Source organism: Erigeron canadensis, chromosome 5 (genome assembly GCF_010389155.1).
Source record: "Erigeron canadensis isolate Cc75 chromosome 5, C_canadensis_v1, whole genome shotgun sequence".
In the NCBI taxonomy this organism is placed as follows: domain Eukaryota; kingdom Viridiplantae; phylum Streptophyta; class Magnoliopsida; order Asterales; family Asteraceae; genus Erigeron; species Erigeron canadensis.
The window spans coordinates 17210305-17282393 of NC_057765.1; the positions used below are offsets into that span (position 1 = coordinate 17210305).

General features: G+C 34.1%; 4 protein-coding genes and 2 long non-coding RNA genes across 8 annotated transcripts in view; 2 read left to right on the top strand and 4 right to left on the bottom strand.

The window, feature by feature from the left end:
* Positions 1 to 8437: 8437 nt before the first annotated feature.
* LOC122599724 (squamous cell carcinoma antigen recognized by T-cells 3) lies at positions 8438 to 22414 on the bottom strand. Of its 2 annotated transcripts, none has more exons than XM_043772280.1 (16): positions 22012 to 22414; positions 21779 to 21921; positions 20490 to 20550; positions 16786 to 17001; positions 15470 to 15745; positions 14863 to 14997; positions 14662 to 14787; positions 13982 to 14026; positions 13774 to 13881; positions 12907 to 13049; positions 12699 to 12822; positions 11224 to 11298; positions 10230 to 10589; positions 10043 to 10135; positions 9725 to 9881; positions 8438 to 8946 (listed from the first exon to the last, which is right to left on the bottom strand). In XM_043772280.1, the coding sequence occupies exons 1-16, from the start codon at positions 22273 to 22275 to the stop codon at positions 8759 to 8761; spliced, it is 2514 nt and encodes an 837-aa protein (XP_043628215.1). In that variant the 5' UTR covers positions 22276 to 22414; the 3' UTR covers positions 8438 to 8758. The 2 variants fall into 2 exon arrangements, with proteins under 2 accessions (XP_043628215.1, XP_043628214.1); XM_043772279.1 differs by having other exon boundaries at positions 9719 to 9881.
* Positions 22415 to 31881: 9467 nt separating this feature from the next.
* Positions 31882 to 33709, top strand: LOC122601255 (probable microtubule-binding protein TANGLED). Its single transcript, XM_043774017.1, has 4 exons — positions 31882 to 32095; positions 32328 to 32473; positions 32586 to 32641; positions 32747 to 33709. Exons 1-4 carry the CDS (start codon positions 32006 to 32008, stop codon positions 33583 to 33585), a joined length of 1131 nt encoding a protein of 376 aa, XP_043629952.1. The 5' UTR covers positions 31882 to 32005; the 3' UTR covers positions 33586 to 33709.
* A 1172-nt stretch (positions 33710 to 34881) lies between these two features.
* Positions 34882 to 38366, bottom strand: LOC122600537. The gene is made up of 7 exons (XM_043773267.1): positions 37931 to 38366; positions 37706 to 37789; positions 36695 to 36732; positions 36488 to 36567; positions 35967 to 36050; positions 35420 to 35528; positions 34882 to 35214 (listed from the first exon to the last, which is right to left on the bottom strand). The coding sequence occupies exons 1-7, from the start codon at positions 38204 to 38206 to the stop codon at positions 35070 to 35072; spliced, it is 816 nt and encodes a 271-aa protein (XP_043629202.1). The 5' UTR covers positions 38207 to 38366; the 3' UTR covers positions 34882 to 35069.
* Positions 38367 to 50605: 12239 nt separating this feature from the next.
* LOC122600873 lies at positions 50606 to 56173 on the top strand. Its single transcript, XM_043773652.1, has 2 exons — positions 50606 to 54269; positions 54411 to 56173. Exon 1 carries the CDS (start codon positions 50956 to 50958, stop codon positions 52423 to 52425), a length of 1470 nt encoding a protein of 489 aa, XP_043629587.1. The 5' UTR covers positions 50606 to 50955; the 3' UTR covers positions 52426 to 54269; positions 54411 to 56173.
* A 2695-nt stretch (positions 56174 to 58868) lies between these two features.
* LOC122600243 lies at positions 58869 to 60876 on the bottom strand. Its single transcript, XR_006324028.1, has 3 exons — positions 60663 to 60876; positions 59771 to 59844; positions 58869 to 59144 (listed from the first exon to the last, which is right to left on the bottom strand). It is a non-coding gene; the product is annotated as an uncharacterized LOC122600243 (long non-coding RNA).
* Positions 60877 to 69928: 9052 nt separating this feature from the next.
* The window catches only part of LOC122600435, a 3602-nt gene continuing 1441 nt past the window's right edge, over positions 69929 to 72089 (bottom strand). For both annotated transcript variants that reach the window (XR_006324050.1, XR_006324051.1), the window contains 2 exons: positions 72018 to 72089; positions 69929 to 71932 (listed from right to left, as the gene is read on the bottom strand). The exon at positions 72018 to 72089 is cut by the window's right edge. This is a non-coding gene — a long non-coding RNA (uncharacterized LOC122600435). The remainder of the gene's footprint in view (positions 71933 to 72017) is intronic.

The following is a 72089-nucleotide window of genomic DNA, read 5'->3' on the forward strand; positions in this document are numbered from 1 at the left end:
ATATAACTTATTAAAATTTTATATTAAATATTACACACGGTTTTAAGAAAACCTACAATGATATTTAATGGGAAAAATATTCGGATCATCGATTCCTCATTCTTAAGATCTTCATTGAAGTTTAAAAAGTAAGCCCAACTAGTAATAAGTTCTTCATGTACGGGTAAACCAGGCACTAAGCTCTCGAAGATGTAACGAGGACACTTTACATGATTCGTGAAAAACAAGTAATCACTTAAAAAAAAAGGTGTTATTTCTCTGATAAGATACTAAAAAATAAGAGATAATTATTAAAAAACACTTACTAAAGATAAGATACTCCTGAAAAGATTGCGTTAGCGAGATGAAACTCAAACTATGATAGTTTGGTTTTGATTTCAACTATTTCATGAATAGGCATTCTGGTATCAACCGAAATCTTGTTTTTTGAACTTCGTAAACTCATTTTTCTCTTGAGTAACATATCTTCTTTGTTAACAGACTTGAGACTTGACAAATCTAATTCAATTCCTTTGTTTGCATCAGCAAGAGCTTCACCTAAGAAAAAAGATATATACAAAAAGAGATAGATATATATACTACTTAAAGAGAAATAACAAGTTGTAAACTCTTGCCTGTAATATGTAGAGAATCATCAACTGCAGCAACATTATCATTTCGATAAAAACAAGCATGATCCTTCAACATTTTAACCCTTTCAAGAATTCTTTCTAACGAACCTGCCTTGATTTCTTTCATCTTTTCTTCAGGTAAATTCTCAAAGCACGTCATTTCATTTACCACTTTAAGCTTTATACCATTTAATGGCGAAAGAAGGATTGTTCTCAGGTAAACAAACCTTAAACAATCCAGTTGTTTAAGCTGATAATGACCTTCTGTTTTAAATCCAGCATTGAACCCCAGTAGCCCATTTCCGACAAAGGTCTCCATGTGTCGCATTAAAAAAACACCAGAATCTATGTCAAGATTGGCTCTTGTTTGCCATGGCATCTTCAGTCTTTCAGTGTTCAAAATACTGATTTTGTTTAAATTGGGATAATTCTTAAAAGCTAGGTACTTCTCAATAAATGAATTCTGAAAAAATGAGTACATAAAAAAACATTTGTGCAGTATTCAAAGAACAAGACAGTAAATAAAATTAAATAAATATATCTTACCAAAGCAGAGATATGTGCAGTATATCTCTCCAAAGATTGACCAAATGATGCAATTTTTTCAATAATAAAACATTTGTTTAACTTCATGTTATGGCACATAAGAAAGTACTGGTTGTACTGAAGGATAGGGAAAAACAACTGAAATAAAATACATATACATGAATAAAGTAGGTTATTAGAACATACAAAATATGAAGAAATTGTATATTTAAATGGTATTAAATACAACAATATTAAAAGCAAATAATCAAAACGTACCAGGCAGTCACCAACTATCTTTTGGTTGATAAATAATGTATCAACCTCATAAATGTAATTAACATTTGATATTGTCGTTGATGTGACCTGTACAAATTAGAAAATATATATTTCTTATGATAAAAAACAATTATATATAAAATAACGTTAACTAATAGATGTAAGACCTAGTTATCAAAAGTACCATGATATTTGTTGGAAAAAAAATTCGTGTTATTGATTTTTCAGTTTTCAGTCCTTCAATGAGGTTTAAATACAAACCCCAACTGTCAACAAGTACAAATAGTGGATGTGAACCAGGAACTAAACTCTCAAACACAAAACACGGAACCACAACCAGCGCAGTTGAAAATAAAATGTCACTTCAAAAAAGAACAAAAACAAGATAAACACCATAAAATGAGAAAACCATAAATTTCAAAAACGGTTATTAGGACATAATGAGAAATCTTACATAGGAGATTTATGTGCAGAAAAGATTGTATCAGAAAGTAAAACATCTTTCTTTGCTGGCTTTTTTTTTATATCAACGAATTGTTCATATTCAGATAGCACATCAGAGTACAAACACCTTTTGCTACACCCTTTTAATCCAATTACAGGCATATCAACATCCATTGCAGCGACCCCATCAATATTACGAGTTACTTTTACCTTTCCTTTATCAATCTCAAGCTAACTCATAATCTTGGACATGTCCCCATGATTACCATATAAAACCTAAAAAAGCAAATACACAAATCTGTAAGGAAACTATTAACAAAATTGACAATAAAATATATATAACAAAAGAATATAGCTAATAGAAAACCTTTTCATGCAAAACACCCAAATTACTTGAAGACGGATGACCATCACGTTTATCCTTCTTTAACTTTTCAACAGCCACGACTTCTGCAGCATTTTTCTCATTTAAATCATTTGCAGAAGAAGGTGAAGCATCAACATCATTTCTGGGGATATAAACATCAGCTTCACCTCTATCATATTTCCCACAATCTTCTTCTAAAGTTTGTTTAAGAATGTTTACATCTTGAAGCCATCTCTTTTTTATCGAATAAACTTCTTTCACGATATCTTGATCACAAGGATATTGAGCTAAACCCCAACTTAAACGACCATAAAATTGTTCATGCAGACCACGTATTTTAGCATCATAATAATCACTCGCCCCTTCAAGAAAAATCTATATCGTAAAAACGTGACAAGGCAGAGTATAAAAAATTTGTGACACATGTGTACTCAAAGGAACGATATTCATGTTTATAACTCAGTTTGAATTATAATATTACCTTTCTACTTTCTTCATTGTAAGCAGGATCATCTGACTCATAGTTGTGTTGATCAGCATGATCAGACTCTTTTTTAGAAGTATAACTATCAACACTGGCATCATCAACTTCTTTGATCGACTCTAAAGAAAAGACATAACAAATTACTAACAAGTTGTGAAAAGGTTCATACTGTAAAAGTCGTATACTTGACGCTGTGGTTATACTATTTTACGTAATTTCAAAATACTTCCACTTTCAGGATAACGAATCTTGGGAATGTAATTTAATTAAGTGGTTAAAATGGTATTCATCATTATTCAATCTGTATATGTCTCCAACATCAATTCTAAGTTTTCTGAACCTTTCAGCTACAAATTTATTATAGTAGAAATGAAGGCAGATCACCACAAATTTATTATGATACTTTTAAAACAAAAATAGAGAAAATTTGTGAGAAAAAATCACAATTCTGAGATAAAAACCTATATGCACAAAACAATGTATTAATTAAAAGTTGATACATTTTATTTAAAAATTGTTTAATATTAACAACTTACAATCAACATTGCAAGTAAAATGTAAAAAACAGAAATATGGCAAAAAACTCAAGGAAAAACAGAGATTAATACATACTTTTCGATGAAGAAACAGAGATTGCTTCTTCTAATGGAACATCTCGCCCAGGCCTTTTACGATACATTAATCTCTCACTTCGACCTAAAATAAATAAAAATTAATTAAATAATTAATAAAATGAAAAAATAGGGTTTGATAAAATTCAAAAAATGTAAACTTACGAATAGGTATGGCTTTCTTTTTCCATTTCGAAATCGTATTCTTTTTACCCATCATTCAATCCTTCAATCGGAATAACAGTTAGGGTTTACAAAAATGTAGGATTCAGACTGCGATTGGGAAATCAAGACGGTGATCGGAATAACAGTTAGGGTTTACAAAACGGAAAATGAAGACAGTGATCGGAAAAGAAGACGGTGATTGGGAAAATATGAGAGAGGAGAACGAAGAAGGTAGTTGGGAAAATAGAAATCTGTGATAGAAATGAGAGAGGAGAACGAAGAACGAACCAATAAATATTTGACAGAAATACCCTTAAAAGGTATCGCGCCTCATCAATCTGAGCCGCTAAAAATATTTGATCGGACGGATGAAAATTAGTCCCCTGGACTTTTTTTAAATGTTGGTCTGTAATTATCTTTTGCCTATATATATATATATATATAGTCTACTTATTTTGAATAAAGAAAAACTCAATTCCAATTCTTACTTTCTCTGTGTCAACGTATGGAACAACAAATCTCGCAATGCGAAAAAGTAATCCCACTTTTTTTATTGCGGCTAGGACCAGGACACCAACAACCCCTTTTTTTTTTCTTCCCCGATTCGACGGCTAGAACCAAAAATAACGCCCCCTTTAAATTTCTTTAGCGAATTGCCATTAAGAATCCTAAACGAGACTATATATAGAGTTTTGTTTTTGATAGTTTTGTGATTGCAGATGGCGGCTAACTTATACCCAAAGGAAGAAACAATATGAATTTTCTATTTTCTTATACTTAGCACTCGACGGCAGTTAGTAGGGATTACATGTATAATTTAGATGAGGGTTTATATTATTACTTGGTTAATCCTTAACCACACTTAAATGAGTTTTCACTAAATCAACACTTAACAACCCGTTAACTTTTTTTAACCAAGTAACCTCGCGTAACCTCATGTAACTACATCTAACAAATAATCAACATTAGGGAATACATACCGCTTTAAGCATCATTTATGGTAAACATTTATCAACATAACACGTTACATGGAATACATACACGAATTTATCCACATAATTGACACACATTATTCTACGTAAACAACCACATACTAACTCACATAAAACACCTGGTAATTATCGCGCTAAAATTTACATAATATGACGCCTTTTAAAGAGGTCAACATTGACTAACGGTCAAAGCCAATTGAATAGAATAACAGAGTTTAGGATGTTACATTGAATACTTCTTACTCTTCACCAATGAGTAATTGGTAAAGTGAGACATCTTTCGGGCAGGGGTTGATGAACCATTGACATTGGAGCTCTTTGGGATGCACTCAATGGAAACTTTCTTTGAAACATCAAGTTCAGTTGGAAATATTGGACTTGCATCATGATAAACTGAGCCATCATCACTTTGAGTGTCACCAAATGTTAATTGTGTTTGTAATTCCATCTCAAGTTCAGAGATTCTCTTTTGTAGAGATGTTTCATTTGATTGAAATTGCAAACAATTCTCTTCAAGAGTCTTGATTTTATTGCAAACATCTTGTCTCTCCTTCTCAACTTTGTTCATCTCATCAATGAACTTGCTCTCCATGGTTAAGAATATGGATGTCTCATTTTTCAACTGAGATTGAAAACTTGAAATCTTTTCTTGCAAAATAAGTTCTCTTGATTTGCTTTCCAAGATACTATCATTCAGCTTCTTGTTGGAAGTTTCCAATTCTTGTTGAAGTTCTTTTATCTCAGCTTTCATTTGTGACATCAACTCATCATTCTTCTTCAAAGTTTGTTTGTCAATATCATTCCAAACTGCAAGGTTTCCAAATTCAGCTTGAAATTCTTTCATCTCATTTTTAAGCTTCACATTCCCAGCTCGAAAGTAGATCATTTGTTCTTTCAGTTTGACATTTTCAGCTTGTAACGTCACTACTTCTTCTTGAAACTTTACATTTTCAGTTGCAATCGAATGAATCATTAACTTCATTACTTGACAAGGAGTTATTTCAGATTGCAAATGAGTAGTCGTACAACATGAGCACAGTCCATCTTTATGAAGTTTTACTTCATATGAAGTAGGTATCTTGGGTGAGGAAGTTAACCAAAAATTGAAGACGTAATCATTTTTGACCGAATTTGAGATACTTGGATTTGACATTTTGTTGAGCAAAGGCGGGGAATGAAATGAAATGATATTGTGTTTTAAATTGAAATGAAGAATTAAGAATTGAAAATTTTTGAATTTCAGGTTTCTCTCCAAATTTTCCTGCCGAAATATGTTCTTATGAAACTTTGAATTTCATGTAAATTTTGGATTTCATGATCATAGGAAAATTTTGATAATTTCTAAAAATTTTCGCCAAAACCGCGTCGAAAACGCACAAAAACGGACCGAAAATTTTTCGAACCCAAACAAACTTCAAATCTCCAAGAATCATGCCATTTTAAGATCATGGGAAAAAAAAATTTTTTTTTTTTTTTTGATTTTTGGAATTGGAACTATCTTGTGAAGATCGTCCTCCGAATTTGGTTGAAAATATTTTAAGTATGAAAGAATGAAAGGTAGGACGGTCTTGAAATGAAACTGGGACGGTCTTGAAATGAACTGTGAACTGGGACGATCTTGAAGTGAACTGGGACGATCTTGGCAAGATCGTCCTAGTTTCTGGCTAAAAATCTTCAAGTATCAAACACTTTCCAAGTGTTTGAATTGACCAAACCAATCCAAATGGATTAATTAGCCAGAGTGTATGGTTCCCAACCAAAACACTAAACCACACAGCCACAAACTCGATTACACAGATCCAAATAAGGTAAACAAGATCGTCCTGGGTGGGACGGTCTTGTCAAGATCGTCTTAGGGACAAAAAGTGAAACGATTTTATTAAGATCGTCCTATCAAAATCGTCTTGAGATCATCTTCTTCATCAGCCAAGCAGTTTTATACAAAAACTCCATTAACGACTGCAAAAACTTCGATAACTTTTGAATTACTAGGAGTTAGAACTTGAAATCACTTGCAAACTGCTCGTTTTCACCTTAACTATACATCTATGAACAAAATTCAACACAAAACACAACAGATTCGAATTCCAAATTTTGAGCAAATGTTTTTGAATTTTCGAAAAGTAAATCAATGATATCTCCTGCGTTTCTCAACGGATTTTGACGAATTTTATATCAATGGAATCGTATTGAGAAGACAAATCGACCGGTGTACAAATTTCGTGGTAAAATCAACTGTAGAAAAATCCCACAGTTTGATCAAAAACGGTTTTTGAAATATAAACTCAAAAATTTGATGAGAAATGCACAAAATCGAGCTATGGATCTGCCAACGTATAGTTGTTATGCTCTGATACCAACTGATAACTAGAAATTTGAGCTTGATTTGTGCAAAAATGGTGTTAGTGTGTGAAAAGGTGTTTGTGTGTGTATGGAGGTTGAGGATGAAGATTGAGAGAGAATTGGAGTGGAATGTATATGATTAATTAAGAAAATGGTGAAAGGCTTACAATTAATGTATGGAAGGGGACTATTTATATCATAAATCTAAGTTTCACTAATGCCCCTTCCACCTTTAAAATATTTACATTTTAACACCATTTTTTAGTTCTAACAAAAGTAATGTCTTGAATTACCTTATCAAGCATTTCAAAGGAACTCACTTAGCTTCCTTAAATGTTGTCAACCATATTTATACGACAAAGTTGGATTCCCAATGCCAACTTTGTCTATAAATAAAGGTCTTAGCACAACAAGAATATAACTTTGCATATTCAGACTTTTGCAATATTCTTGGTGTACTTGTGCAATATTCTCTCAATCATAAAAGGGAACACTTCACAACTTTAAGTGTTTCGATTGTTAAAAGAGAATTTCCGAGTATAGATCATTTGTATTTCATAGGTTGTTAGGATATTTACATTTATGTATTATCTTGGTTCCGCAACAACCTTGTATTTTATTTAGTATCAATAAATAAAATACATTTGAAAATTACAACTTGGTCTCACCATTTTACTTTGGTATATTTACTTATTGCATTGTCTTTCTCTTTGTCACCTGCTAAGTAATCTATTCAAGGACTTGGTATACAATCACTGTAACTGGTCGTCTCCAGTTCAGTGATTATATTGCAAAAAACTCTCACCATTGACATAGAGGTGTCTTCAGTTAGTACCATCTCTTGAGTTGGGACTTATATCTTAATGTAGATGAAGATTCAAAAGAAGGTTTAATAAGAATCTTATTAAACTCATCAGATTCAGAAACTGAAAATGAATCTGAAAATATAGATTCAGAAGAAGAAATAAATTGTTTAAAAGAAGATTTTATATCTGAAGGAGAGGAAAATTCTTGCAAAGATAATTGCTACCAAAACAAAGACGAAAAATATGATATTTATGAAATACAGGCTCAATTTGAAGATTTAAAAATTAATATTTTAAATAGTGAAATTTTAGATGTATTAAAAATGGTCCAAGATGAAGAAGTAATATAAAAAATTATTAGCCATTTATCTAAGAATAGGGAAGGATCATTCAGAACCTTATACAATGTCTAACATATATAAATTACTTAGACAAAAACAAAAAGACCATTTGTCTTCTAATGTCTCCATGCAAGACTTGATATATGAGATAAATAATTTAAAAAATGAAATTAATCTCAAAAACAATAATAATAATAAATTAGATGATAGAATTACTATTTTAGAAACAAAAGAAAATGTATTATTATTATTATTCCACTTTACATATTAGAACTTTGAGGTATGTAACTGCCTATCAAAAGGTTTCGGTGTTTGGAATTTTGACTCATGAAATGAGTCCATGGAATGGACCGGCTTAGGTTTTGCAGCAAAATGAGAATGTCCAACCGCTACTCTATGCACTAATAAAGGTTGCTATAAGATTTTTGTGGATGGCTTTTCAGAAGACCCTTAAGAGATTCACAACTCATTTGAAAAATCTAGTCTTGTCACTAACTATTTGTGTGAAATTATGAAAATTTAGGATCCTCAATTAAATCCTTTCCCCTACATTTAAGATCCTCAATTAAATCCTTTCCCCTACAGACCAGTTAGTACACACCAAAGCATAGAATCAGAATTTTCAGCTTGAAAACAAGAATGTACATAATGAACAATGCTTTAGAAAAAGCATTTGTTGCATAGTCGGGGATCTCATATAACTGGTAACATCACGTCTTCTTTAAACAGCTCTTGTCTATTTCCGATTGCTGCTAACCTTCACACGAAAGTTAAATATGGCATAGAAACTTCACGTTGTCTTCAACAAAATGTTTCGCAGCTCCTTGTTCGTTTTGGGCCTCTCTTCTTCACCTTCTGTAGCTGCTGATGATGCTTGAGTGCTAGACCAACCTAGGGCTTTAACTGTTCTTGGAACAGCAAAAGTGTTTCTCCCCTTGAGTTCAACTTTTCCATGTCTATAATCTTCTCCTTTTTTCCCTGCCATTACATTATACAAATACTCATTGTCAGATTACAAACAACTCATATAAAGGAAAATTAAATAGTTAGGATATGATTAAAAATTATATACAAAACATAGATATAATACCCTTGCAAGATAGCAAAAGCACCCATGTAAGCAACGTTCACATAAATAGATAAATAATAAGCTAAACTACACATGCTATCATACTTGGGACAATGCCGATGCATACAAAGCTGTAGAGTGATCTGTGAACTTACATGTAAAAAAGATAAAATAAATTCATCTTAATAGTAATCCAAAATATCATACTAACGAAATCATGCTTTTAGGAAATGAGCTGCTCCAACATAAATAGAAAAAAGCCATCTGAACCACAATTCCCTCCCTAATTAAGCGAACAAAACCAGATCAGCTGTTTGCTATCACCTCATGCAATGCACAACCATAAACTTGAATCACAAAGTGAACGACTAAAAAGAAATTTCAACATTATGAATAGCATAGTTCCTTAAGAGTATGAAAACATGGATTTTACTTTGTCAGTAATGTAACTTTTATAACTTGAACTTTCCTACAGCCTTTATACTTATCAGGCACTGTTCCAGATATGGAAGACTCAAGGTATAAGTTGGACTTTGCTAATAAATTATAATCTAATGTTGAAGCTCACCATATACGGATATTGAACCAAAATCTATAACAAGTAATAGGGGACAAACTCACTTCGCATGAAGAAGAAAGAGCATTGGTCAATTATAAAGTGGGAGAGTAAAGAGCATATACCCTGACCATGTTCTGCTGGACTTTTGTGTCCCACGGATCCTTTTCTTTTGCCTTTAGGATCAGAACGTAAAATGCTCAACTTCTTTCCAAGAAACATTTGCTTATTCTTAGCCACGGCCGCCTCCAGGTGTATATCATCAGAGAAGTCTACATATGCTAATCCCTGTAGCAAGTGAAAGTGATATTAGAGAGAAAAAATCCATTTTATGGAGCATACAAAAAGAAGACTAGAACAAAAAGAACAAAGATTGATGCACAACTTTTTCTTCCAGTTTTAAACATGTTAAGTGAGTACACAATGTGCGGGTTGAGAGAGAGAGATACCCTTGATTTTTTTGTGAACTTGTCTAACAATATTCGGATGGCTACAACACCACCAACATCATTGAAGAAACGTTTCAAGTCCTCATTAGTAGCCTGGAAATGTAACAATAATCTTGTTATGCTCTAATAAAACGAAGGATTATATGCTCTAGAAAGACATAACATACAAGTGCAATAAAAAATTTACCTTTAAATTAAGATTTGATACAAAGGCCGTGCATTGGTCATTGTATTGCTTGGATTTCTCCGTTGTGGGTTCTTTAGGTTTTACGTCATCTTCACCATGAGGCATCTCGTTCGGGGTAACAAGGTTTTCCACTTTATGTGCTTTAGCCGAATTCTTAGAATAAGATTTCTCCTTTTGATTCCTCGAGTCATCTTTTTGCCGCTTTGCTGGTGACTCTTCATTACATACATCTGAAACAGACTTTCTCTTGTCACCTTTATTCTCCTTAGTAGGATCATCCTTGTGATCCGTTGATAAGGCAATAAATTTGTTTTCTTCCTGTAGCCTAAAAAACTGTAGCTCCTGCAGCCGAGGGCTTACCTGCAATAATAAAGTAGTGCATTAGAAACATGCTCAGAACAGAAAATATCATAGAATTGGTCCAATTGGACGCAAAAAAGAAAAGAGATTAGCATTTTTACCAAACATTTGCATGCCACATTTGCATAAATAAATAAGAAATTAGTAATAATAATAATACATAAATAAGACACACCACGAAAGTAGTTACTGACTCAGTTCCTCGATTTATTCATTTGATTCAGATTAACCCAATATAAAAAACTAGTTCCATCAGTGTCAAAAGTAAAATCATGATTGACATTTTAATAAAAGCCTCTATAACCAGGTGAAAGTATATGTTCAAGCTTGTAAGTTTGATTCATATCATATTCTTGTATCAAGGAAATCAATTACTGGGACTGGTTTGGTGTAAGTGGTGATCAACAAGTGGACTTTTTATACAATCAAGTCAAAAAAAATAAGCAGATAACAAAAGCAATTCCAAAAGAAACCTACAGGTCATAAATTACTAGGTCTGCATGAGTATGGGGGAATACATATGTATATCTAATGGTGAGAGAATTAAAGTAAGTCTTCTAAAATTGGATAATTGCCATAAATGAACAAGATTGAAAATGTCATAATATTATAGTTGCCTATAGAGAAAGAGTACCTTCTGTGAAGCATGCTCAAAATCATCTAGCGTACCAAATTCCCTCTCAAACCGTATCCATGAGTTACATACGTCCTGAATAAACTTTTGTTAGAATAAAGAGAGATATTCAAAACTTAATGTATACATACATATACACATATACAACTGAAACTCTCATGTATGGGATATCTACATACAATCAGGTTTGTGCATATGAGCTTTACGTTAGTTGCTCAAGGCACCATTTGATTCACTTAAATCATCTAACTTTTGTTCTTACAAAAAAAGTCCATGTCCCTTGCGTAACTTTTCAACATGATAATAAAATCATCCATGTCAAGAAATGTGATAACCTATGATGCACGGAAACGTCTATCAGGGTGACGTTCCCGTTTCAGGGACAGCATGGGAACGGATACGTGTGCGGAACGGCACCAAAACGTTTCTACCCCGTTTCTATATTTACTGAAATATTTCCAAGAAGTTTACGACACGTTTCCACCGGATATCAGACGACCATCCATAGCCGGAGATGAAGACAGCAGCTGTGAGTTCTTGTGGGTTTTTTTTCCAGGCGAGTGTGTGTTTTTCAGTGTGTGAGTGTTTTGTATGTGTTGTATATATGTGTGTGTGTGTGTGTGTGTGTGTGTGTGGTGGAGGTGGTTGTAGATTAAAAAAAAAATTAACTCCGGCCGGTGAAGGAGAGAAGAAGACAAGACAGTGCGTATGTATCTGTATCTATTATGTGTTGGCTATGTGAAAAAATCATAGGTTTTGTAAGATTTAAAACAAATGGACTAATAACACTGGTATTCTAATAATAGCAATAATATACAAGATATTATTCTTACAAATTAACCAAATGAACCTTTAACTTTCTTTACAAGATATATACGAGTATCTATTTTAAATTTTGTTGATATATTTTTAATTTTTGTTAATTTTTTATTGCCGTATCTTTGCCGTACCCGTATCTTGGATTTTTTAATTTTGCCGTTTCCCATTCCCGTATCATTCTCGTACCCCATTACCGTAGCTGTTTCCGTGCAACATAGGTGATAACTGTGGGTATTTCCTCTGTTTCGCTTCGCCTTTAAAATTTGTCCCAAACTATCATTATGTATGGTCCTTGTAAATTACAGTGACACAACAGTCTTCAGAGGTGCACCAGAGGAGCAAAATGCCAAAAACAAACAAAACTGATTTCATGTGAGCCTCGCAATATTGTTTTCTTCTATGTATGGTTACAAGTTCACAGCTGAACCCTGATTTTGGTTGTAAAATGTTCAAAAACTACCCAAATCTTTTTTTTGTTTCACCCAAATCATTTAACTCAAAGACTTTACTAATAATGTTTTAACAATCATGCACTACTTATTTATAAACAATCACATTCACTGCACATACTTTTGATATAGCCGATTAATAGGTAATACAAAACAGGCATGAGCACTAAATACAGGTAATACTAACTAATATGGCAGAAGATGTACCTCGGAGCCTGTCCCAGAAAATCTTTTGGTATAGCATCTCTTGTATATAGATCTAGCTCCACTTATGTTCCCCATCTGAATTTCCATGGATATATATCCTTTCCAGGCTTCTAACATAGACCCACTATAGAAAAAAAGATTTCAGAACCGTTATGATGAAAAGAAAATAAGGCAACAGTTTGTAAGTGGACAAAGGAAAACTCAGAACCTGTTTTTAAGCAAGCTCTCCCATACTCCACGAGCTGCAGTTGTGTCCTTCCCAATTGTAGACTCCAGACGAGCCCAATAGCTATGTATTTGCAGCAAACTATATGTGTTCTTCAGCTGTGGTGACAAATAATCACATGCCCTCTAGAATAAACCATAAACCATCATAAGTTGGATGCATTTGAAATCAAAATATTTCTAACAAGGCAGGTACAATCAGTAAAATTGAAAAATAGTAAAGAGTTGAAGTTGAAGTTGAATATCTGTATTGTATCTTAAAATCAGATCTAGAGCTTCGAAAGGAATTATGAATTACCAATAACCATTTCAAAATAAAGACATGCAAACGGGCTTCTGCCAGAAAGACAAACAGCATAGATTGCTCACTAAAGAACCTACATGTGATGTCCCTTATCATTTGAGAATAGTTCATATAGCCGTGATACATAATCAAAGGATCACAACCCACAAAAAGTATTCAAGTCCTTACACATACACATAAGGTAAACCAAAAATGTTTAAGACAGACATTAATAACTTTTTGTGGTGATGACACATGGGCCTTAATCCTAGTTGTATATGTGATAACCAATCAACCAATAGGTGTGGTATCTATTTCCATTGTGGACACTTCGTATATGTGTGGATTATGTATTTAGGTCTTTCTTTAAAAAAATAGCTTTATGTAGTGAAAGACAAATATCATAACTCATACAGCTTTTATTACAAGCATATATTTTGAAAAAATGAGTACTGGTATCAAATAGAAAAAAAAAATAAGTTACTACAATATAGAGATTTTTATAAGGATGTGGAATAACATATAGGTTAAGCTAAATTGAACAGTATAAATAGGTACAAAGAAAACCTGAAAAGTATCCCGTATCAAAGATATATTTAAGCCATCATCCGGTTCTTTCGCAGCCAAGATTCTCCTCCTCAGGCCATCCACTCTCGTCATAAATATGTCTGCATACTGTAATTGAAATTCATTGGGGTAACTTTAAGCAGCCATGAAGTGCTTGCCAAATTCAATACCTGGATAGCAAGATTCAATTAGAGAAGAATTTCCGTACCTCATCGATAGTGAAAAACGTGCATTGCAAAGATCTTTCGAACACCTAAAATGGGAGAAAAATGCTGTATCAGTAGTGCAACAATGATGATATCTCATAACATACATATTATATCATTTCAGCCTATATTCCTATAATTGCAGTCCACAAAATATCATATATACAGTGTAGCTACAATTTAATCCATTATAAATTGCTTTGAAGATGGGACAGGTTTACAAGGCTACCTTATCATCTACAGATTTGTTTCGTAAAAAACCTACGATAAAACTTGTTAAGATGCACCCTATTCATTAGGCCACCAAAGACAAGAATAATCGATACAATCATCTCATGTTATGTTTGGGAGCGTATATGCTCAGAATTAATCATAACAGATGTCTATGGATGAGGACAGGATGAAGTAAAACAATATATAATATGTGGATTGAGTTACTTGAAGTGGATGAGAGAAAGAAGAAAACGGAAAGGATACATCAACTAATGTTACATAGGTCAATGCTTATTACCTATAAGGCTATAAGTCAATTGAATAAGTCCTTAGAAGCAAGCATAACCTAACACTTTCTTTTAAACTATTTTTCCTTGGATAAAAACTAAACCTTTTCAGCAGGTGATTAAAAAAAGCACATAAAAAATAATTGGCACTCCATGTAGAAAAACAAATTAACAGAACATACATCAGAAAGTTCTTTCTCAGAACCACGACTGCGTTCAAGATATAGCATGAAACGAACCCATAGTTCTCCAACCCATGGACAGTTCCTGGTGGCCCGGCTAAATATATCTCTCAACGTTTTGTCTGCCTGTTAAGAAGAAGAAACATGATTATCAAAATGTAAGGGGTTACATTAATGTGCTCGAAAAAAGTAAACTACAACCTTTAGTGTTTTGTTGAGGTAGTGGGTGTAATCAATCCATAGATCACCAGATACTGGAAATTCACTTATCGAGCGTTCATACAGGATTTTAACACGAGCAGGATCTCCAGATGACTGTTCAAACTTCAAGTAAGCCTGTAGTAACAAGACGGATTCCATAAATCCTACATTAGTAGTCAAAAGCCTCACTAGACAATTAGAGGTAGAAAAATGGGCCAGTCAGATGGTTAGAGTACAAACTCAAAACAGTTAGGTCAGAACAGGTAACTTTCTTGGGATCGGTTTGGGTTGGAGAATACTTTTTGTTCAAAAATGTAGGGATATAAAAGGAACTAGTTTGTCAACTATGAATAGTATTTCAATTCAATAACATTTGAACTTTTTAATTAAGATTATAGATGATGTTTTATGCCGTTGAAAAACCATAAAACTGTTCGAGCCATTGGGCCAATTTTGTTTTTACCAAGAAAAAACTCGAACATACCTGTTGACCCTTAATGATTAAGAATAGCCGATTTGAACCATTTCATAAGTCCAAAGGCCTAAAACTCAGTATATAATATTTTATGGACAAATGAACCAAGTGTACTAAATCATACTAGCGCACCATAAAACTTTGAAGCCGTTCTGCATCAGGCACATCATTTCTTACTATTTTTTCTTCAAAGTCAGCACGCACACTCAGCATATCTAAAGCCTTCTGATATGTGGAAGCAACACTAGGGGATATTCCGTCTATACTGTTGCTACTGACATCGAGAACATTCCCATGCTCAGATTCCCAAGCCTTGTATGTAAGAAGAGTTGACCTCAAGTCCCGATGAGGAATAGACAAAAGACGATGATATATATTGCGAATTCTTTGGACTTGCTTTTGCCTACCCTATAAACCAACATCAGCAATTGAGTTTCTTTTGAAATCGTCTTTTTAACTAAACCGAGATAACAAAATGGGAAGCTAGACATAGATGATTAGATGTCACGGCAATATTTATTTCCACTCCAATATAAAAATTGTCCAAGGGTTGTTAAACTACTTGAGGGCGCTTGGTTCAAAGTAATTAATGGGAAACGAAATAGTAATCGAAATACTCAAGAGTCGGAAATGCAATGAGCATTCGTTAGTATCCCATTTGCAACTGATATGCTTCATATGTTAGTATTGTAGATATAATAATTAAAATAACTTAAATACAACTTAAGCCCATACATTATATATATCCATATTTAATTTATTTATACAATTATAATAACACATAATGATTATAGTATATAATAGTTAATAATGATACTACTACTAACATAATAAATAATGATATATTATACTATCATATAATATTATTATAGTTATATAAACTTAGATAGTTATGTGAAGTGTAAATATATATAAATATAATTAAAGTAACTACTAACTAAGGTGGAAGAGATAAAAAGTAAGAAAGTAAAATACGGTTGTTTATAAGTATTTTTAAGAAAGTAAGAGCAAATTTAAGAAAAGAAAGAACATGGTTTAATAAATTGATGGGATTTTCTTAGCGCCCCAAGGGCATTAGTTATCCTGCATGCATTGATGAAGTCTTTATCTCCTAAATAATCAAAAATACATTTAATATTCAATTTAATGATGCTGAAAAATAATACACTTCATCTACAGTACTTCTACACTACTATATAAATCATTTGGCATGTGTCTTAATTTGAAAATTTTTAAGAACGCTTAAAAATGGCACACCTAATGAGTGTACCTCTTACAATTTAGGGAATGTGAGTTGTTTCATACCTGATTAATTTGGGAGAATAAAGCCTCTTATATATAATACTCATCCAAGTTTTGCATAAGACATATATACAATAAAAAGGACATATATAAAAGACAAAACACTATAAAACATTAATATTTCTTGCAGAAGCAGAAGTTACTACCTCCAAGTCTCTCTCATCCATGCTTTTAAAAATTGTTTCCTCGAAAGTTATGTATGCTTCCCACAACTTGCTACCTTCAGCAACATGCAAACCGCATGCAATAAGAGCATGCTCAAATAGGTCTCTTGCCTTTAATATTCCAGTGGGTGAGCCTTCACAAACATCAGAATCATATTTTTGAATGAAGTTCAGATAGTCACACCACAGATGAACAGACTGCAGTAAGAATTTAATCATTTTAATCATGATGCCCAAAACTATATATTAAAGGTGTAAATCATTATGGTCCAAAAGAGGAGTTTATAGTCACGAATACAAGTAGATTCTTTCTCGGAACTATAGACCAAATTAAAAAGTATTTAAACACTGATATAACACATAAGCAGTCACAGATAAAGACACTGCATTTACTAGCCTATTAAGTCAATGAATCAACAAGCTCTTTTCTCCCTACCAAGTGACATAGGCTTATAAACTTGATATATAAATTCAATGAGCTTACCATCATGAATATATATATCAGAAGTAGTTTAGGAAGATTAAATCTTAAATCTCCCAATTATGCACAATATATATCTTAACATAATAACATAGAACTATCAAAATAGTCCATTATTTTCATGTTCATGAGAATCCCAAATTTATGTCCCTTCCTTCATCTTCCATTCTAAACAAATGCAACTCCTGACTGAACAAAAACCATGAACATCTTGATAGGAGCTGTTCCTAGATAAATAAGATGATGAGACATGTGTACACAATTTCAGTGGGATTTTGACTTTCCGTCGTCTTCTAGAATTTTGGTCACAGAATAATCAATGATATTTACTGATTGCGGTCCAAATTTCTGTGGAATTTCGGTTTTCCAACTCTTTCTATTATGATTTTTTTTAAGAAATGTTTTGGTCCAAACTTAAACACAAGATAATAAACACTAATTTTGCAAGTATTAACACTAATCTATCAAATACATAAGCTTGACTTTTGTTATTTCTGTTAAGTACTAAGCATTAATTATTATATATATAGATATTGCATCATATTAAAATTACCGATATGACGATATCCCACCAACATCCTACCGAAATAACTGATATGTCAATTATCGGTCTTGATTTTGTACCGGTATAGCTACATAGGATGAAACTGTACCAATACGTTTCAGCCAACATACCAAAATATTATGAGACCAACCAAAGGGTAACATCAGAATTCTCATAAAAAGCCCAATACTTAAACTCCAAATAAATGGTAAAACATGCAGCTGTGCAGTAATACATTCGAGATAAAGATATGTAAAAATGCGAAGTACAACAACAGTTTTCAACAAATTAACATCCTTAAATACAACCACTTGCCACATTAAGTAATTTCACGAAGCAAGCAGACATTTACTATAGATACGAAATTTGTTAAGACATATCTGAGATTATGATATAACCCAAAAAATAGAAGCTTTAATTGCAAAAATTAAAGATACAAGTAGTCAGTTCGAAATGGCAAATATCCAGTTTTAACGTAATATAACACTAACTTAATATATAAAAACAACCACATAATACAAAACACATGACCAGAACTATTTAGAACAAGTCTGCTAAACATGGTTAATTAACTGCTCCTAAAAATTAGCTAAAAACTGCTTGTCAAGACTTATGTTTTCCTGACAGAGAATAGGTCAAATAAATTTTTCACTATTTCAGTAGTAAATTAATTTGGTCCTTTTCTAACCCAGTTCCTAGCCATCAAATCCTATCAGATTATCACAAATTTTTGTTCCTAGTTTTCGGATCTTGGGATTGTGATGCATTGCACCTCTTCCACCCATCATATATTTCAGTTTCTAGTGGATTATATGCCCCAAGTTATTTATTTGAATCCATGTGTTTATCTTGAAAATAAACTAAACTAATTATTTGTTCATTTAGCAATGAATACATCTGTATTATACAAACATCAAGGCTCGTGTTGTTAAAAATAGTCTTATTGGCAAGGTATTGCTGAATAGTCGAGACATTTAAAGTTCCTTTGCATATCTCTTTCAGTTTCGTAATTTCATACACATTTTTTATTTTGTCACTCTATCTCCACATGTGGGCACATTCTTACGCAAAAAGGGTACGTTAAGGTATTGCATGTGAACACTAATACAGCATAGAAAATCAGGATGATTAGCCAAGTGATAAATTCGAATGGGGCTGGATACGAAGAAAAATTCCATTTACCTGTGTCTCGCTCTTCAAGTATCAAAATCGCTTAACATAAGAATACCCAAACTTACTTTACTGAAAAGAATTATTAAACAAAGGTAGAGATGATAGAAATCTGTCAAATAACTTGAATTTTATTGTCGCAATAAACCGATAAAAATGATTTAAAAGCAATTCTGCCTTTCAGACGACCCGAATTTTCATCACACCCTAAATCAAGATAGAGCGTCTAAGTCATCCAGACCTGACCATTCAGCACCTGTTTGTAGCCCTATATTTATACTAGTTGGTGTACAATGTACGCTATTCTGTATCAAAATAAACCTTACTATCAGCTATACTACAAGGGGGTGTTCGATATGACCGAACAGAAAAGAAAGAAGGAGAAAATAAATTACTTCCCGTGTTTGTTTCGTCTAAAGAAAAGAAATATTACTGCACTGTTGCATTCTCTTTCCTTGGTTTTCATCTTCGAAAATAAGTAGAAAAAGACGGTGAATGAAAATTTTCAAAGGAGTGTTTCTCACTTTCCATTAATGTGTAAATGCAAAAAAATAGATGGTATAATAGATGTTAGCACGGGATTTGCACATTTAATCACATCCCCAAGAAAAGTTTTCAAACTTTTCTTTGAGGCAATGACGATTCACTATGTATTAACGCCATATCAATTATCTTTTTAGAATCCCCAACATCATCTTTAATGGTTGATCTTGCAAATCATCAAGTATTTAAGTGAGGTAAGTTTTATCATGTATATCTTCTTCCAATAATTTGTTTTTTTTCTTTTTAATCTCAATTGAGCTGCCATTAATAAATGACAAATGCTATGCTTACAAACTATTTACAAACATAATGTTACAAACTGACATGGCATGTGAATTGGATCAATGATATTTGATTGTGTTTTTTCTCTCCTCTTCCTCTCCTTGATTTTCATTGATGGGTCATGAGTTTGTAAAAGTTTGTTTGTATTTGGTTGTTACTCTAGCAACCCTCTTAATAAATAAAGATGCTACTGTTAAAATAATATAATTGGGCAACTTTGACCTAAAAAAATATGTAGATTTAACCAATCATGATCACGGGTACAAAGATTGTGATTTATTTAACTATTTTTCATCTATTATTGACCAAAGTTATATTTTGATAAATTCGACTAGTTATTTAAATGAATTGACATATATAAAAACGGATAAATAATATATAAAAGAACAAAAGATTGTATGGTCCATTCTCATTCACACCATTTCCATTATTTATTACAATTCCATTCTCTATGATTCACTCATACCAAGCGCCCCCTAAGTGACAGGTTCGACAGGAATCGTTATGTGAATTTCACAAACTTCTATAAACATAAACATCTCCGACAGTAAAACCGAAACTTACAATTAAAAAAAAGATCCTAGACTGCCCTTTTCGTCAATACGGTAAGGATAGAGGGACAAAAAAAACGGTCTACCTTAAAAAAGGGGAAAAAACAGAACTTACCAAGTAATCAGACACTCCACGCTCATAGAGCTTCTCAATCACACGAATTGCACCATCATAACTGCATTATGTAGAACAAATTATCAAGAGTTCCGTCACCCTACTTCAGATATGTTAATACAACCAAAATCATAAAAAACAAAGCTACATTAGAATATAGATAACATGAGAAGGTGAATCCTTTTAAAGTACCAGCGCATATACAGTACAGTGCATTCCATACACACTTGTCTAAACCTCCACTTCTTTCTATATTCATTACGCTCAATATATAATGAGTCTATAACTCCTTATTCTAAACATGCATTCATATAAAGCTATTTCCTTAACTGATTGACAATTGGTTTCGCCACTGATTGTTTTCTGATTCTGTTGCTCATTGTAACTAAGCATTCAAATTTCTTACACAGTTACTTGTGGCAATAGTTTGCCCACTACATATCTTAAGACCAACTTAATCTAAAAGAGAATACAGCCCACTTCTAATGGTTTTCCAACATTGCACCAAGAGGATGATTGGAATTTGCATTATATATAAAGTGCTTATAGCTTATTGCATTTGTAAATAATCAAAAATCCATTTTTTGTGTTTGGAACTTTGGAGATAACTGCATTATTTAGTTTGCATCAAAGAGACATAAACAAACTTTTAAGCACCTATCTTGAATGCACTTTGAAAAGCACTAATAAGAGTTGCAAATATGAAACACCCACAAAGAGACATTTTTTTTGTATCCTAAATCACCAACAAAAACATATATCAGTTTGCAAAATAATAAGTGTTGTCTGTAATTAATCCATAGTTGTAACACACAAATGTATGTAGGTGTACGCCATACATATTCGACTCCTAAAGAATATATTCAAAATAATAAGCAAGTTTACCAGACTTTCAAATCAATCCACATGACATCTATAAGTAGTATACAGTATGTATAATGTTTATATATTTATGGTTGGCTTTCAAATACATCCATTCTTAAAATACAAACAAGGGTATATCGATAAATTTGTTTCGTTTTTTTTCTTTTCAACACTTCTTCACTCTCCTAAAAAGATTGTAGGTCTTTTCATCTATTTCCAAAACTACCCCCTTGTCCCTTTTTACCATTAGAAAATTTCAACATCATTTCAATTTCGAGAATCTGAAGGCTTGTTCTCTCATGTATTTATTATATAAGGGTGTTCGCACTTAATTGTATATATATATATATGTACATATAGATCCCATCTGCATCGACATTGTATCTGTCACCCTCATCAATTAAGTTTAGGGAAAAAGGGTATACCTAGAAGAGGAGGAGATGAGGGAAATTTCATCATTGGCCCATTGTTGCCACATTGCAGGAGTGAGAGGAAAGATTTGAGCCATAGCCTCCCTTGCTAACCGTAGCTTATCAATTTCCCCTTGCTTTCTCAAAACTGATATATACTACACAGTAACAATCGCAAATACATACATATATAATTAGGGTGGAAAATGCAATAAAGTATAACTAGAAGGAACAGTAAAAAAGGTTACTTGAAGATGAGCATCGTAGTCAGATGGGTTAGTAGAAAGCTGAGTTTCTAGGGTTTGTATCTGGAGAGCTTCATCGTCATCGGATTCCGGGTCAGAATCGGAATTAGAACAAGGATTGTTAGGAGGTTCAGTTACAATATCCATCGGATCTTCACTTGTTGTTGGTGTTTCGGATGATGGAATTTCTAGGGTTTGTTCCATATCCGTGAGGGGGATTTTCAAAGGACTCGAGCCCAGAGATAAACGTCTGGCGCCCTGTTCCATTATGGCTAGTCTGCTACCTACTGCTCAACAGCCGACTCGATTGGAAGGAGCCCAACAAGATTTCATAACCGGACTGGACGTCGAATGGAGGAAGAGAGGAAATCAAATTTCAACCAAATCAATTTAAAAGTAACACTGAATTCTTAGAGTTTTTATTAAAAAGAAATGAAAAAGGAAGACTGTATTAAAAAAAAAAAAAAAAGAGAAAATGACATTAATAGTCCCCGTAGTTTGTCATATTCGCATTTTGCCCCTTGTGCTTTTTTTTTCGTTGCAAACGGTCCCTGAATTTTCTATTTTCGTTGCTAGGAGTCCCTGACACTAACTTTTATTAATTTTGACCGTTTAAATCCTTCACATGCGAATCACGTGAGGGTATAATCATCTTTTGGTATCCACAGGGACCATATGTGATAAAAACTTTTTTTAATTATGCATATCTGGACAAAAAAATTTCTAAAAGTAATTATACATACACATTATATGTCATATCTCCCTTTATCCTCACATACATTCTTCATTTATAAACATAGTTTTCCATATCTTATTCAAGAATCCCTTTGGATTTTCACTAAAACATATAACTCTATGTTTACATATGCATACATATTAGTATACATATATCAGTATACATATTATGGAAAAAACAAGATCCATCCATCAATTCCATCAACGAATCTCCGATTTACATATATAAATAATACTCGTAATAATAATAATTCTAAATATTACAATATGTATGTATGTATATGGCACGGGGACGATGGTATGTTTACACAAAGAAAAGAGAACAACTTCATAAACCCATCAACGAATCTCAGATCTACCGCCGTCGGTGCAATGGTGGCCGGAGGTGCCGAGGTGGATGTGATTTACATCCATCGTCACATTTTATTTCCCTCCTAGTCCTGGTCTTCACTTCTCCCGCTATGGTGGTAAAGTTAATGGGTCACAGCCATGGTTATGACGGTGGGTATATGACCGGCGACGGAAGTTAATGGTGTTGGTACAATGGTGGTGGGGCGGTGGAGATGTTGGTGATCGATTGTACAGATCAAAAATAGAATGTGGATGCATTGGTTTTTTTTTTCTTTTTGGAATTCATTCCTGAGCTTGCTAATGCTAAGATTCGTTATGTATGTATCTTTTCTAATTGTATACTTTATATAATTTATACACAGGTATAACTATATAATATGGATTGATAGATTTATCATTTATGTATGTAACGTTACCTGATGATTACATAGTTACACATATGTATGTATATTTTAGAGGTGTGTATCAATTTGTTTTAGTGATTGAATATTGGGAAAGATGTTAGATTTAAACTCATGTAGATCTGAAAATAGATTGGAAAAAAACATATTTGGTCGGATCTTAATGATGATGGTGGCCGGAAAAAAGGAAGAAAAAGAAGGAGGAATAAATGTATACTTATAGTGGTTGTAAAACCGGATTGGACAATTATACCCTCACTAATGGCTCAAAACTAACGGATGTTAGTGCCAGGGACTTTTCGCAATGAAAACGAAAATTCCAGGGACTGTTTGCAACGAAAAAAAACACAAGGGGCAAAATGCGAATATGACAATCTTCTCGTAGTGTAATAACATTCTTATGAATATTACCACATTCCCGCAGAAGTTTGCGAAGAGGCTTCTTTGCTGCTTTAAGTTTCTGTACTAACCAATACATAGCATATCCAGAAATATCCAGATTCCATGCCTCAGAAACAACCTTTTTAAAACCTTTTTATGAATAAGTAAATTAGAAAACTTAAAAGGTTTAGGCTTGAACTTCACCTATGTAAGAATACGCATAACAACAGGTGCATGATCAGAAGTCCTATATGGCAAAAAAAAATTGTTCTTGCCCCAACATATTGATCAAAAAACTCAAGATTAGCAAGCACTCTATCAATCTTCTTCAAAATTCTAGAATCGCCTCGAGGCTTTTGATTCCATGTGTACTGTAGACCGAACATAGTCACAACACCCTTCACTTCTCTATCAACAGCAAGTGGATGAAAATTTGCCGTTTTTTTAAGAGTTTCATATTTCAAAGCATGTGCATACGACACATTTTGTGCCCTCCCATTGTTATTCGATTGACCAGCAACATTAACACCTGATTCAGATGTTGTTTTAGACTTCTCTTCATGCAAAAACTCAGCATCATTAGTATTAGCAGGGCCCGAATTCTTCAAAACATCCCAGGAGCGGAATTAGAAACATCATCGGAACCTGAATTAGGGGCAGGATCAGTCCCAAATAACCCATCAGTAGCAGAATTATGTTTTGGAGAATTAGGGTTTGTGACAAGAACCCTAATCGGTTTATGAGTCCCACTCTAATCCATCTTTCGTAATCGATTAAGACGTTTAGTAAAAGCAGAAAAATCAAACGAACCACTAGACTCGGTTCTCTTCATACATATCTGAAAACCATAAGACCATGCAAGATAGAAAGACCAAGATGATCAGATTACAAGTACAATCATGGGACAACTTTCATTTAGGATCGATTTAGGGCAGGTCGAGAGGAAAGAAATCGCCATTAGGGAGAGAGCATTAGAGTTTTTTTTAATAACAGATAATTGTGGAAAAACAAATAACTTTCATCAGAAAATTAAAATTTTTATTATTGGTAGGAATAACTGTCAGATGAAATGGAAAATCCTTATAACTCAAATTCCTGTTGTGAATTTAATTATGCAATATTCTAAATAAATCTTCAGGGCATGTTTACTCCTTCCATTATGGACGATTGATAGAAAAAAGGGTACCAAGCTTCTATCATTCCAAGAACTATCTTCACGTGATGGAGGCACAAATTCAATATTTGCAGTAGATAACATAAAGGTTTGTGTATACCTCTAAAAGATACGCTTAAGTTTTTATTTTGTGAGCATCATGGTCTTATTTCGATAGACAAGGAAACATTATGGTCTTTATGTTTATAACATAAAGTCTCCAGTAGCTACAAAATGCCTAATATACTTTCTTTGCAGGTTGATACACCGTTCTTTGCATTTGATGTCATATTTGCTAATGTATAACACATTGGCGGAACTACACATATCTAACGGGTAGCCCGGGCTTTAGGTCCGTTAAATTTTTATAGTATAATTTTTTTTTAAAATGATGTATGTTTTATTGGTGCTATAGGTCAAATAAATATGGGATACCGGCCAATAAAACTAATTTAAAGAGTTTCCTATCAATATAACTTATAAAGATGTATTTATGTTAAATAAATATGAAATTATACGATCAAAAGTGTCAAAAAGCTCTTATAACCCACAAAAAATTGACAAAAATCGTTTATACGTAATCGTTACTTTACGGCAATACGAGGCTAATGAAAAAAATATGTGCTACGGGTCACATTCAATCCTGGTTCCGTCACAAAGAACAGTAATAATCTTGATCCTATGATACGAACCCATCCCATAATAGGCTCGCATCATGCCCTTAGCAAGATGTAGAACTTACTCCCAAAAGCTAGCTCAAAGGAGGAGGGGACACCTAGGCTTATAAAACAACAACCAATCCCATACTTGGTTGATGTAGGATCATATCAATACCCCACCCTTTGAAAAGCCAACATACTCGTTGGTCACGGCTATGTTGGTCATGACTGGCACCCTTCTCCTTGGGTCTAGGCCACCGCTCCATAGGCCACCACTCTAAGCGTTAGAACCTAGAAAGGTAGGGGTAGCTCTGATACCAATTGATACAAACCCATCCCATAATAGGCTCGCATCATGCCCTAAGCTAGGTGTAGAACTCACTCCCAAAAGCTAGCTCAAAGGAGAAGGGGACACCTACGCTTATAAACGACCAACCAATCCCATACTTGGCCGATTTGGGATCATATCATCCCACTCTTATGATATTTTTTAATGTTCATGTATTTACTGTTTTTCCCAGGATATAGTAGTAGGTTTTTAACTTAAATTCTTGCAAATAGCTAATGTTTGGAAGTAGCAATAGTAATGGACTTATGGACATGCGTGAAGTTTTATAAATTTTAGCCCTTAAATCTTGTAGTGATTCATCGTAGTGTTCAGTAAATTAAGATTTATTGGTATCTGTTGATTAATAGAGTTGCTTATTCGAGATTCTCCGTGAATTCTGTTTTTTTTTTAAGTGATATGCCCTATCCTGTCCCGAGAATGTTGTTGATTGTTTTAAAAGTTAATGTTGGTCAATAAAAGCCATTCTTGAAGATAAACATAGAGATTTGGTTGTGGGGTTTCATCATGGAGTTTGATATGCCCATGGCACCAAAGTTTAAGTTTTAATAGAGTTGTCTATATGCGTCTTATATCATTGTTGTGCTATGCTGTAAAAACTATGGAATAACTAGGAGGTGACAGATCCCAAGTCAACCATTGTGTTTATCTCTTATAGTTTTGTGATTTTGGTCATCATGGGTTCTGATTGTAGTCATTCTAGCATCAGCTCAAAGCATCTTAGAGAGTCTACAAGAAACACACAAGTTCGTTTTTGAGTGTGTTATTAGTTAGCCATTATGTTTATGTGTTATAGTTTTGTGAGTTAAATTTGTTTTAGCCACATCTATGTGCAGTGGTTATGGCCATATTGGATTGCTACTCGGGCATTAATTGCTCCTCTGACAGCTCGAGTCGTTCAAGGTAATTCCCACCTTTAAAAAAAACTCCTTCAAGTAATAGCAAGCCTCTACTCAAACAATTTCATATGAAGCATTCATACAGCAGTTTGGGTATGGTCGTCTTATAAAAAGGTGGATTTGAGTCATATATTTGTTGGTGTCATCCACTAACCATGGTTGGCAATGGCTATCTTAGCATGGTTTTGCCAAAGAAGTTCACGCAGCAAACAAACTGAGTAGTGCTGATGGTGTCCTCTGGAAAAGAAAGGTTGGTCTATAAATTGGCAGCGGGAAAATAAAGAATGTTGCAGCGAAAAAGCTGGTAGAACTAAACCAGCAAGAAAGTAAGAAGATGGTGGCCCAGAAAGAAAGGAGACATTCATCAAAAAGAAAGAAGAAGAGGCGCCACAAGAAAGAAGAGAGAATAAGGTCGGGATCACTTTAAAGAAAGATGGCCTCACAAGAAAGAAAGAGGTTGGTGGTATTGCAAGAAAGAAAGAAAGTAGCAAGCCACAAGAAAGAAAAAATGGGAGTCGATTCGAAAGAGGAAAGAAGATTCTACAACTGAAAGAAAACAAGTAAGTCGGACCGAATTTGTGAACCAATTGGAGATCAAAATGGTTCACATTAGACTGGGAAAAAAAACAAGATGGAAAGAAGCATTTCTTGAAAGAAAGCTTAAACCCGCAAAAAAACGAAGTGGAGCACAAACGATCGGCTTCAACCTAATGAATAAAATGTATGTAAAATTGACAGTGGTTTATAAATCTGCGGTGGTGGTAACGCCTCCCATATGTGGGCCAAATCGTCCTCTTAACTTTTGTATGTTTCATTGAAGAGGGGCTGCTAACTTTGGGTTACCGTATCGGGGGTTTAGCTGATGACATGGTCTTTAAAAGGAACAGTAGCTTCTAGTGCTTATGGTGTCCTCTTGACTCCAATGAGCGCGAAATTAACCTTTTGGCAACTATTGGAGTGGGGCGTGATAAGAGGTACAACTCGTTGACAATAAAGAAACGCTTAACGTACCGACGAACAAGGTAAGATTTTGGATGAACTGATGTTTTACACAAGATTATAGCCTTAATAATTAACTGTAAAGGTTCTTATATAAAACGGTATAGGTTGCAACTTGACATCACCTATGGGACTATTGACATTGTTGTTGTTCTATTTGATGAGACAGATAGAGATTTGTGCAGGACCAACAGACCATTACTAGCTAAGCACCATGCGGTATATTTATATGTTAATAGGAGTGCTGATGCTCACATCTAATTTGTAAGTTTATGTTTACGGTTTGATTAGTTAGTTGTATATTAGGATGCTTTTACATTTACAAGGGATATTATTCTTCTTGATCAAGATAAAAATATAAAAACTTTATGTTTATGGTTTTATTAGTTGCCCGAGCAATGGAACCACCAACACATCACCTCCGTTTTATTAGATTTATTGGTATCTGTTGATTGATAGAGTTGCTTATTCGAGAATCTCCGTGAATTCTGTTTTTTTTTTAATTGATGTGCCCTATCCTGTCCCGAGAATGTTGCTGATTGTTTTAAAAGTTAATGTTGGTCAATAAAAGCCATTCTTGAAGATAAACATAGAGATTTGGTTGTGGGGTTTCATCATGGAGTTTGATATGCCCATGGCACCAAAGTTTAAGTTTTAATAGAGTTGTCTATATGCGTCTTATATCATTGTTGTGCTATGCTGTAAAAACTACGGAATAACTAGGAGGTGACAGATCCCAAGTCAACCATTGTGTTTATCTCTTATAGTTTTGTGATTTTGGTCATCATGGGTTCTGATTGTAGTCATTCTAGCATCAGCTCAAAGCATCTTAGAGAGTTTACAAGAAACACACAAGTTCGTTTTGAGTGTGTTATTAGTTAGCCATTATGTTTGTGTTATAGTTTTGTGAGTTAAATTTGTTTTAGCCACATCTATATGTAGTGGTTATGGCCATATTGGATTGCTACTCGGGCATTAATTGCTCCTCTGACAGCTCGAGTCGTTCAAGGTAATTCCCACCTTTAAAAAAAACTCCTTCAAGGTAAATTTCATTATGTTCTACATTTCTTTGCTTGGTCACAGTAACTTTATAAGCTCCTAGCTTTCCGCAATAATGGTAACCAATTTTAGGGTTCATGCGGACATTTTTGTTGTTCTATTTGATGTGACAGTTCAGGAATTAGTTAACAGGATAGAAAAGTTGTTGTTGGAACAACAAAACCAGGTAAGTACACAGTTTAAGATGTACATGTTAGCTGCCAGATATTTCTAATTTATTTCTAATTTATATTGTCGCTTTTTCTTTGCTTTCCAGGATGAGCGACCAGACAATGAGTCTGTGCTTCCACCCATCTTAGAAAACCTGTTGGGCAGCATCCTCACATTTGAGATCAGATGCAAACCTAATTTATATTGTGGCTTTTTCTTTACATTGAGTTCTACACATTTGAGATCAGATGCAAACCTACAATAAACATCCTAAAATGTTGTCAGCTTAAATAGAAAAAAACTACAATGTATATATGACACACTGGGTGCATGGATTTGTGACTATGAGAGAATTCCATTGTTGTAGGATTCGTCGGTGGTAAACTGACAAGAGACTACTTTGGTTGATGTATAGGGGTGATCAACACTTGAATCAATTCCCTGTACAGTGACTTAACAACTAGCCCATTGTTGTATTCAAGAAGGGGCTTTCTTTTGCTTATGGGTTACCAAACTATAATTGGTTATAAAGTAAATAATATAGGTGCTATCATTATTGTTATTTAATTTGAGAAGCGAATTGAAGGCATAGATGTTGCAGACCACCTTTGCCTATCGAGTTCATCATCGATATTGGGTATTGATAGCTATTTGGTTCACGTTCCAAGAGTGTGCTCATGTTACAATAGATGACGATTTCAAAACAGATTGATTTTTATATCCGCATTTGCATGTGTTGTTTGTGGCTGTGAATTGCATTAATTAGTAACTTCTTATTACTTAGAACCACCATTCTTACATTTAGAACCCCCAATCTTACAAGCTTACATGGTACACAATTTTTCCAGTACCTTGCTTTTGTGTCAACTGATTTAATGTGTCAGGCAACAAAACAAACGCCCTCATATTCTTACCCTCTAACTTCTCCTACACCAAAGTAACTACAAAAACAAGCAGATTTTCGTAGCCATATATCGCACGGGGTTGCACTCTAGTTATATATAAAGATATTGTAATTTGTATTTATATGTTGGTTCTAGCTCCTTAGTCCTGTTAATAAAATTTCGTTGGTCATTAAAAAATTGAAAATGTTACATAAAGCTCTAATAGTTGTACTTAATGTACATTAAAAAAATTGTGTTTTTCATATTAAAAGGTGAATTTCATATGGTAAAAGATTAACTATATAATCACAATCAAGAACAGACGAGGTAACAAAGTGCTACTTCGACTTTACAAAGGTGCACACATAATGCAAACATCCAAGACCCATTACGACTACTAGCTAGAAAGCTTACAAACAGGATGAACAAACTAAATTACAATACTCAAGCTCTAATCAAAGACAAAGGCAACTTCCAGCTCCTTAATGCGTCTTCCACTCTCGTTGTCCTTTTGAAACGAAAGGTCAACAACTTTAACCGGATTGTCTCCAAGATGAGATCGATCAATTGATCAGCAGGCCTTTTAATCTTCTGGAACAATCTGGCATTCCGCTCTTACCATATAAAATAGGTAGTAGCAGCAAGAGTAAGGCGGGAAACAATACTCGCGAATGACATGATTTTACCACACTTACGGTAAGCTCCCAAAATAGCATTCCAATATGATGAAATATAATGAATTTTCGCCTTTATACACAAGCCCATCCACATCTGCAAACAGAAATGACATTGAAAAAATAGATGTTTGTGTGAGTCCGACTCTGTTTCACAGAATGAACACACTTGACAGACGAAGCATGGACATCCCAGCTTCTTAGACGATCTTGAGTTCTAAGTTTCTGCTTGCAAACCAGCCAAATATGAATTTTATTGTAAGTATGTAATTATTTAATATCAAGACTGCGTTTAGCAAAACCTTTAATATATAATATATAAATATATATATAACACTCCAGTGAGAACAGTCTTAAAATAAGAACGGTGAGAACACTTAAAAAACATCATTTTGATGCATTAAAAGTCCATAAAACTAACATAGTGCTTCACTAATTATCATTATTTAAGTGTATAACAACACATTGGCCTATAAAAATCAAGAAAATCATGTTTTTTGTTTTGTGCATCCATCTTGGATGCATATTCTTAAAAATAATGCATCCACCAAAAAACGTGATTTTTTCGATTTTGACGGATCAATGGGTTGTTAAACACTTAAATAATGATAATTAGTTAAGCACTATGTTAGTTTTATGGACTTTTAATGCATCAAAATGATGTTTTTTAAATATTCTCACCGTTCTTATTTAAAACTGTTATTATTTAATTGTCCCCTTATATATTATATATATATATATAATTAGGTAGAGGGGAATTGTGTATATATATAGACATATATAATAAGAAAGCTGCTTAAGGAGAAATGGTTGATTTATTTTTTTTAGTGAAAACCCTTTTTAGAAAAAAAAAATATATTAAAATTAAATAAATTAAAAAAAATACTTCACATATGTAAGTTATATTTATATTTATTTGAAACGGGTTTGTGTTAAAAAAAAAAGTTAAAAATAAAAATAATAAAAATATTTGATAACCGCCTTATATTATCATTGTATATATAAATGTAAATGTAAATATAAATATAAAAGTCAAATGTTGATTATTAAAATGATAAATTTATCTATTTTTGAGAGAAAAAGAAATAGCCGTTTGTTTTGTATGCCTTCTTTCCACATTTAACGACACAAATCAAATCTGACCGTTACGAACTCACATTTCATTTTATCTCTCTCTATGTGCCTACTTGATTCTTATTGTAAAGTAAACAACACCACTTCTTCTTCTTGTTCTCCCTGCGGGCCTATCTCTCTCTGGATCTATATCTCACCAACACCAACAAACACTCGTATATAATATACAAAAATGGTGGCAAGAACACCCTCACCGAAACTAAAGAAAAAAACAATGGTGGCACCACTTGACCCTAATCAACTTAGACAAACTCTCAACAAGGTATTCATTTAATTTTTTGATCTGTTTTTTTTTTTTAATATTATACTTAATGGTGATTGATCTGAGTGTATATTTAAATATATATATATATATATATTTACATACATATTGATCTGGGTATATTGGTGTATAAATATACACATACATATATTGATCTGGGTGTATTAGTGTATATACATATACACACACAAACATATATATATATATAATGGGTGCATTTTGGAATCTGAAGGTGGAAAAATGTATGGAAAGATTGCAAGAACTACAATATATTACAACAGTAGGTGGGACAAAAGTTATTAATGGTGTTACTCTTGGTCCAACAAGTACAAGAGGTTATCTTAAAGCTAGCCTCAGATGTAAACAAGAATCTCTCAGGTCAGTCTTTTTTTTTTTCTTTTTTTTTTATATGTATGATAAAGTTACTTTGGGGATTAATTTTATGGGTTTTCCTCCTAACTATAACTTTATGTTTACTTGAATCTTTTAGAATCAGAAATTCAAATGCTCAAAAATCCCCATATGGGAAGTTACCAACACAATCAGGTATTGCATATATTGGGTCTTTTATAAATTTTAGATTTTCTTAAGTTTATTTATATTTTGTGTGAATGATTTATAAATTTTGATGTTTTATTGTTTTTGATGAAGGTGAATGGAAAAGAATGTCGTTACCAGCAATGTTGTTAGGAGAAACGGTTGGAGAAATACTTCAAGCAAGTCAATTTGCTCGAGAAATTGTGGCGGCTGTTGATTCCAAACAGAAAATGATGACCATCGCTGGTGATCCTAAAACGCCAGTCACCAATACCAGGAGAAATTCAAGTTTAAAACCAGAAACCTCAGAGCTCAATGCACGTCGAAAGAGAGAGAAACAGATCATTCGTTCAGCCTCACAGTCGCCTTTGCTACAAAGAGCAAGATCACGAATTAATTTCAAAGTTTCAGGTTCACCACCAAGAAAGGAATTCGAGAAAGAAAACTGTAGGTTTACAGCGAATAGGGTATCCCCGAAACACAGACCGTGGGCTAAGAAAACTGTGATCTTCCCTAATCCATTGTTTCATTTATCACCTAATTCACAGAACCCCAAATTCTGTAGAACAAAGTCACCCGTGATGCCAAAAAACCATCCAACCACACCTCATAAGTTTTTGATCAAGACACCACCTGCTGCTGCACGAAGGACTGCAGCATCCTCCTGGTCCTCAGTGGCTAAGTTTAAAGTGAAGATAAGAAGTCCAATAATGTCCTTATCTCCAACCAGACCAGTAGCTGCTAAGAAAATGGCTGTGTCACCTCCTCAGAAAGTGTCCACGGCTGCAAAGATTAGGAGGTCGTTTTCTCCATCAAGATTGGCGAGTAAATTGGCGTCCCCATTAAAAAGTAGGAAGTTATCTTTAAACAGAAGTAGTATGGAGAACATGATGAGTGGATTGAAACAGAGGCCAGGGGCAATGACTACACTACTGGGAGAATTTAAGACTTGATTAATCTTTTTATAATGATATTTTCTTAATGTTAATATGATTTCTGTTTGGTTTTGTGTATCACATTATTTATTTTTTTTCAAGTCATAAAAAGCGAATGACAGTTTAAGCTGTTTAATGTTTACCCGCCTCCCCCTTGTATGCGTTTTCACATTTATTATTTTATAATGAAAGATTATATTGGTAAACAAAATTAAACACAGATGGATGGTCCAAAATTTCTTCAAGTTGATAGTGTGAGATGAGGGGTTGTACATTTTGGTCTTCTTTTTTCTTGTTATTTTAGGTTTGATTTCTCTAAAATCTATTCAAGTTACAAAAATGTGACTTACCTGAGTGGTAAAATATCACTTAGCATGGGTGGATCTTTCCAATGCAAAAACCAAAGAAAACGGAAAGATTGAGGGACAAAAAAAAGTGTGGAGAGTCTTTCATGTGGCAAATGAAAATCTGATTCAGATTTTCGGACAAAATCAGTGGCAACCCGTCATGTTTGTCCATGAAGTGGGCCACATCAATGGATGTATGCAACTCAGAGACAATACCAATCTACGTGTTTTGGTTCATTTGGTTGCTTCTTTGCCTTTTTTTTATTGTTCCCAGGTTTGCCTTTTATAAACTGAAGCAGGAGCGACTTAGCATAGCCATCAAAAGTCACAATCAAGATATTACAAAAGCAAATAAAAAGGGCAAACAAAATAAATTGAACATTAATATAAACGTAAATACAGAAATTTCAAGCTATCACATGGATAATTTGAGTTATCTTTTTAGCAATTACAAAATAAGGTTTGCTTAAAAGGAAAATGAGTCGAGCAAGGTAAAAGTCATCCAAACCTTCTAATACACTATCAAACCAATGACCAGATTATCATTGTAGTATCCTAGTAGTAAAATTATTAATCTTATAGAAACAATGTGAAAATGTTTTTGACTCTGCTAAAATAATGCTTGTTTTGACCGGTTATCCAACCCGCCCATTTTGTCACATCTACCATTACACAGGTGTAACATGCATTATCATCATAAACCTATCTTGACTCTAAATACAGATATCAACTGGTTTTGCTTCCCCATAAATAAAAAAAAAAAAAAAAAAAAAAAAAAAAAAAAAGCTAACTTGAAGTTAAAAATGTTGGCCCCCTCTACCTTTCTACATCCGATCCACCAATTTTGTCATATCTATCACTAATCAGGTATAACATGCATTAAATCATAACCGTACCTTGACTCTAAGCACATATTTTCACTAGTTTAGTTTCTACTTAAAAGAGGCAACTTTAAGTCAACTGTAAGTTGTACCAAAATAATCCTTGCAATAAAATAATTAATAAAATGAGTACATCGAAACATTCAAACGATTATGTATCAATCGTTCAATTATGCTACTTACAACTAAATATATCAACCTTGAGTTTCTTCTATAACTCTTTACAAATATTGTACAAAATCATCAAGACAGAACACGAAATACTTAGGAAAGCTCATTTATATATATCGACATGTTTGGTTGATGCCTTTGGTTGCTTCTTTGGATTCCCGTACCGATTGTTCTCAAACTTGGCTTTCACAATTAGTGAGTAGAGCAACTCTTCCTCAGCAGAACAATCAAAAGGCATGTTCAAGATGCTACAAAAGTAAATAACCACAATGCATAAGATGAAATGTAAACGTCAACCTTGAGAAGTAAACAAAGGGGTGTAGAATTGCAATACTAATGATCAGGTTCAACATGCACTTTAATCAAAAAAGAATCTTGACTTTACACATAGAAGCTCTTTATTTTATTTTCTTTAAATGTCAGTGTGGTTAAGACTTAGTGTTGTGTATGTACCTGCCGAGAAGCTCCTCCAGAATAACTCTTTGAGAAGGTGTTACATAATGAATGCAGCTTCTGGGGCATTGCCCAACAGCAAGTTGTACCTGGTAATCCTCACTGTGACCTATTGAAAGAAAGAAAGGCATATGATCTATAAGGTTTAGTATATCATAAAAAGTTTCTGGGTTATGAAAAACATGCCAACTAGATTGCAAAATGGACGGATCAAATCAGATTGGGTCAGATCAACCAATGCATTTATAGCCAGAAACGTTTCTATAGATATTTAGTTTGTTGAATGAGCATATAAGAAGACAATATGTATTTACATAACCATCATTATGATTAAAAAGATTTAGTGGATTTTATGCAAATATAAATACACCTTGGAAGACTGATGACCCAACCTACCATATAAATTGATCTGACCCGTTAAAGATAAAAAATAATCAGAATGGACCAATTCATACATAGCCAGATCAAAATTTACACTACAAACCCAATTATTGGTATGATGGGTATATTATTCATCGACGCTAATCACTATTTCTATATTACATACCTTGAAAGGTTGCATAAGCAGTTCCTGTTGAAGAACTGAATGTGAAGGCATGAGGTGCTGTCTTGACACATGAATAAGGACACCCTGCAAGTGTTGGTCAACAAAGGTCATGGAACATACCTTGGTAGAATCACTCCATAAGATACTTATTAAAACAAGTGAATGTAGTTTGGAACTATCTACATTTAGATTTTGTCTGACTTGGGAGGATAAATACTAGAGGATGACCTAAATATATAACATACGAAATGTTTTAGAAGATAGGATTAGATAATGATAAGAACTTTAGTATTTGGTGGAGCATAGATTATCATGAAGGTTTTAGATTGTACCCTGCAACATTAAAACATAGTAATCTAACCTTGTAACAATTCTTCCATTCAATCTTAATGAGAAAAGTATAAAACTTCAAAAAGCAGAGCCCAATAAAGAAAGGGAAGTATATTAATTTTTATACGTAGTATTCACTTCAACATATTTAAGGAAAAAAAAAACTGTACACAGAATGAAGAACTTTTTACCTTTGCCTATACATAGAACCTCATTAACAAAGATATCAAATGCCTCACATTCCGGTGCATCGAAGGGGTCTAGACATTCACTATAGAAACGATCACCAACATAAACCATTATTCTAAAAGACTGATTAGAATTGAGAACCTAATGTTTTGACCAGAAAAAGAATTAAGGACAAAATTCACAAGCCACAGCGAAAGGATGATACATACGTTTCAATGATCTCTAATTTGCTTAAATTGGATAACACCTGCAGAAAATAATATTCAACATTTACATTGAACTCAGGAAGTTTAAGATTAGATTAAAGAAGAAAGTCAAGTTATTATTGTCTTGTTCAGAAGTTGAAAATTACAAAGAAACCGCTCAGAAAGCTTTTGTTTAAAAAAGGAAATATTCATAAAAAGGTTATCTTGGTGCGGGCTGTAAACCCTAAACCTACCCTAAACCCTAAACCTATCATATACAATTGGCTCTTGATAAAGATCCTTTTAATCAGGTGCTACGAGAAGAAGAGGCAGCCTATTTGCAAGCCTATCAAGACGCCGTTCTAGATGAAGATGATGGATTCAGGTCCTACAAATACACAAAAATCTACTGCTAATACATGCTATACATAGACTTAGAGACTCAAATGTGGGAATAATAAAACAACTAAAATACTAATATGTATCCTAAAGAACTGGTCAGTCAGATGACCCACTCTTCCATACTTCCTAATGCATATTATCCAACGTACACTTTCATGTTCAGCTCCTATTTTTCTGGTCAACCAAGACCAATTCTCCCACAACTGATTCTCCATGATCCATTCTTCTAACCACTAAACTAGTTTGACCCGACTTGACCCGTGACAAACTTGTAACATCAAGATTAATTCCAACATTTCACCCCCTTAATCTTGATATCGATTTTCCTTGATGCTTGCTTGCATATCGTTCTTTTTCATGTTTTCTTGAAAAACAAAAATGAAAAATAAGGGTGTCTTCTCCAACTAAACGCACCCTCTACACATCTGAAAATAGCGGATTTATCAAACATCAATCGGTACCGCCACATGCTAAGCTCTTTCCAATATGCATGAGGCGCGGGTCCGAGGATTGCTTTGGGTGTGGTGTTTCATGGACAGTGATTTTACGGCATGTTCATTAGTACGTATAGGTACCCGAGATCTAGGGACTGCCTCCACCATACCCTTTTTCCAAAATTAATAAAAGCGATACCTCATAGGCCTGAATGATACGACGAATCATTAAATCCGAGCTGTCATCATTACTTTTTCTAACATCAGGATGGAATTGCTTCACCTGTGACAAAAAGGGACAACGAATTACTGTAATTAGTTTCGTATTCTATATATGAAAGTCGAGCATTCTGTAGACTAAGGATGACAAATTTCATTTCACCAAATTCCCCAGGAAAAGAAGAAAGAAATGTCAAATAGTTACTTTGGAACGAAAAGCGGCTTTGAGGTGAGATAAAGTGCAGTCGGGGTTGACGTCAAGGAGTTGGTATGCAGCAGAAACAGATATTACAGTATCGTCGTAACTGACAGAGTTGAACCTGAATCGGTTTTTGTTGTTGTTGTGGTTGGTCGGATTAAACGTCGGTGTAACAGTAAGTTGATGATTTCTTGTTTTTATGAGTGATGGTAGTACTACTTGTGTTTGATCATTGTTAAGGTATGGGGACCCAACAAATTTTCTGTACAAGAAGCTTCCCATGCTACAGCTACTCAACTCTCCTCTACTCTGAAATGAATTTTAATTGTTAATCACTACAACTGCAATACAATCATCATCCAGTAAATTCCAAAATAGTTAAGCAGCTAACGAAGAAAAAGATGATAAATGAGGATGTGGAATGGATGGTGGCTGTTTTCTCTGTCACGGACTAGTATTTGGTTCACGTCATAATTTGCTTTTTTTTTTTTTTTTTTTTTAGGTTGCGAATTACGCACAAATGAGACATTCCCCGTTTTAACCCCTTGGGTTATATAATTAATTATCACTACAAATCATAAAGCACGTAATGGAAGATAAGATCTATGTAGTTTAATTAATTAACCAAAGTATAGAATTTGTACCTTATAATGGAGAGATTGAAGATAAGAACAAGGTTTAACTTAACCTCTCTACGATTGCACACTCAACGTTGGAACGTATGTATGGTAGTACTTGATCACGAACCGAACAACCCTTTGTTTCTTGCTCTTGAATTTCGACCCAAACAAAAACCCAAAACCCTTTTCTTTGGTAGTAGTCGACCGAAGCAAGAGAGAGAGAGAAGAGATTTTTAGGGTTTTAGAAAACCTATTTAATTGTGTGTGAAAAACAATTAACCTAGGCTTTTATTTATAGGCTTAGGAAACTTAATGGCCAAGTCTTGAGGGTTTTGGAACCCTTTGGTCAACCGTCCCCCCTAGAACATTCTAGAGGGGTTTCCTAATTGTTTCCTAATTCCAACTCTTCTCCGTTAAGTCCGTTAATTAAGTACCGTTAACTTTTAACTCTTTTAACGAACCTCCGTTAGTTTTTCGTGATCAAATTAATTAATAAATTACATTTAATATATTAATTAACTTATAGTTACATTCACGTTGAGGTGTGACCCCGTAGGCTTAAATACTTTTCGGACATACGTTCATTTTACGTGATCATATTCTAACAGCTCCCACTTGAGCTCGTAACGAATGAAGGTAATAACATTGGTAAGCGTCTAGCAACACGCCAATGCTCCCGAAAACATTTTAAGTACTGTTTAAATGGTTAAGGCATTTATTATCCCTTTGTTCTGATACCTTTGTTAAATATGAATATGGATGGAGATCATTTCATAATTTAACGATTATGTTTCTCATTCTATAACTAATTAATGATTACCAAATATAATCGAGAACAATCTGGATTTATTTGGGCACGGCCATGCAAACATCTTAATTAGTCCTAATGAGGGCGCCAAACGGTATCATACTTCAATTTCAAATTGAAGGAACAAATCCTATATTGACTACACGTGTCAGTCATCATATTTCACAACGCTTTCTGAAAATAGCCCTTTATGTACCCCCTTATTCAGGTGAGTTAGAACTATATCAAGTAAGTGTGATTCATATATGCTGACCTACTTGTATCTCAAGTCAAATGATCAATAAAAGTAACCATTTGCAAATTTCACTTAATGACGATGATCCATAAAGCGATAATTCGTTAGTGGGGTAGTCCGATATGCATCCGCTATGGATATCATGTGAGTTTGGTGGGATCCATCCATTATATATTCCAAGAATATAACCAATCACTCACATTTGTCTTCATTTAATTATATTCCCATATAATTAATCGACAATGGACAATTTAGAATATTCAATAATATATAAAATATTAAATGAAATATTCAAGGATTTAAACAGGCAAATATATGACACAATTTAATATTGAATGAAATCAAACATATCAAGTACTTTATTTCATTATGGAAAATATAAATTGTTTAACATCCCTTATCCAAATATCGAAACAACAGATTTACATGAAATAACTAGCTAATTTAAGACCTCTGCCCTTGGCATGCCTTTCAAGCTTGGGCCTAGACAAAGCTTTTGTGAAAGGATCAGCTAAGTTAAAATCTGTGTGAACTTTGAGTAATAATGTCTGGCACCTTTCTGAACTCCGGGTTCGTTGGCAATGATTAATGCACCAGTATTATCACAGTACATATCATTGGGTAAGTCACTCGAGGGGATCACGTCAAGCCCGCTAGTGAACTTCCTTATCCAGACTGCTTCCATTGCAGCTTCTGAGGCGGCAATGTACTCAGACTCTGTTGTAGGTACGACAACTGTGGTTTTTAGCTCATAGCATTCCACCGTGCCTTCATTTAAATAATGAAGACGTATCCCGACTGATATTTTGAATCACATTTATCAGTCTAAAATCCAACATCACAGTATCTATTCACTTTGAATTCTGGATCAGGATTTCTTTCATACACCAAGAATAACTCTTTAGTAGCACACATATACTTAAGAATATTCTTTACAGCAATTCAATAATCCTATCCAGGATTTTGCTGATAGTGGCTAACCATATTTTGCGCGAACGCAATATCAGGTCTAGTGCATCTTATCGCATACATAATAGATCCCACATCCGAAGCATAAGGGATTTTTCGCATACGCTCCACCTCATTAGGTGTAGAAGCACTGTTCTTGCTAGATAAGTTAAGTCTTTCTTGCATGAGTGTAAACCCACACTTAGAATTCTATATCTTGAAATGCTTCAAGATCTTATCAATATAAGCACTTTGACTTAGTTTAAACAATAGCTTTAATCTATCTCGGTAGATCTTGATTCCAAGAATAAATGCCGCTTCTCCTAAATCTTTCATGGCAAAACACTTTCCACGATGGGATTTGACATCTTGCAACATTGGAATGTGTTTTCCTATGATTAATATGTCATCGACATACAAGACAAGGAAAGTAACATTACTCCCACTAGCTTTGCGATGTACACATGGCTCATCAGGATTTTGAACGAAACCAAACTTTTTGATCTCTTCATCAAACCGTTTATTCCAACTTCTTGATGCTTGCTTTAGTCCATAAATGGATCTTTGAAGCTTGCATACTTTGTTGGGATGTTTCGGATCAATAAAACCTTCCGGTTGATCCATATAGACTTCTTCATCCAAGTAACCATTTAAGAAGGCAGTCTTAACATCCATTTGCCATATCTCAAAGTCATAGTACGCAACTATGGCTAAGAGAATCCTAATAGCTCTAATGTCCGTAACTGGAGAAAAGGTTTCTTCATAATCAACACCGAAACGTTGAGTATAACCTTTCGCCACGAGACGAGCTTTATAGGTGTGTACATTTCCATCCATGTCAGTCTTCTTCTTGAAGATCCACTTACATCCAACAGTCTGAGCATTTTGTGGAAGATCAACCAAGCTCCAGACTTAATTGTCTTTCATGGATTTCATTTCCACCTTCGTAGCTTCAAGCGATTTGTCAGATTCCGGATCTGATAATGCAGCTTCGAAATTCGGAGGCTCATTGAGATGTCCAACAACGTCTTCTTCTACCATCAGACATAGTCTTTCGGTAGGACCTCTTGTCCTTTCGGACCTACGAAGTGGAATCGCTTCATTATCATCGACTTGAGGTTCATCACTTTGAACATCCCCCCCCCCCCAAGTTGATGATTGCTAGTATCTTCAGAAGGTGACACATCTTTCTCTTGAATCTCTTCAAGTTCTACAATCCTCCCACTGTTCTCTTGAACTAACTTCTTTTCAAAGAACTCAGCATAACGAACAACACGAACAGTGTTTTTGGCGAGATCATAGAAATCGTAACCCATTGTTTCCTTAGGGTATCCGACAAAGATGCACTTAGTAGTTCTGGGTACAAGTTTGTCAGGCGTATCACGCTTCACAAGTGCCTCACATCCCCCGACTCTTAAGTAAGACAAATTAGGGACATCACCATGCCATAATTCGTACGGTGTCTTGTCAACCTTCTTGGTTGGAACCATATTGAGAATGCGTACAACAGTCTCTAGAACATAATCCCAAAACGAAAATGGGATAGTTGTACGGGTCATCATAGATCTCACCATGTCTAGCAAGGTTCAATTTCTCCTTTCAGACACTCCATTATGCTGAGGAGTGTATGGAGGAGTAAGCTGTTGGACAATGCCACATGCTTTAAGATAATCCTTAAACTCTTGGCTTTAGTATTCACCACCTCGATCCGAACGAAGAATCTTGATGGTTTTACCGAGTTGATTTTCTACTTCATTTTTAAACTCTTTGAATGTTTCAAAGACTTCGTGTTTATGTTTAAGCAAGTAAACATAACCATAACGACTGAAATTATTCATAGAATGATGAAGTAGCTAGCATTTTTCCTTGACATATGTCTAAAAGGGCTACATACATCGATATGTATTAGTCCAAGTAGTTCCTTAGCCCTCTCCGGTTTTATGCGGAAAGGGTATTCTTGTTATATTGCCGAAAATACAAGATATGCATTTTTCAAATGATTCATCATTTGATTGTAAGATCCCTTCACGTTGAAGTTTTCAATGCTTTTCTTGCTAACGGTAATTCGAAAGATACGCATTTATCAAACGATTCATCATTTGATTTGTAAGATCTCTTCACATTGAAGACTTTTAATGCGTTTCTTGGTACTTATAATGCCGAAGACACGCATTTATCAAATGATTCATCATTTGATTTCTAAGATATCTTCACATTGAAGTCTTTAAATGCGTTTCTTGACAAAAAATTAAACAAGATGACCATGTCAAAGATAGAGTCCAAGTTAACTTGACTCTTTTGCTATTGAATTATCATTTGAATCTCATCAACATTTATAATTTAGTTAAGAAGATACTTGAAGAACTGGTTAAACCAATTGAATCTTCTTCTTGTTCAACTCAGCTAGATTTCCAGTGTCCCACTATAGCATAGTGATGACAAGTCTGGTCTTTAGCCGTATGCTCCTGTTTCCAAAGGGTCTTTTAAGGTTTTGAGACTAAACACTTTGTTTTCTCTTACCTAAGTTCTTGCCTTTAGTTTTACGGTTGTTTTGCTTTCTAAACCATTCCCCCCTTGATCATAAGAACTTGAGGTATCTCAGATTTCTTGAAAGGTTTTCTTCATACTCAATCAACTTGATATGAAGTCCAACTATGCTATGCAAAAATGCAATTATCTCTTATGCCAATAAGAATCGGCAGAAGATACGCATAGTTGAAACCTTTCCATAATGCTCAAAGTGACTTTTCATCTTGAGTACATGAGCATTTACCGGTTTCCCATACTCGTGTTCAAGTTATGGAGTGACTCAATTAGCTAAAGTAATCCAACTTCAACTTGTTTTCCGTACATAGACTTGAGTTATTTGATCATATCACACGGATTTTGCAATCCGAATTGTTTTTTGAAGCTTAGGAGACATGCTTCCAGCATCAAATAAGCAACCTCAATATGTCTATTGTACCGAGTAGTTTATGCTTCCAACTGCAAAGCAGTGGTGGCATTCGCATTAGAAATAGCGGTATCTAAGTTTCAATGACATCGGTTTTCTTTTCAACTCTTAGAACAATTCTCTATTGACAAAAACAGTCATTGAAATTGGTTTTAGAAAGTTTTCTCTTTCTAGCATCGACCTGAAAGCCGATTGGTGTATGTTTTGTGAAGGATTTGTTGCCATTTACAAAACAGATTTAAGTTCAAAAATCAGTATTTTCGATAATAAATCCTTAAGAAATTAATTACCGAATGTTTATAAAATAAACAATTAATTTCATTAAGGCTAGGATCCAATTGACATGCAACCATTTCATCAGTTGATCTGCTAGAAATGATTGTACTCAAAAGGTAAGTGACGATCAGTAATTGCATTACAAGTGCAATTCCTAGATAGTATGGGACCTACGTAAGACGCTCGATTCATCAAGCGATCTTTTGTAGTCATGTTTTGTCCCATCTTTTGCCACGGGTCAAGGTCTCACCGCTTAACTCGTTTTAAGTCGTCCAACTAAGAACGTGCAAAATTGACCACCACTGTGTACCAGTGAATGGGTTTCGCCATGCAATCGCCATTTCACCACTGTGTACCAGTGAGTAAAACAATGACCCCATGTGTCATTGACAAATTGGATGGCAAATGACTTAAGTTTATTGGGTCATTCAATTTGATATGTGATCAAAAAGTTATGTTTAGAAGATTCATGCATATCTTCTAAACATAATATTTAATAAAATCATTTGTATAGTCTTAGCAACACAAGAGAGCTCGGTAGCTCCATTTGAACGCACAAAGAAGCGCAAGGGCAAAGGTATGCGATAAACGCAATTTAAAAACCCGCCATTTTAGAAGGCTAGCGCACTCCGGCTTATACCTCTCTTAGAGTGTTCAAATGGGTGAGCCGGTGTATCTCAAGGTCGTAGGACTCCAATTTTATTAAAAAATCTCTTATTTCGATATTGCTTAGTCAAGTTTATCTTTTCTCAAAACAATTTTACATCACAATTTATATCTCAATAAATATGCAAAATTATAAACTTTAACTATTAAGCATGCAACGAGTTATGGTAGGCCACCTAAACATGTCACTATGGTTTATTTATGTCTAATCCGGCTCCCCCTTCAAAGAAGAGGACCACATACATCAAGTTGCCTTGATTGCGTAAGCCTTAAACATGTACATCACAAACTATTATCATATAATCACATAGTTAGCTTTCTGGAAATTCCAGTAGCTTCACGACCTGTTTAGACCTGTTATGTATGGTAGTACTTGATCACGAACCGAACAACCCTTTGTTTCTTGCTCTTGAATTTCGACCCAAACAAAAACCCAAAACCCTTTTCTTTGGTAGTAGTCGACCGAAGCAAGAGAGAGAGAGAGAAGAGATTTTTAAGGTTTTAGAAAACCTAATTAACTGTGTGTGAAAAACAATTAACCTAGGCTTCTATTTATAGGCTTAGGAAACTTAATGGCCAAGTCTTGAGGGTTTTGGAACCCTTTGGTCGACCGTCCCCCCTAGAACATTCTAGAGGGGTTTCCTAATTGTTTCCTAATTCCAACTCTTCTCCGTTAATTCCGTTAATTAAGTACCGTTAACTTTTAACTCTTTTAACGAACCTCCGTTAGTTTTTCGTGATCAAATTAATTAATAAATTACATTTAATATATTAATTAATTTATAGTTACATTCACGTTGAGGTGTGACCCCGTAGGCTTAAATACTTTTCGGACATACGTTCATTTTACGTGATCATATTACAACATATACGAGGGGTAATGCCCGTGCGATGCAGCGGCGAAAATTTACAACGTACAATATGCCGTGATAACAACAATTTACAAAGTGCTACTTGTATTTGGTGTACTACATGATATCAATGATTGCAAGTTCATAATACAATCTGTGTAAAACAAAAGATAAAAAGAAAAGGGGCGTACTATTGACACCAAGGAATTTGGCTATTGACACCATACCTCAAAAGGGGCGAAATTCGCCCCTTCTGACTTGAAAATTCGCCCCTTCTGATAGTGACAGTCAACCTTTATTCAACGTCATTAATTAATTTTGACTTTTACTTTGGGCAGATGGGGCGAAATATCTTGGGCAGAAGGGGCGAAATTTGCCCCTTTTGAGTATATATTTAAATTCCTAATCCATACATACTAGAGGTGCGCAAAAACCGATCCGAAAAACCAAAAACAGAAAAAAAGATAAAACCGAACCAAGAAACCGAAAACCAAATAAAGGATTGGTTTGGTTTTGGTCTTCTAGAAACCGAAAGGATCGGTTCGGGTTTCGGTTTCATATATAAAACCGAAACGAACGGAAATCATATATGACTTAACTTATTATATATTTGTGTTCTAGTGGTAATATTTAGTACATGGTCTTATGGTTCATTCAAACATTAAAGAACAAGATATGGAAGTATCAATATACTCACTCATGATATACCCATACGGAACTTTAGCTCCGTACCCGAAGCAGAATACGAAGTCATCTTCGTACAGGTAAAAACACTTATACCCATAACGGAGCTTGATGTGTCATATTTTATACAATTTCCCACGTGACTTTAGGACCAATTATTCGTTATATTTATAGTTTTATATCCAACTTTCGACGCTTTGAAGGTGTGTTAAGTGTTTTCAGGGTGGAAATTGATTAGAAGAATGAATGGGTTGAGTTCGATGATATATGAAAGAAACGGGAGGAAGATTTGGTTGAAATCGAGCGAAAGACGAAGGAAACGAATCCTGGAGTTTGTAACTCCCGTTACTGGAGTAATGGCCATTACAAAGGAAAATCATGAAACTCCTAACGGCAGTTAGTTTTTCAAAAGAGTGTAACGGCAGTTACTGGAGTAACGGCAGTTACAAGAGAAGTTCAAAGGTAACGGCCATTACTCCACTAACGGCCGTTACACGCGAATTTTGTATATATAGACGATTAGGGTTCTGCTTTGAGGGACGAATCTTTGGCAATTTTTTGTTAGTTTTCTCATAGTTCTTAGCCTTTTGGAGCAAACAAACTGTTAGGGTTTTATCTCTTTTCAGCTTTGGATTGTAATCATCATTGCTACCGGATTATCTTCAATCATTTGGTATAATATGATTTCTTCTCTATTTGTTTGTTCTTGTGTTTTTAATATGAGTAGCTAAATCCTTAGCACCCGCTTGGTAGTAAGCATGTCATAGAGTCGAATTAATATTGCTTGTGAGTGTTGAACAAGGTTTATATGTTTAATCGAAGATCCACATTTATTTGGATTTAAATATTGTTTTCAACTTTTATGTTCATTGATTGATGATTGTAATTAGAAGTTCGGGAGAAATCTATGTCATTGTCAATTGATTTATGAAATGGTTAATCGGTCTATAATTAACCTAAAATCGTTGGAGTTCGGGAGAAATCAACGATCAAGATTAAAAACAATTAAATTCATTTTGAGTGTGTCAACGCTTATGATAGAGGGATCTGATTAGGCGAATAAGCAGTTCAGGAGAAAGCTTTCAAAAGATTAAATTATAAAATCAACTCAGGTATTTAATGCTTAACTATTTAGAGTAGAAATTAAGTGCGGGAACAATAATTATGCTTTGAGCAGTTAAAGTTTCAAGTATAACGGGAGTTCATCTTGTCTACCCTTTGAGTCGTTCAACAAATGCAAGTAATATTTAGACCCGATGATTGACATGTGAGCTGACCCAAGTAGGTGTTCCTTTTAAATCTGTGTTAAGATTCAACAATCAAATATTCTTTTGCGATTAATCCTACGGGATTACTGACTTTTCTTACTAACTTTTGCAACGTGACAATTCGGTCACAAAACCCCCCTTTTTAATCTGAATCACTTTACTGTAACATTTGCTTAATAAGTCCTTGTGTTCGACCTCGGTTTACTAAGTCAACTATATTGCATACGAATGGGTTCACTGCCCGCAAGTGTGTAGTAGTCAGTAGCAAGGTATTTCGTGTTTATAAATTTAAGACTAGAAAATACACATCAGAGCTCGATCTCCGCTTCACATGACTACCCCGGAGCCCCAAAGGTAACGAATACCCAGCTCCGATAAAGATCGGATAAAGATCTTTCCCATGATAATCTTATTAAACATATATCGAAGCTCCGATATACTCGGACACAATTTGGTAACAAGATTACCACAAATCTCCTCAAGAAGGAAACAAGATATTCACAAAGGAGGAAAAGATTTACCCTAATTCTCTTACCATCCTCTCCAAGTTATTTACCTACTATATAAATAGAGGACGAAGCCTCACGACAAAAATATAATCAACAATACATTCGATATACAAAACCCTACAAATCATTCATAGTTTATTCGACCTTCGTATAAACCCTAAACAAAACCCACAAACCCTAAGTCGAACATAACGACTTAGGACCAATAAATCATAGGCGTAAAGCGGTCTCCGACCCTCTGACCGTAAGGGAATCGCCGATAAACACCAACAACCACACTCACACATCCGGTTGGACCATAGTGCGATTATTTGATCAAACACTCATTATGTTTGAAAACGAGAACATGATTATAATAATCTTATTCATGCAATCTTCTTTCACTGTTGTTAATATCTTTGAAAGTATATTCTGGTTGTTTAGATTAACGTAGCCATTATAGTTCTTTTATCATCAATACTCTTATTTATACTATCTCCGATTTGAAAAACCAAAAACTGAATCAACGGATTGGTTTGGTTTTGGTCTTCTAGAAACCAAATGGATCAGTTCGGCTTCAATTTCATATATAAAAACCAATGGTAAAAACCGAACCGACTTAAGTAATGCTATGTCCTTACGTGTTCTTCTTCAGCCGAAGATAAACGTCTAGCAAACGCATGACCATACACATCATCTGTGTCATAATTATGTGTATGATATCACATTTACTCTCCAATCATATGCCTTTGAATAATGACCATGCAACTTGAAAGGACAATTACATTTTTTCAATAAAACTTTTTTTGATGCTCGTCCTCCTCTTACGGTATACTCTACCACCATCACACATGAATAATACCATAGAAATATCATCGGCTGCTTTTTTGTTTGATCTACCCTTGACTAGGAAATAAAACAACATTTTATATAGTTATGAGTTATGACACTATTACACAAATGTAAATAGGACACCCTAAATAAAATCCGTTATTCTTATTGACTGGAACATATTAAGGCCACCTAAATAGAACCCCCCAAATGGAGCCCTCTATCCTTATTAATTAGGTTATATTAAGGCCACCTAAATAGAACACCCTAAATAGAACCCGTTTTTCTTATTAACCGGGACATATTAAAGGCACCTAAACAATAACCCTAAATAAAACCTGCTTTTTCAACACCGGTCATATTAAAACCACATTTAGGAATTCTAATGAAACCCAAGTTAAATAGAATTTGATTTTTGGTGTAAGACCATGGCCAACGTCCCGCCCTATTTTTTCTTAAATTTTTTAAACATTGGTCTTTCCCTCCCTTAAATTAGATTTTTTCAAAATCAAAATCATGCCCTTAAAAGAAATCAAAATCATACAGACTAGCTATCTCTATCTTCCTTGACTCCTTTTAACCCCATTGAATTAAAATGTCTTATTGAGCGTTCTCTCACAATCATGTATGTCTTTTTTTTATCTTTTTCAAATTAGCCTCCACTAATTATTAGGGCTGATATTGTCAGATAAAAGGGGCGAATCTGTGAATGTCTTTCGTCCTTTCTGCCCTTACATTGTCGGATAAAAGTGACGTACAGGTAATAGGGGTATGAGAAAAATTGTTGAAATTGTGTGAACTTTCGTTGACCCGACTAACCATATGTCTTCGGATCTTTGAGCCTGTAGGGTCATACACAATTGAACATATATAATATTTGACCATAAAGTTAGAGAATGATATTTGATCATTTACGCATTTAATTAAATAGTTTTAATTAATTTATACGTTTATAAATTAACGCGAGTTAATTGAGGATAAACGGATAAAACGACAACCGTTATTTATAGTAGTCGATTAAAGTTAGTTTTAATTGATTGATAAATAACTTATTAATTAAATGAGTTTAATTAATTAATTGAGTTAACAGGTTGGATAATTAATAAATATCCATATTTAATTAATAGTTAATTAATTAAATAAGGAAAGTCGGTCCGACCCACATAGTCCCATGGGGCGGTTCTAGATCAATCCTAGAAAGGGGAGGATGAAATTTGCAAGGGATTTTTAGGGTTTTTGGTTTCATAATTTGATTAGAATACTTCCCTATAAATACATTAAGAAATTCCTAATTAATTCATTTATTCATAAGTCCCTAACACACACATAAAGGTGAAAATCTTATTTCTCCCTTTTGTGTGTGTCAAACAAAACATTCAAAAATAAGCAAAACCCCAAAATTGTTTTAGCTATAGGGGTTCGAATTCCACTAGGTGGAATTGTTAGGGTTTCGTTTCGTTTGTTGCGGTCGTAAGCTTCAAGGTGTCTAGCAGATCCTTCGTTAAGACATTGTTCGTGTATGCACTTACGGAGGGTTCTACACTTGGAATCTCGTTTCCGAAATCTTCCACATCACGAGGGATCTTGTCTACCGCAACGAGGTCAGTTTTGTATTTATTAAGTTACTTATATTGCATTACATGGTGATCTTGGTCCGAGATGTTAGAGCTATTAAATGTCTCTTAAAATATTACCACACGTTTTTAATAGTTGCTAACAGTTTATTAACACGCTTCCGCTTAGCAATTTGATTTGTATTTAAAATTTGTTTTAAAACCGGGTCGTTACCCGACCCCTTTTATGTTAGCCAGTTAATGAAATCCCAACAAAAGTGTGGGGTCAGATAGGGCAAATTTCGCCCCTTTTGCTCAAAATTTTGCCCATTCTACTCTGACATATCGGGTTGAAATGACGTAAAGTTGAGAATATTAAAATAAAAAATGTCAGGTCAGATGGGGCGAACGCACCTTCTGCTCCTAAAATTCGCCACTTCTAAGGGTGTCAATAAAAAAAAATTGGTTCTGGCGAATGGCGACTCCATCACCAAATTCAATCAATTTTTTCCTAATTCCTAATCATTCCTACAAACTTATCTTAAATCTTACAACTTTCAATCATCAATCATCTTTTCCAACAACACCCATCTTCCCAATTCTCACTTAAACCAGAATCCCCAAATCATGTTCTAGGGTTTATATTTTTTAACTTTTATTTTATGATTTTATAATTTTATTTTAATCTCAAATTTGGTTTTAAAGAATCTTATTTCAGGGCTTTTTAACAGAAATTTCAGTTGGCTCATGAAGCATCTCCAGAAACACAGAATTCCTTTTTCACTTGCTTCAAACTTTGTCCTTAAATCTCAGCCCGTTAGATCTTAAGCGAAATTCTAATATTGGTATTATGGAAAAGGAGACTAGACATAAGACTGCGAAAGTGGCTGCAATGAGATTGAATGAAACTGGGATACCTTCAGGTGGCGCTGAGGCGCAACCACCAGGATCAAATGTTAACGAGGGGAAGAATCCAATGCCCTCACCTACACAACCGGAAGAGAATTACAATGCTACAAAAGAAAAATTGGGAACGAGTACTTTGGATTTGAATAGCGGGAATGATGTCCCTAAGCCATCCTATTTTGCTGAAAAACTTCAATCTAATCTGGACAACATGCATCAAGAAGATGGTTTTAAGACACATGAGGGTAAGTCATCTGGTACATATGCTAATGCTCTCAAGACTGAAACTGCTAAACGTATTGCCAATTTCAGAAAATCATCGGTGGAAGAGAGTATTGAAGGAGCAGATTTGGCATTGCCACGAGCTTCAGTGGAAGAGTTTAATGGCCGCTTTGTGAGTACCCTTTATGGGTATTTTCTACGAAATCGCTTAGCATTCCCTGTTGTTGAAAACTATGTTAAAAATACGTGGGCAAAGTATGGGCTTAAGCGTGTAATGATGAATACGGCAGGTTTTTTCTTCTTCAAATTCGATACAAAACAAGGTATGGACCAGGTTCTTGAGCGAGGTCCTTGGATTATTCGTTCTGTTCCAATTTTGTTAAATGTTTGGAATGCTAATGCTTGCTTGACAAAGGAAGAAACCTCTAAGGTACCAGTGTGGATTAAATTGCATGATATTCCCCTAGTAGCTTATACGGAAGATGGGCTGAGTATGATAGCTACAAAACTTGGAACCCCAATTATGCTTGATTCTTATACTAGTAATATGTGTTTGGAGTCCTGGGGGCGAAACAACTATGCAAGGGCTATGATAGAATTGAATGCGTCCTGTGAGTTAAAAGAAGAGGTTATTATTGCGATCCCCAACTTGAGTGGGGAAGGGTACTCGAAAGAGACAGTGTATGTTGAATATGAATGGAGTCCCTCTCATTGCTCCCATTGCAAATTATTTGGCCATAATAATAATAATTGTCCTAAACAGGTGCACACTAAAGTTGTTAATAACAATGAGGCAGCGGAGGATGGGTTCACCATTGTTAATCGTAAGAAGGGGAAAGGGAAAGCAAGTCAGCAAGGAAAAGATGAACATAACAAAGGTAAACATGGAGATGGTTTTAGGATTCCTAAGCCTAAACCAAATCATGTTTATCGTCAAAGACAGGTCATTGGAAGTGCCATTCCAGTTCGGTTGGAGAAGAACACACAATCTGATCCTATTAAACCTTCAACTTCTTCTAATCAAGGGAATCCTGTGCAAATTATGAATAAGTTTGAGTCCCTTTCTACGCCAGATTCTCTAGAAGATTCGGATGATGATGAGGTAATTTTTGATGAAGCGACTAAAGAAATGGTCGACTCTTTTGTTTCTGAGGGGGCAAGCACTCCCGGAGAAAAGGTTCCCAATGTATAATCTAGCATCATGGAATATCTGGGGGATGAACCAACCCCAAAAACAAAAAGTGGTTCGTCAGGTAATTGCTGAAAATTCTTTATCGGTTTGTGCTATTTTAGAATCACATCTTTCTCATACTCAGCTCCATCGAGTTTGTTCAAAGGTGTTTGGCTATTGGGACTGGACTTCTAATAGCAGTTTGTGTAACAAAGGAGTGCGTATAATTGTGGGTTGGGATCAACGTTATGTTAATGTAATGGTTTTTTCTCAGTCGGACCAAGTAATTCATACTCAAATCTTTTTGAAAGCTGAAAGGAAAATGGTATTCTGTTCTTTGTCTACGCTCATAACCATTATTTAGATAGACGTGCTTTGTGGAATAATCTGATTCATCACAAAGCTTTTGTTATTGGAAGACCTTGTTGTATACTGGGTGACTTCAATGCAACTCTTAGCTCAAATGACAAATCTGTCGGTTCCTCGGTTGTGGATATAAATATGAGAGAATTTGGTGATTGTGTTGAAGAGCTGGAGGTTACTGATGTTAATATGACAAGCCTCCGGTTCACTTGGAATCAAAAGCCCAAGGGAGATCATGGTTTGCTTAGGAAAATCGACAGGATTATGGCAAGTTTGGAGTTTCAGAATGTTTTTGTTGGGGCAGTTGCGGTTTTTATGCCATATCGTAACTCTGATCATTCCCCTGCTATTATAAAACTCCCCACGAAGACTAAGTTTAAACCGAAACCTTTCAAATTCACCAACTTAAAAACTCAAAGCATTGAAAAAACCTTTCAGAAAGCTTCTTGCTGATAAAGGAAACATTCATTCCAATGTTACTAAGCTTCGTATAGAGCTTGATTCCGTTCAATCTGATTTGGATAAAGATCCCCATAATGTTGTTCTTAGACAGGAAGCTGTCGTATACCTTCAAGCTTATAATGATGCTTTAACTGAAGAAGAGAGGTTCTTAAAACAAAAAGCTAAGGTTGAATGGCTTCGTGTTGGTGACTCAAACTCGGCATACTTTCACAAGGTTGTTAAGAGTAAAGTTGCCTTCAATTGCATTGATTTTGTGCAAGACTCACTTGGCACTAAGTTTGAAGGTCATGAGGTTTGTGATGTGTTTTTATCTCATTATTCTAACTTTCTTGGCAACTCTGGCAATGTAATTCCATTGGATTTGCATGGGTTAAGTTTGAAAACAATTCCACATGGAAAAGTTGCTGACATGGTTACCGCGGTTACTGATGATGAAGTTAAGCGAGCCATGTTCTCTATGGGAGATGACAAATCACCTGGGCCGGATGGGTATTCTGCAGCTTTTTTTAAAGGAGCTTGGGATGTCATTAGAACTGAGGTATCGGCTGCAATAAGGGATTTCTTTTCTTCTGGAAAGCTGCTTAAAGAACTAAATCATACTATAATTGCTCTTATCCCGAAGGTCCCTTCTCCTACCTTTATAACTGATTTTCGTCCTATATCTTTATGCAACATTCTATATAAGTGTATCAGCAAAATCATAGCAAATAGGATCAGAGGTTGTCTATCTGACATTGTTAGCAGTAATCAATCCGCCTTTATACCGGGTAGAAGGATATCTGATAATATTCTTCTCACCCAAGACATTATGAATAACTATCATCTAAACCGTGGACCACCTAGGTGTGCTCTTAAAGTGGATATCCAAAAGGCGTATGATACGGTTGATTGGTGTTTTCTCAAGGTTGTCCTTCTTGGTTTTGGGTTTCCTACTAAGATGATTACATGGATAATGGAGTGTGTTTCTTCGGTGTCTTTCTCACTGAGTATTAACGGTAAACTTCATGGATTTTTTAAAGGTAAACTGGGGTTAAGACAAGGTGATCCACTATCCTCGTACCTTTTTACCCTTGTTATGAAGATTTTGTCCCTAATACTGCAGCGCAATGTGCAAAATTCTGATTCCTTCTCTTACCACCATGAATGCGATGAACTTGGAGTAATTAATCTATGTTTCACAGATGATCTTTTCATTTTCTTACGTGGTAATGCGGAGTCTGCTAGTGTTATTATGTCCTCTCTTGAAGAATTTCAGGCTGTTTCGGGTTTGGCACCAAGTTTGCATAAGAGTACGTCGTATTTCTGTAATGTGACAAACTCTGTAAAGCATGCTATTTTGAATATCCTTCCATTTGAAGAAGGCAGATTGCATGTTAGGTACTTGGGTGTCCCACTTGTCTCCTCTCGCCTTGTTTTGCGAGACTGTAAAAGTCTTATTGAGATGGTAAAGAAAAGAATAAATGATTGGCGGAACAAGTGTCTATCTTTGCTGGACGTTTACAACTTATCAAGTCGGTTATATCTTCTATTCATGTTTATTGGTCATCGGTCTTCATTTTACCCATGAGTATTATTCTTGATATTGAGCAATTAATGCGAGGTTTTCTATGGTGCCAAGGTGATATACAAAGAGGAAAAGCAAAGGTAGCATGGAATGATGTATGTCTACCAATACATGAGGGAGGGTTGGGTATTCGTAAGTTGCAATCATTCAATGTGGCTCTTTTTTCTTATCATATTTGGGCTATTCTCTCTTCTAAGGAGTCACTTTGGGTGAAGTGGGTTCACACTAACCGGTTGAGAGGCAAAAGTTTATGGGACCTTCCTTATAGAGGTTCTTTACCATGGAGTTGGAGAAAACTACTTCAAATTCGGCCTCTTGTTAGAAATCACTTCTGGTTTAAAATTGGTGATGGTCGTAAGGCCCATATTTGGTTTGATAATTGGTGTGTGGAGAGCCCCCTATATGGACGCTTTACCGCTAGAGAAATATCTTCTGCTGGTTTTTCTTTGAATGCTCGTGATCGTGATGTTATCTCTAATGGGGAATGGAGTTGGCCTTCGTCTTGGGGCAACTTACTCCAGAATATCCCAAGACTCGTCCTTAATAACGAAACTGATTCTGTTTGTTGGAAAGATCGAGACGATAATATAATAGATTTTTCTATTGGTGCGGTTTGGGATGTTCTACGGCCAAGGGGGAATGTTGTTGACTGGTGCAATTTGATTTGGCTTCCTTTTTGCATCCCTAAACACGCTTTTATCCTTTGGCTTGTGTTCCGAAAAAAGCTCAAAACTCAGGATGTTCTTATGCAATGGGATTTGGATCCAAATGTCGATCTTCGATGCCCGTTTTGCAAATCAGTCCCGGATTCACATTCCCATCTCTTTTTTGATTGCTCATATACAATGCAGGTGTGGAACCTTGTGATAACAAAGGCTGGTCTCTCTCATAAACCTTCTTCATGGGATGCTATCGTTGCTTACATGAATCCTAGAGCAAAGAGGAAATCGATGCGGAGTGTTATTGAAAAACTTACACTTGCTGCATGTGTGTATTTTATTTGGCAGAAGCGTAACACTAGATTGTTTATGAAGACTGAAAGATCTACTCATGTTCTATGTGAAGCCATCATATCTACAATCAGGTTAAAGCTGGTCACTTTCAGATACAAGAGAACGACGAATGTTGAGCGACTTCTTGCAGCTTGGGATCTCCTTGTCTTACTTATTAATAATATGTAATTTCTTTCCTAGTCCGTTGGCTTTCATTGTTTGCGAGGTTTGTTTGCAAGGTTAGTGGTCTGTTGGTCTTGGGTGATGTATATTGCACGATGTGTGCATGAAATTATGTAAAGTCAACTTAGTGCTCAACTAAGTTGCCTGATTTATATTTGGTATAAAAGCTTATAAGGGTAATCCGTTTTACCCGAAGTTCATAATACAATATGCAATATGTAAAAATGATACAATAAGAGTCTCGTAAATTTTCACCTTTGAAATTTCAAGTTATTTATCTATTTTTAGTAAATCACTTTTAACATGATGTATGAAAAACTTAATAAAATCAAACTTAAAAAAATAACGAAAGGTTTTTGTTGTTGGTCATTAAAAAAGGAATAGTGCCAAAAAACTCTAAAATCAACAAAATCAACTATGAAATGTATAATTGTATATATATATAGAATATATAAGTTAATGTTAATAATAAACGGCCAAAAATAATTAATTTTGTCTCTTTTTTACATAGTTGGAATCGAAATAATTTGTAGCTACTTTAGGTGCCTAGGTTGAAATCATTTGTTCCTTTGGAGTAGGTTCAAAGCATCTACCTACTTTTTGCCTTTCAAAACAAATGAATAATAAATAAATAAAATAAAATAAGGAAAACAAAAGACTCTTTTCACTACAACAAAATAGGCTTTTTAAGACCCTTTTTCTAGGACCCTATTAAAGGAGGGTCCTAAAAACTATGTAATAGGACCAATGAGTGTTTGAGACCATATTATATATAAGCAAGTAAACAGGTGTCCTAAAAAACTATATAATCGGATGGATCTGTATTTAGGGTCCTATTATCATATAGCTTAATAGGACACTTAAAATGTGGGTCCTTATAAAATACACTATAGGACGTCTAGTATTTGATGTCCTATTATTTGGTAGTATAATAGGACACTTGATTATCGAGAGTCCTCTCGTAAGGATGCTTAGAATTTCCGTCATAATAGGTTAGTGTAATAGGACCCTTATTTTTTAGAGTCATATGATAACATAACTTAATAGGATGTTTGGTATTTAAGTCATAAAAGATCAATGTAGTATATCCTTAAGTCAAATTTTACATCGTATATGTTGTATAACAAATCAAAAGTTTACACAAACGAATATGTAACAAAATCTTCGTAATCATTCAAATACACTTTTTATCTTTTTTTTTTTTTATCATTTAATACAAGTACTTTTTAACATTCTCATAATTATTTAATTAAAGCACGTCATATTTATGTGGTTTGTATGATTATTACTTAGTATACTTGTAATAATTTGTAGTTCAATTGTGTGACCATAAATAAACACTACATGTGAAAATTTGATAGACCTCGGCCATTATACATTTTAAGAAAAACTATTCATTTAGTTCAATATTTGCCCAAGACCCTAAAAAAATAGATGATATGAATAATCAGATTTTTTATGTAAGTTTTATTATATAATTGAATTCATTGTTAGTATTAGTATTGTATGGTACCATGTAATGTGATAGATGATTTTAATTAGATGATAAGAAAATTAAGTTACTTTATTGTATATCAATAAAACTATCATATTGATCTTTTAAGATAATGGCTCAAGCATATAACTTTTTAACTAGATACTACAAGTAGAATATTATAATAATAAACAAAGTTTTTTAACCGACAAAACTGATTAAAGAATATAAATCCTTACTAATTGATTCTACGAAAGGAAAGGAAACGGTGCAGTATGTTGAATTTACAAGGGAATAACTCATGACTAAGTTAAATAGGTATAACCTTTACATTTTTCGACAAAAAAATCAGGTAAAAGTTGCAACTAATAGCATCAACTGAATAAACAAGACGTAAATCTACACACTATTATGTAGTTTCTTAATACATCTTGTGTGGCATCAATTCTCGACTTGCTTCTCGGTTGCTAGCATTTCTTGTGAGGGATTTTGTTGTAAGTTATGCTTGATTTCACGCAACTGTGAATGTTTTAGTAGTTGTAGGCTTGTAGCTATTACTATACATTCAACCTCGTCTTGAAAATTTTCTCTGAAAGATCCTGAAACTCGGCATCTTCAGAAATCAAGGCAGATTCCAAATCCAAAAACTTTGCATCCTTTAACTCAAGCATATCCTTAATTGAGTCATCAACGGCTGATTTTCCCAATATCCTTCCATTTTTTGCACTTCTGCGAATCATGAACATATAAGATAAGCAACAGGTGATCATTCGTCATTAAAATCGCATTAAAAATCAATGGCATGCTAAAAGTGGACTTTAACTATCGCTTTGTAGCATCTAACCTATGGGCTATGGTCAATAATATGAGCAATAACATAATAAGGGTAAACCAAAATATACGAGCATCTATGGATAGTAACCTAGCTTTATAAATAACTGGTTATTATAATGTATATACCAGATCTAGACTATACCAAGCAGCCTCAGTCACATACTTTGCAAATCAAGAATAGCTTCATAAAGGGCATCTTCATAAAATCAACATATTAACAGGTAAACCATCACACTTGCATTTAGAACAACACACAAAACGGGAAAAAAACAGATGAAAGTTAAGTTCAAGTGTTCAACCAAGAAAGACGGAAAGTTCATATATACTTGGTGATACATAGACCCGTAAAGTGTGGCTAATGTACGTCAAAATACTGTTTAAAAGGTTGCTTGAACTTTTAGAGCATCAAATATTTCCTCTCCTACTAACTACCACAAGAAGTTATTTGTCATATATTGCACAATAACTTAGAAGATTCATCAATAGACCTAATTGAGTTTCCACTTATCATTGAGAGGCATGGTGAGCAAAAAAACAAAATGATAATTTCTGTCACACCCCGTTGTAGCGGAAATACAGGGTTAACAAATAATTGCGTACTAACCATAGGCTAATAGATATTACATCCATTTAATATCAAATACAAGTCTAATACAAGTACAATCGTTCAAATGTGGACCCCAGAATACGAATACAAGTCATCCATATATGAAAATGGGCCCACTTAATACAAGATAAATATTTGGACCGTCTAGTACAATTAGAACTAAAAATATAATAGTCCTCCAATGTCTGACGTTAATTATATGTCCAAAGCAAAAGAATGGCCCTAAAATGCCAAGATGATCCAAGACTTACTGTTGGTTACCTGAAAAGCATGAAATTTGAGAGAATCAACTATCGAAATAGTTGGTGAGTTTACAGTGTGTTTGACTAAAAGATCAGTCATTATTGTGAGCACACAATGATATGTAGTTATAAAAGACAAGACTGTACAGACCGAAGTCCGACAAGGATATAATGTCTATACAGACTAAGGTCTGACAAAGATATAATGACTGTATAGACCGAAGTCCGACAAATGTATAATGACTGTACAGACCGAAGTCCGACAATAAGACCAATATGCCTCGTACAAGATTTCCCATTTACAGCGGGGTACGGACCAGAACAAAGACAGTCAGATGCAAAAACTGACAAGACTACCATTAAAATCTCATAATGGTAAAACTACATAAGGGGGATCATTTTAGTTCGTCAAATACAAAGAACAATTTAGTCTGCCGATAACATGGCAAGTCAAGACATATAGATCAATTTTCATAAGATATGTATACACATTTTTAGACAGCCGTTACATGGCAATTATAAGACAAATGATTTCATTTACCAAATTCTCATGGCATAGACAGACAAATCATTTATAGAGTAGTCGTGTATACATTACATGCTTTTCAGGCCCAAAGTAAAGGAAAAAGGGCGCCATAAACTCACCTTAGCGATCAAAGAGCTAAAAGTATGAGTAGTCCGAGAAAATAAGCAGTCTAGTCTCCACGTCTATCCAAAACCTAGGATATGAGTACCAATGGCGAGGATCAAATCTCACGACGACAAGTATCCTACGTACAACTACTTAGCTATAGACCCTAGAATGCCATGACCAAGAATGTGATTTAATGTTCAATATATATTTGACTCAAGTTACTAACGTCATTGACATTGTCATTACCAAGTGTCCATAATATACACCTTACTAGTTAATCTATATCATAACTCAAGTTCATCTTTTGTCACTAAATTTGGATGGAAAATCAAAGTGTTTAAATGTGTGTTTTAACAAGTTTGATACTCTTTTTATGATGATATAAGACTAGTAAATAAGTTTTGGATCATTAGAAGTCGACGGCTAACCAAACGGAAAAGTTACAAAAATTCCAGGAGGAGGACGACCTTTGCTGATGAGGACGGCTCTTGTCAAAGGCCGTGCTCCCAACAAGGGCCGTACACAAGGGCCGTGCTCTGAAAAAGGACGGCCTCTGTAAAAGGCTGTGCTTTGGCACAAAGGCCGTGCTCTTGCTGTTCGTGAAAACGGGTTTTAAGTGCAGTGTTTGACCATTTGTCGTAACCAAATCGTTTTCAACTCAATTCCTTTCATTGCAATGACTATAAACATGTCTAAAAGACCTCAACAACTATCGACTTCGCTAACCATTTCACAAATTCCAATTCTTTTGATTTCAAAGACTAATTTTTATAGCAATCAATCTCACTTCATAAGCCAAAACTCATTTCACTTCCAAGTCTATCTAATTCGATTAACAAAACTGAAATCAAACTTGAGATGGAATTTAATCAAATCCAAAAGTTTATAGAAAAGTTAACTTACCAAAATTTGTGTTCTTGAAGGAAAATGATGAAGATGATGATGATAAACCCTAATTATTATAGTTATAAAACCCTTTCCTTTAATCTCCCTTTTGATTCCTCCTTGCCAAATCATTTTATAAAATAGAGTGTGTTTTTTTTTTGTATGTGTGTCTTGTGGGTGTGTTCGATCCAGGCAAAAAGAAAGAAAAAGGGGGGCTGCTTTGGTGGTCATTTTCCTGCCACAAACAAAAATGAGCGACCCATGTGGCTATTTTGGTATATTAATACCAGTTCGGTAAAATGCTTACAATTAAATACCGTATGACTAAAAGGTTATAATTAAAGTAAAGGTATTTTCCCTCGTGTCATTTTAGTTAAGACAAGCCAATAAAACTTAGACACTAAACTTTAAAAAGATTAAGTATAGACATTCTATTTATTTTGTACAAGACATAACCTTTAAATATTTATTTAAAGTTATATTTAAGACTCGGCATTCATCTAGATAGCTAATAATGTACGTCATCAGGACACGTCTAATTTGACTAAGTCAAAAGTCTAAAAGTCTAACAATTTTCACGTCAAAGACCGTCTAAATTAGACGAGATTATGAAAATGACTAATCTTAAACAAGATTAAGACTAACTCGTTGCTAATTAATTACGAGTTGTCACAATTTCAACGTCTAATAAGAATATTCTAAAAGAGCAGTTTTAATAACTCACCAAACCGGCACCTGCATAATCGCGTACCAAAGCTGCATCCATGTATCGCTCCTCCTCTATGGCTTTCTGTAAATTAAAAAGGTTAGCAGGTATGGTTATAAATGTCATAATCCATGCCTAACACAAGCTATAACTTCCTCTTACCCTCAAATAGTCAGATGGGACATCACTCCGCCAACAGTATCATTAGTAGCAGCTTCCCCAATCGCCACCATAATCCTAGGAGCATCTTCATAATCCTCTTTCAAAATGGCCCGCTTTAGATGATGGATCAATTTTACATGTTCCATTAAACTATTTCAAAATAAGGAATAAGCATATCTAAAAAAGATGTAATAACTAATACTGGTGATTTCCTGCATCTGGACTATACCAAGCAGCCTCAGTCGCATACATTGCAAATCAAGAATAACTTCATAAAGGGCATGTTCATAAAATCAACATATTAACAGGTAAAAAAATAATATTCAGGTCCATTGCACTGAAACTTTATAATCCTTTAGAATATAATACATAAAAAGTGTAAATGTACACTTGATGTTATTTGATTCTCATGATTGTTTATTCCCGTTACACATGTAGAACAGCAACAAGACAAGATCAAAATGAAAACATGTTTGTACCTATGACTTGTGAGAGATGACAAACATACCCAGTTACCTAAATTGGGAAATTTCCTTCAATGGTACATGATTCCTCATCCCACATCCTTGTCCATTAAAAAACCAGATCATCCAACACTTGCTATCGATTAAAAGTACATAATCAATCAGATAGCTTGAAATTGACTGGGGTATAAATAAGACCTTTTGTCCAGGCTTCAAGCCTAATTTCAAAGAAAGAAAATGTTCATGTCTCATAATGTTCAAATGACCTGAACTGTTGACCCACTAGCAATATAGTGGCCCTAACAGCAGCCCCGAAAGAAACCTCTAAACCCCGACCAACAACCAAAACAATAACAAAACGAACAACTAGTATTATACCCAAATGAAGCTCTTATCTGTAGAAAGAATGGGGATTACATCTAAAGATGATACATATGATTTGGGATAGCAGGAAAAAAACTAGTGAGCATAGATAAACTATAAGTGCTTTTCAAAATAACATACCTAGCCTATACTATGGAATTTTCATTCTTCTTGCTGCATAACACTTGAAAAGAGTTTGTTAATCTATGAGATAATTATAAATTTAAGAAAGTAAACTAGGAGAGAAAAAAAAATAGCAGCAGACCTACTCTTTTTCTAATTCAAACTTAACCAATATACCTTTAAATATGGATAAAAGGATCTATTCTTTTTATGCCAAAAAAAAAAAAAAATTCCAAAACAATAAAATTATATTGATAATCTTCCATATCACTTCATCAAAAACATTTAGAGTACAAAGGGCTAAATAGAAGATTTCTTTTATACCTCTATGGATATGCCAGAATTTTTATTTAGTCCCATGAAGATCTGTAGCTATGAGTTCCAGGTGTTTATAATCCTACAATAAAAATCAAGAAAGTAACTTCAAGTAAGTGAATTCACAACAAGACTTAAACTTTAGGACTCATGAACATGGTTATAATAAGATAAGTACCAAGTTCTTGGCAGCCCTAAGTGGGATTGGGAATCCTCCATGAGTGCTTGTATTAGAGGATATAAATGACCCATTTTAGCCCAAACTTGTTTTGACACGTGATCCAGCCTGTTCCGCCTATCCATCATAACACCTTCGGTTTTAAGACATTCTAGATAAACAACAACATGGGTATAGATGGATGCAGCATGACTATACGTACTTAACCGAGTATCCTGTATCTACTCTACATAAACACCAGACTAATGACGGAATTGCTCAGGATTACATACTATTCAACGTATCCAAGATCTACTAAACTAATACAACTAAACAGGCCTTGTTCAATAAGATAATAGCTATTGTATCAATAGAAATACATCGAGCATACCCAATTAAAAAAAAATCACAATTCCAAAAGTTCAAGACTATGAATGAACCATAATAGTGTGAACACTACCTAATAAAACCACCTGGGGCACACATGACATTGCAACGATTATAACCAGTTTTAGCAAAAGAGCAGAACATATAGAAGACAACATATATCTCTACTTCATCTCCAATCTTCAATAAGCGGGAATATTTACAAGCCTTCTATGTTGGATTACATCTTAGAGTTGAAATTTGTGCCTGAACAACCAATGCGTCAGCACAAACATTCACCACTATTGTAAGAACCACAAACAAAAACCCGTAGACATAGTAGAATTTTGCAAGCCGGGCTCCATGAAAAGTGTTCTAAAAGGAAGAGTTTCTACAACAATAACTATTAGACAAGATAGGTATTTTTGGGCAGGGACTTCTCTAGCAATCTGGTTTGTTCGAACCATGAACTGGATAAGTTAAGCTCTTGTCCCCAAGTATCCTTCCAAAAGGATGAGTGGGTATATACAAAACAAGCTAGAGCAAAACAATGCAGAAGTATGAACTGTAGTGAAATTGGAGTGGCAGCTGTACTGTTACTGCCCCAAAGAATGAAGCTCATTGAACGCACGCGTGGTGCAAAGAAAAACAGATTCATTGACATTCATGCAGGAAAAAAAACATAATGATTGACATCCATGTTGAAACGATAAGGAAAGTAATTGATAAAAATCCCATACATAATTTTACGAAATTCTCATGTACTTTTTTTACCCCACTTTGGGTATGTAGTATGGTAGACTGTTATAACTAAAAGGAAGCTTGACAGATGTCAATGAATTAACTTGGGCAAAATTTTCATCGTATATTGAGTATGTATGCATGTAGCTTCTAGAGTTCCAGGCAAATAAACCACTTATGCAACCACTTTATCCCATGCTATAGTTTTGCTCAGAAAGGAACTACGGTGATACTATTACTAAAAAACTACAGTGATACTGCTATAGTTAGTACTATCTAACAGAATGTCAAGTTCTTATTAGTGAGTTCAGATTTAATTTTACGGATAACATATTTTGGAGATTGCACCACAGTATATTGAACATCAGTAAAAAGTTAATCTATCGTATTATGGCTTAAATAAGGTATTGTTGGCGAAGCCATGATTTTAGGTCACAGGTGCCGAACAGTTTACGAACAGTTTACAAGATACTAACAAGTATATTAAATAGACCAGTAACTTTAAATTGACCCGGGTGAACATATTAAATTCTAGGTGTATGTTTTGTTGTGTAGTCAATTAGCTTTGAAGTTTGAACTATACAGAGTATAAAAATATAAAGTTTGATAGACATTGTGAGGTAGTCACGATCATTCTTGGCCTACAATTAGCTCCGCCACTGATATCGTGTAATCTTAACTTCTTAATAAACAGGTTCTACAGTTAAATATTCTACAATATTGAGGAGACCTTCTTGTTCATAATTTCAAAAACAAAAGGATTCACACAACAACAACAACAACAACAACAACAACAACAACAACAGCAACAGCAACAGTAACAGCACCAGCACCAGCACCAGCAGCAGCACCAGCACCAGCAGCACCAGCAGCACCAGCACCAGCACCAGCACCAGCAGCACCAGCACCAGCAGCACCAGCAGCAACAACAACAGCAACAGCAACAGCAACAACAACAACAACAACAATAATAATAATAATTATAAATCTTAAATTATGATAAATAAAGTAATTGACGCAAAGAATACAAGAGTTCATTACCAATCGTTCTGGAATCAAAGGGGGGAAGAATTGCCAATCGTGTTAAAGATGTGGTTGGAGGTCGTCAGGTCGATGAGCATTAATTTGCTGCGATCACACATGTAGGAGGGCAGGTACGAGTGGGTTGACAGGACATCATATATGGGCTAACCCTAATAAAATTAGTAAAAAGTGAAGGCATAGTGGCATACCTAGGGTAATGCCAATTTTCAAGGTTTCATTCAGAATGTTTGACAAAACTTTTCAAGTATTGATATGGGGGGAAATATTAATTCTGGGAGCTGGAAGTTTCCCTCCACTAAAAAAATCCAATTTTTTTTTAAGAAACTCCATGATATCTTCAATGATAAGTACTCGTATAAAATATAATGTTAATTTGTTTTTCTAGAAGGAAAATTTTTAGTGATGGAACAATTTTAAAAGTTATTTTTTATATTTATAAGAGTCGTATTAGTAAATGTAAAAAATTGGATCCTAACTCAAAATAGAATATGGACCTTCAAAAGAATTTCGTTCTCGGGTGTCACACTCATATTTATATATACCAGTTTTTAAAAAACATAAAGACCACACTTGCCGGACAAAATCCTATTAAATGAATACATATTTAATCATAATGTAAGAAATCCGAAAAATATATTTTTTATAAAATAATTAACTTGTATATATATATATATATCTTTCTTATATAACTATTATAATTATTATAATTGGTTGTTTGTGATAAATATAAATTAAATAATACTTTTTCTTTAACTTTTATTCATTCTTTCTATTTAAAATTAAAACAATTTGAATTTTTATTCTTCCAATTGAGATATCTATCTCAAAATTAATGTTTCGATTACCAATAACTTTTAAAGAATAAAACTAATTTGGAGTGGGGGCAGTTAACCCCACTGCCCCTACAGTAAATCCGTCCATGCGTGGTCTTAACCGGGTTCACGCTGTAAAGTTTTCTCACCTCCAATACCTATAGTAGAGAAACCCTTAACTAAACCGTCGAAAGATACGACATTTAATTAGGATAAAACTCTATCTCCTATGCACAACCTGTGAAAACTTTATTTGAGAAAATTTTTAAAAAGTGAACAAAGAAAATAAATTTGATACAAAAGCAAATATCCATTTATGCATGTGAAATTGATAAATTATTTATTAAATTTAACATTAATTACGAAGGTAGATTAAAATAAGGATAAATATATCTTGCATTATAATCGGTAATTTCACGAGACGACTCTTGCGAGTCCAGAAAGCTAGGGTTTTTCTTCTCACTTATTATCCAGAGTTAACGATATCTCGCTTAAGGAGATATCTAGCCAGAGTCAAGCTACAATGTTGAACCACTAGTTCTTTGTTTGATACTACTATTTACTCGTATATTATTATTATTATTATTATTATTATTATTATTATTATTATTATTATTATTAAGAGAAAATATGAAAAATCATACATGTCATGTACATTATTAATTACTAGCATATTACCTGCACAATGTGTCAGTGCCGTGATGGTGGTTGGTGGTGTCGGCGACGGGTGGTCATGGTGGCGACTATTGGTGGCGGTGACAATGTCGAATGGTGCAGGTTATTGTAAATGTAAAGGTGATGGTGGAAATATTTAAAAAATAAATGACCCATGATGTAAATTAATCCATTAAGGATAAAATGGTTTTTTCGCAACTCTTCTTTTCAACATAAGTGTATAATCTTTATATAGTAGTATAGAAGTATAGATTAAAGTAGTTTTTGTACTTATCTCTTTGTAATTTTTCAATTATTTGATATTTTTATACTTAATATGTTTTTATAGTTAACTTATATAAAAAAATTTTATATATTAAATGTGGACAATTTAGGTTTAATGTGGTTTAAGTTTTTAAGTGTCAACTAAGCTTTATACTTATTTGTCATTTTTAAAAAAATATTTTAAAAATATTTTGTGATATTATTTAAATAAAATACTTAGTCAAATTTATAAGTTAAGGATTACAAAATAAATAAAACTTTCAAATTATAAATTTTGTGAAGTCTTTTCATTCCCTTCTTTTTTATGAGCGACGTGGTATGCATATGCTTTCACAAAACAATATCGGGGTAAATATTATCCCCTAAATAGTATCCTCTAATCTAATGTTTACAATCTACAATAAACTCGTACTCAAGAGACTTCACATTCACTTAAACAATTTATATTTTGATGTTTATTCTTCAAAATTAAAAGCTAAAATTATTGAAAAAATCTTGCCAAACGTGCATATAAGTTACAAATTAGACCACCCATATAACACATGACAGTTTCATTAAAAAAAATCTACAAGAATTACAAGCATCGTTGTAAAACTCACCGAGTAGAGCTGAGTACTCTCCGAGTATTCACTACAAGGTAGGGTGTCGAGTCGGCCGATTACTCCGAGTACTCTCCGACTTGGCCACTTTGACCCCCAAGTAATCACCGTATACACCCGAGTACTCCTAACTCGCTTGTCGACCGACCTGGGAACGATTAGCGACTTTCGCAACCTTGATTACAAGAACCTTTTATTTTTAATATCCATATTGAATTTTAATGTTAATATATATTTTAAGAGAGTTGAACTAATGACTTATTAACCAATCAAATCGTTCAATTTTATCAAATTGACTATCGCTTATGTCATCATGTAGATAGACTATAAATTAAAAATCCTAATAATTATTATTCAAATATATTATTATATTAGTATTTATATTAATTTGTAGGAAAAGTCTCATTAATTTACACTTGTTTGTTTTCCATCAATAATTTACACTTTTGAACCTTGAATATTTAATTTATATTTATTTTTAGCCATCAACTTGAGTTAGTTTTTTAAAATTTACAATCGTTTAATTAACTAAAAACATTTCAACATAATCTCACAATAAAAAATACATAATTTTATCCTTTTTTTTTATATATTAGCTTTGTGTATTAATGTTTAAAGTTACGATTGTTACTCAAATCAAGAGTTCTAATTGTAATCAAAGAATATGAAAACAATCATAATTGTTATCTAATTATCATAGAATATATGATTGGAAATAAACTTATTCGTGTTATAGACCCGCATCATGATCAAATACATATAATTGAATGTCAACTACATGATCACAAATATATTTATATTTTAACTATTAATTATCTTTCATAATAATATCACTATGAGTAAAACTGGTTTCAAAAATTTTTATAATAGAGAAATTATTATAGCATTTGCCTTATGGAATGACTACGGCAAACAATTCCATCAATATGTCTCACTTAATAATGAAATTGACGAACCTGTGATTATGGTACTCTAACTTGCAAAGTATAACACTTGGAACCGTATATTTTCAAAATTATAAGCTTTTATGACTTAAATGTATGAAAATCTAATATTGATAATATCGTAAACCTCGTGTCCAGTGTTAGACACGGATCTAAAATCTCATTTAATACTATAAAACACATAATTAAAATGTTATTTGTTTAAATCTAAAATGACAAACCCAGTGATTGCGGGAGGTTTGTCCTTACGACAATGATGACTCATTTACATCAACTATCTGTTAGATTTCTAAAACACATACGCTACCCCATTACATTACATAAATTATCTACATTACTTATCGTAGTCACTGCCATCAGCAACCACCACCACACTGTCGTCGCTATCATCACTGTCGTATTGAAAATAATTGATATAAAAGTGACATGTGGTGGTAGCGGCGACGACGGTGACGCCGACAGTTAAGGAATGTAAAAGTAATTAATGTAAGTGTGTTAAGGTATATATGTTTGTAAATACGTGTATTATGAATATGTTGGGTAGAGATATCAAATTAGTGGAAAAAAAACTGCATAATCTGAATAGATCAAGTTATTTTTTGGAAAATTGAAAAAGTCAAATAAATTATCATGTAATATTATAATTAATTATGAGGAGTTTTGATCATTTGAAAACTAAAATTTTTGTGAAAACTAGAAAACTGTCAAACACACTGTGATCTGAATTTAACACAATGTGTTTTTAATATGTTTTTCAAAAACACATTGTGTTAAGTTCATATCACAGTGTGTTTGAACAATTTTTTGATTTACAACGCTATCAAAAACACACTGTGATTTAAACTTAACACAACGTAATTTATATTACACAATAAAAACACAATTAAAACACATTGTGTTAAATTCAAATCACAGTATGTTTTGAGCAGTTTTCTAGTTTTCACGTAAAATTTAGTTTTCAAATGAACATTTCACTAATTATGAGGAATATAAATAGGTTATAGATTAACCATACCACTTAGGAGTTAAAATTATTAGGATTTATAAAATCATATTTTAGGCTAAAGTTTATTTAATTTCGGCCAAAAGTTATTTCCCTCCGTCGAACTCCCGCCCCCTCCTCCAAATATTTTCGTTTTATATTTCAAACTAGATTTTTATCCCGCGAAAAACGCGGGTAAGTTTAAAAAATCGATTTTAGTAAATTGATACAAAATTATATTTGAGACAAATTTAATAACTAGTTTAGAAGGTTATTAAATTTAATAGAACTTTAACAGAAATTATAGAATAATTAAAAAGAATTGTTATAAAAATCAGAAGGGTATTTAATTTTGTACAAACTTGGACTTAAGCAAAAGATGTGAATATGTTTTCTTTTATTTAGTACTTAAGCAAAAGTTTATTACTAACAAATTATTATTATCTTAAAAACCCACTCACCTTTCTTCCACTTAAATACACATCCACCTAACTAATCTTTCACTCGCTTTAACTAAACCAACCGTTTTCCATTCTAAAAGCCAGTCGTAATGGGTGATCCGGTATGTAAAAAGTCAAATTATTCAAATTGTTGCAAATTGAAGATTTACTGTAACACGAGTACAATAATAACACATGAGGTAGCCACATGCCTTGCCAAAAAATAAGAAGAGTAAACAACCACTTAACAATTTCTTTAAGCATAAAAATTTTCTTTCTAATAACAAACTATGCATCATAAATCCTTGTTTTTTTTTTGGCAACGTCATTAACTCATCATCACCTTTTCACTGAGCCTTCTGATCCGCTGCTTGACTCCTTGAGCAATTCTAAAGGATATTTTACTAACTCAACATGCTAATCCCCAATTTCCCATCATAAGGCATAACATGACAAAGAGAGATAAACAAATACATAACCTCTCAGGCTCCTTGCCATTTCCTTGAATATCAAATGTCTTTAAGAATTTCCATGTTCATCACAAAGACATATAAAAGCAGCTTTTGCTACAGAACAATGTGGACCACCCACAGTAGATATGCGAGCAATCTAACATAAATGCACGAACACTGTCAATTAAGTAATCAATAACCTCACATGTTTACGCTACACACAACTTTATCATATTTTGGGTTCAATATACGTTTACACTATCAGCAGGTAACCTTTCTTAGTTACGTTCCTAAGTTTAGAGGCGAACACGTGAATATAGATTAATCATTACTACCTGTATCATACCAGCGGAAATGATCACTAAACTTTGCAACTTCCAATAGATCTTCAATGCCCCTAAACTTTTCTATCTTCTTTGTGTTCTGTTGGTGAATTAATAAAACTAAAATAATTAATCAACCTTAACTAATATGTAGTCACGAACTTCTATCCTTCTTCCAATGGTGAACATATTGGTCAGGGTCACCAACATATATTCATGAACATATCTTGGCAATGACAAGATTTCCTTCAAGTACTAACTGTAGATCCTAACTGAAACAAAAGACCCGAGCAAAAGAAATCCATTTTCTACACTTTTCATATACCCCAAACTACTTTAAGCAACCCCATTATAATCATTAAATTATAATGTTTATAGTTATGAGATATATTTACTAAAATTTCCTCATCTTCAGATTCAATCAAAAGACATTGAGAGTTTTGGTTCGGGTAACTTGGGTACGCAAACACTAATGATCAAATTCTAAAACCATTGTTTCATAAAGTCAAACCTTGTTCAACAACAAAATCAGCCCATACCCAACACAGATGAGTAATAAATTTCCAGGTTATCTTTTTTACAAATGGGAAAAAGCTTAATGCCACTATGACTAAAAGTATATAACTTAAGACCAGAGCCGGCACTAGAAAGTATATAACCTTAAGACCAGAGCCCGTATTTGGGTCATAAGATATGAAGTACTGGTAATTCGTAAACATTACCACATAAGTCGCTAGAAAGTCTAAAGCTGCATTAATCAACTCATGTATTGAACCCTTGTTGCACCCTGCAACAATGCCCGTCTAAGGATCCTTTGAAAGTCATTTTGTTGATGCATGGTTTGGTTAAAAAGCTGAGATTTTGCTACAATGCCCGTCTAATGATCCTATTTTGGTACAAAATGGTTAAGCGGGCCAAATAACCCAAAATATACTACCAAATGATACCCATGACCTTCAAACGGTTGTGATTTTGCTCCAAACTTTTAGAATCAAATAACTTAAATATGGGATACCTCCAACTCAACACTTTCCAATTTTGACAGTAAAACGGGCCAACCGACCAAAGTGAAAAATATAAACGGGCCAATCAAATAACTTAAAATAAGGATCATGAGCAATCTGTACATGTATCGAACTCGACTCGACAATCTCTAAATCTGAATACCAGACGTAATGGAGAAAGCTTAAAAAGCCAATAAATAAATAAATAAATTATTAACACTCATTTTGTTTAGTACCACCTGTTTTAATACTTCAACAACATAATATCTGCCATGTATGCCACCCTCCAAGCTTTGGTTATGACCAGCTTGATGAGCATCCTTGAGCTTATGAGTTGAGCTCTCATATGCGGCTGCACAAACAGGATTGTAGTACTCTTACATAAAGAACTGGATATGAGAAAAATTATAAACCATATACGGCAAAAGACCTCTTACTCTATGTGGACAAAAAACTGAAAAAGAAATAGAAAGCTTGCCCAGTTCAAATGCAAACTAAATCTTCTCTGA

Coding starts and splice junctions, on each gene's coding strand:
- LOC122599724 (XM_043772279.1), bottom strand. CDS start 22,275: ATGGAACAGGGCGCCAGACGTTTATCTCTGGGCTCGAGTCCTTTGAAA. Junction 21,922..22,011: donor ACTACGATGCTCATCTTCAA/GTAACCTTTTTT, acceptor GTTACTGTGTAG/TATATATCAGTTTTGAGAAA. Junction 10,590..11,223: donor TTGAGCATGCTTCACAGAAG/GTACTCTTTCTC, acceptor TTATTATTGCAG/GTAAGCCCTCGGCTGCAGGA.
- LOC122601255 (XM_043774017.1), top strand. CDS start 32,006: ATGGTGGCAAGAACACCCTCACCGAAACTAAAGAAAAAAACAATGGTG. Junction 32,096..32,327: donor TTAGACAAACTCTCAACAAG/GTATTCATTTAA, acceptor TGGAATCTGAAG/GTGGAAAAATGTATGGAAAG. Junction 32,474..32,585: donor TGTAAACAAGAATCTCTCAG/GTCAGTCTTTTT, acceptor TGAATCTTTTAG/AATCAGAAATTCAAATGCTC.
- LOC122600537 (XM_043773267.1), bottom strand. CDS start 38,206: ATGGGAAGCTTCTTGTACAGAAAATTTGTTGGGTCCCCATACCTTAAC. Junction 36,733..37,705: donor GTATCATTCAGGCCTATGAG/GTATCGCTTTTA, acceptor TATTTTCTGCAG/GTGTTATCCAATTTAAGCAA. Junction 35,529..35,966: donor TGCTTATGCAACCTTTCAAG/GTATGTAATATA, acceptor TTCTTTCAATAG/GTCACAGTGAGGATTACCAG.
- LOC122600873 (XM_043773652.1), top strand. CDS start 50,956: ATGGAAAAGGAGACTAGACATAAGACTGCGAAAGTGGCTGCAATGAGA.